Below are 72,089 nucleotides of genomic sequence, written 5' to 3' on the forward strand. Positions count from 1 at the left end.
TGTGCTGGTGGTCATTTTGGAAATTATTGTTCCGTTAATAAGATTTGAAGACATAGTAGCATTGATGTCTGCCGTGTGGGTGTTGATTGACAGCTGTGATTGACAGTTGGCTCACCTGCTGCTCTCTCTAGCTCCTGGACTCGTACTGAGTTGGACTATTGTCACAATATTTCACTAATTTATTTGATTAAGATATCTGCCCTGTTGGCACAATTTAGCTGAAGAAGCTAACGTTAGCCCAAGCAGTGTTCAGTGTTTCCGGTAAGCTAACGTTAGCTTTGGTCAGAGCTAGCGGGGCATGTTTCCAGAGCATGAGAGGCAACACCCCGCACTTCTAAGGTCCTGGCTTCAAACGGAAAGATGGCGCTGACCACAATCTGCAACTCTGGGCCTCAAACCGGCTCCAAAGCAAACCAATGGGTGACATCACACCTTGCTAAGTCCATCTTTATATACAGTCTATGACTGTGTCTCAAATCACATACTTCTGTTAGTACACTTTTGTGTAGTACACTGTGTGCACTATGTACTTACTGGCGTAGTGCGTGAATTTTGACAGGGTAGTGTTGTCTCAAATCAAACAGCCGTTGTGCATTTACCGGAAATGACGATCGTAAATTAGCATTGGCTAGCGTTATCGTTCGCGTTATCATTAGCGCTACCAAATCATTACAGACTGCTAAATTAACCCAAAAAACATACTGATGGCTTATATCCGTGGTGATTAGTGCTAAAAAACACATGTATAACTTACATTTGTACAATGTGGTGATGTTCACCGTAGTTACAACGTAACGCCATTTCCAGTTTGAAAAGTGTTCCCTCCACTTCCGCTATGGAGCCAAGATGGCGACCATTGAGGGCAAGAAGTCTTCATAGTTCCACACTCAACTTTTTGACCGTTTTGAGTGCACCATCTGGGTACTCACGATGCACTGCATTTTTCCATACTTCTCAGTGTGAACGCACTTATGCACTCAAAATGTTAAGTGTAAGTACAGAAGTATGCGATTTGAGACACAACATATGATTGAATCCAGTCCTACGTGCATTTAGACGGCTGACATTCCTAAATATAATATTCTAAGAAGGATTTATTTTTCACTTCATATTCTTATCACCTTTCCCACTTTAATTCACAGCCTTGTCAGTTTCAAACATTTGAATGAACAAACTCATCTAGTGTTTCATCTGAAAAATACATACTCTTTCTCTTTCTTACTGACTCTCACACACACGTACAGGCAACGAGAAACCTGAGGAGTGTTTCAAAGCATGCCTTGGATTTAATATTTAATGCTCAACGATCCTGACAAATTAGATATAGATTTTTCTTCTCCTCTTAATTTTATTTAATATTCACTTTGATTGCCTTGAGGGCAATTCATGCTGCCTTTATTTTCTGAAGTGCTTCTAGAGCGTTTATGATGTTCGTCTCACAGAACTGATACGCTTCCATTATGAATCAGCCCATATTAAAATATGACCTCCAGCGTTTTCTAATGCTCATAGTCTTTCAACAAATCTCCTGCTGTTTGTAAGCTGTGAACTCATGACCTACATTAATAGTAATCGATAAGGGACCCCCGCTGTCACTATGAGCTTTGTGGTTTGTGGCCACAGAGAGCTGCAGAGAATCAATAAATAAGCACAACACTTGTTCCCTTGCTTTAAATGAATGTAGTCTATTTGAAAACTGAACAGATCAATAATTTCTGGGGATGCTGTAATAGAAATATGACTTTACATTGAATGGACGAACACTTCATAAGATCTGTCACCCAACTGCCCAGGGCCCCCAAAAGTTCAGGTTTATTCCACATAATTTGGGTCTACATAACCTGATTAATGAAGTCCAATCTGAACTCTGACTGATCCTCCATCTTTCATCCTGTGGTCCTGATCTTGAGGAGGGACTCGACTAGTTTGAAGACTTTAATAGCTTTAGTTTCTGTTGAGCTCATTTGTTGTAAAGCTGTGTTTTATCAAATGTCAAACTTGTATGGTTGATGCCAAACGTAAATGAAACAGGCTGCTGTTTGTCGTGTGTGGATGACCAATAAAGTATGTCTTTGGTCTCCAAGTGCAACACAGGAGATGTACTCAAATACCAGTCATTTTTAGACAAATGAGGATTACAATAAGCTGTTAGCCCTTTATGTGAATGTGAATGTGTACAAGATGTGGGTCTATATATTAAAGAGAAAGGGATCCTACACATACAGGGGCTTTAAAGCTTCACTTTCCCATACAAACACAGAGCTGGAAACCTGTCATTGTACTTTATTAAGAGCACGTTACAATATGCATCAATGTGGTGGCAACACATTCAGAAACATAACAATTGTTTGCATGTCAAAGCATCAAGAATACACAATTAATACAGTTAAGCAAAGCAGAAACAGGGAAAACTTAATTCAGACAGCATTTAAAACCAAAACCCACATATAATAACACCATGATGTAACTTTACACGCAAGATATAATTCATAACAATTCATTCGTTTCATCACGTTCCTCCAACTGAAACATTAGTTTTTCTTCATTTCCATGTTTTAACATTTACTTTTGTTTCACTTTATGTAGCCAAATTTGTTTAACAGAATTATTTTTTCACTATGTTTTTAAATTTAAACTTTTTTCTCTTCTTTTGTTAAATGTGTGAATAAATGTCATGTTCGTGCAGTATCAGAAAGTTTCACAAGAAAGTTTTCTCAGGTAGTTTCATTCAAGTTCATTCAAGTTTCATCATTCAAGTTTTTTCAGGGACATTACCTCAGATCTTCCCTCAAATGTTCAGTAATTCAGTTTAACCTGCAGTTTACTTCGTCCTGGACAGCCGTCTGCAGTCATAAAAGATACAAGTCTAACAGTCAAATTCTCACCGGTCATCTTTTACCTTTTGAAGTATGTTTCTCGAGGAGAACAGATCCTTTTGATCCCTGTGTTAATTCTATGTTGGTCCTCTTGGTCGCATCAGCAGCCCTGTTCCCATGTTTGCCACAGATTGGATGAGTAGTTAACACGGCTTACACTCATTTTCTTTATCTTATTTGTCCAGGGATTATTGGTTCCTGTTTCTCAACAAAGAGCCTCTCATTTAGCCGTGATGGGTCTAATTAAACCGATGACTGACGAGACCATTTTAAAAATCCCAAGTGATACAGTATACTCATATCCATCCCTCCTTATTTTAAAAGGTGGAAATAACCGTCAGATAATGTTAGGCTCTCATAAGCGATGATCAGTTTGAGCTGCAAGTTATTTGCTGTACTGACTGTTCTCAATGTCTGCCTCTGCATAGTTTATTTCCTACATTTCCCAGAATGCATCTCATCAGAGCTTACGTACATTCAGATGTGGGATAAAGGATAAGGCTGGTGTTATTCTATATTTTTCTTATTGTGGACAAATCCCATTGAAAGACCAAAACTAACCACGTGTTAGCCCGTCTCAGTACTTTATGACTTCAAGGGCTGCAGCTACTGGTCATTTTCATTGCCAATTATTTTCTCGACTAATTGATTAATTGTTTAGTCTATGAAACATCACAAGAGTCCAAGATGATGAGATCATTTCATAAAACATGCTGCTGTCGTTCTGTCAAATGCTGTCAGATTTTTTGTTTACTGTCACTTTTTGAACATGAAATACTACAATCTACAAAATTCTACTTTTTTTGTAAGAGTGCGGATGATCTGTTTATGAAATGGGACTATTTTTGGCCTTCTTGTTTTTTCGCACCTGACACTATGTTTAATCAGACCAACAGTCAAAAAACAAAGAATATATATTTAATTTACTCGCATATATGATAAAAACAAGCAGTAAACCCTTACATCTGAAAAGAAGGAAGCAGCAAATGTTCATTTTTGCTTGAAAAATGACTTAATTAATGATGACTGAAAGGCTGAATTAATCAGTTGTCAAAATAGTTCCTGATTAATTTACTCTCAATCAACTGATCAATTATTTGACTGATTGTTACAGCTTTACTGACTTCCCTACCCGACTCCCAGCTCCAAGCCCACTGGTTCCTGAAGAAGTAAATCCTAACTCATAAATATCTTCTTTCACGTTTTTAAAAGGCTCAGTAAGTTCCTAAAACAGCTGGTCACTAGAATAAAAGTGACCAGCTGAATAAAACGTTGGCAGTTTACGTTTCTGCAAACCACAAAAATGTTGAATATCCTCATTTCAACACATGAAATACATAGATAATTAACATTTCTACAAAACGTATCATATCAACATTTCCAAAGTGACGTAGTTCACGTGCAATCTATATGAGCTGACTTTCCTATTAGGAGGAGGAGGAGGAAGGGTTGGTGGATGGTCAGGAAGTTTCTTGGCAGTAAGTTAGAAATCAGCAGAGAGCACAGTCGAGACCACCTTGAAAACAATGTCCGTTTCCCGTTTCAACCAACAAAAGCAGGTGTTTTTAGTGAGACATCAGGACATTTGTAGTCGTTCTTCTGGCGAGAAAACCGGGTGTGTCGGCTGTTTTTATTTATTATTAATTTTAATTTGAATCCAAACCATGATCTTTCCCTAACCCTAACCAAGTGGTCCTTGTGCCTAAACCTAACCAGACCTTAACCACAGCGTTATCACACCATAAAACATCATTATTCAACGGGTAGAAATGTTAATATGCTACGTATTTCATGTGTTGAAACATATGTATTCAATGTTTCTGTGGCTTGCAGAAACGTTCAATGCCAACGTTTTCTTCTGGCAACTGGGTTGAGTTTTTAACAAACAACCAGGAGGAAAAAGTGCATTTGTTGGGGACTATTTTCAGTGGCGGATTAATCCACATTTGTTGCTCTAGTGAGTCCTTCTGGCAGCAGGAAGGTGTGTGCAAGACTGAATCAAAATAAACTACAGTGTTATGTTTATTGTGATTTTAATAGTTTTTGGACAACTATGGAGCCCTACAGCACAGATGAATAAGATTCATTCATAAGATTCAGTGTTGGTTTAGATTTTTTTATGGGATTTATTTATTATTTCCTTTTAACATGTCAGAGTAAGAAAGACTGAAGAAACATTGAGAGTTGCTCAGTGAATTAAACTGTGGTGTATAATTAAGAAGATTTCTTCCTGTATAATTGTTAAACTTGTAATCTTCATTAATTATTTCCTCCCCTTTAATTCATCCACTCTGCAGGTGGAAACTAAACTTCACTTCATTATTCAGCCAGACATGTTCATGTTAACAAGTTTCAGTTTGGGAGGGCTTGTTGTTTATGATGATTATTATTTTTGCTCTAGTCAGTCACTAGACAGTTACATTTTCTTCCTGCAGGCGTCATTTTCAGTCACCAAAGAAGATGCGATAGCGTTTTTTCACGGTGATAAAAGAAATATGTGGATTTATAACCTGTTATTTCTGTAATTTGACAGCAGCCCGTGCAGCAGCATCCATCTAATCCACACTTGTCGTCTTTTTGTGGCTATTTTTCTAAATCCACAATTCATAATACAGCCATAATACAGTCGTTTTTCCACTTGATGGAAATAGCCATGATTGAGTATAACTAGACTACTTAAACACTTTATTTTTTTATATTTTACACTTTATTATGAAATGTTGCTAGCATGCACCTCCTTTTTTCCCACATTCACATTTGAACAGTTCATTCACACCGAGAAGCTGCCCGTATTCTCAGTTATTAAAACCATGTCAGTATCACCTGCAGTGTTGTTACTGGAGCACAGTGGTAATATACTTTCCACAGTAACTCAATCCAGAGTTCTGATTGTAAGTTTTTTAACAGTATTACAATTTGTTCTCTAATGTTTCAAGGATAAGAGATAAAAACTACCAACACTGCAGTTCTTAAATTCAATTCCAATAGTAATAATAGCCTAATGTTACTTTTATATACTTTAAATTAAAACGTTAGCAGGTGTAACAGACAGAATGTCTCTATCAACAGCAGATATTCGTCATTAATTAAGGAAACCAGTGAGCCAAATTTCATGGTATACATTTAAAGAAAAAGTTTGATGTTTTGCCAAGAGTTAAATGAGAAAATCTCATGTCTGTATGCAAAACATTCTCGGGGGGGGATGGGCCAGACAGAGATGCTACAGGAGGTTGCGTAGATAAGGAGAGAGAGAGGAGAGGGATTGAGGTAAGTGGACAAGAGATGGAGAAGAGAGAGTGATTATAAAAAAAATAAAAACTGAAGGAGAGAGGCAGAACAGAGAGGCAGCGAGGCGAGAACACAAACGACTTGCAATTTCACCCATCTAATAGCTGCTGAGATATTTCAGTCTGGATCAAAGTGTTGCTCAGGCAGACTGACAGTGACAAAAGTAGTTTGAGTGAAGAAAGAAAGAAACACTGCAGAGAGTGAAAAAAGTCAGAAAGGTGAAACAGAAGGAAAGCATGAGATTTAAGCTCCGGCATGATGTTTTCTCATTATTTTTGTCACGGCAACAGTAAGAGATAGATTAGTGTGTTTGGATGCAGGGAAGGAAGGCAGCCGTTAAATAGTGAATTATAATTTTTAGCATCATAAGTGCTCAGCTAATTTTATGCTCAGATGATCAAATGAAATAAATAGTGGTTACTGCCTGTCCCATTTATAATATATAATAATAACATGCATGCACAGCAGCCTTCAATCCAGATATATCTCAGTTTTAGTTTGGAGGAACTCAGGTCACAAAGTAACTGCTGCTTCTTAGATGGTTTGAACATAAAGAATACATATAATAATATAAGTTTACAGGTGACCTGTCACTTTTTAACTCGTAAAAACAACAGTAATTAATGACTGTAGTTACAGCTTAACTTTTGCTGCTGTGATAATTTAAATGTCTGCTGCAGGAACAGTTTGGCATATCGTAAAACAATTCATAAACCTTTTTTTTTGGGATCATGCGACCATGTTAATTACGATGTGTTTAAAAATTAGTTGAACTTCTTTAGCAGGAGAGGTGAAAAACGTTTTAAATCACATATCATAAAAAAATGGGTGTGCCCTATAGTGATAAATTTGTCTCGTAGCAGGAAAAATTGCGTCTGTCTTCACCAATTCAGGAATTATAAACCAAAACTTGAGATGCTTTACGGACAAACACCGGCAACAGTGAATCCAGAGATGCGCCGAAAACCTGTCCGTTTTTTTTCATGAAGTAATGATGAATCAAATTTAGTTTACATCTGTTATGTAGTTGTTGAGATATCCTGCTGTTAGTGAAACAAATAAGCCCGATTACAACCCAATTTTAAACATTTAAAGATGGTGATTTAGGTATTAATGTGCACTTTAGCCAGCATCAGATTAGTAAGTTTGAGCATTTGGTATCACTTTCTAATAAAGCACCATTTCTAAAAGCTTTATTACTTGTTAATAAATGATTCACAAATTCTTTCTAAATTAGTGATGAGCCATTAATCAGTGTCATTAACTGGTGTTTATACTTTCTAGATCTTTTGGTTCTTTACCTCTAATTGACCGTTTGACCTCTTACTGACTGGGAAAGTGCTGTAGAGCATCTGAACCTCAATCCATCCAATCCAAGTATTTTACATTTACAATTAAATAGTTTTTACAGTTGATTTAACTTTTTTCTGTTGATATAGTAGAGCCTCTTGACCCTTTTATGTACCACTTTATTAACAGTTTACGAGCCAGAGAGATTTTTGCAACGCTTTACTTTAAGTCTCATTATTTAGCATTTAAATCTATATGAACATTTAATAAATGATTTCTAACACTATAATGTAGTTATAAACATATATGATGTCTTTTTAAGTCAAGTTTAAGTTATTACAGCTGTGTTTTACTATATTGTCATTCATTATTAAATGTTAAAAACATGTAAAGGAGCCACACCGCTGCACTGGGTGACATGTTCCTTCATCATGAAGAGTTTGGTCACGTTAGTTTGTTTGGAAACGGCTCCAAAGACTAATAGCAGTGATCAGGTTTTCAGTCTCTGGAGAGTAGTTCTGTGTAAGGCAGACACAGTTCTGTTTACAGCTTTGCTAGCATGTTGTGCGACATGTTACAACCTCGTGACTTTGTACCACATTATAAATTTCTCAGTAGTAGAACTTCAGTAGTGTTTTCAGTAGTTTTTGGACAACAATGGTGGTCTACAGCAGCCATATCCTTTAAGTCTCCTTGAGATCAAGGTTATAAATCTCAAGGGATCTATCCTGATTTAAGAGATTTGACATGAAAAACAAATATTCCTGCATAGTGTGTCATAATCCATTAAATATAAGTTTATATACTGTTTCACAATCTGGCAATCCATAAATAAATGGTTTATTAAGTATTAAAAAGTCCTTAGTTACAACCCTAATAAAGAGTTCCTTATTTGAAAGTGCTTCCAAGCATTCCTTTGCTTCCTCAAGACAAGACCTTAACCCTTAATACTGATAACACTGGGCAGCTCCTGGTGGATTAAATCAAGAATTGATTCTCTTCAGCAGCTCCCAGTAGATTACATCAGAAGACCGGAGTGACCTGGAGGTCTGTAACAGGTTCAAGCCCTGCTGTGAATCATTTCAAAGTGGATGAGTGGCCTCACTTTTAATGAGTCTGTCTCGCTAATGTCTGTAAAACGGCAGGAGAAGAAAAATCATCCTTGTTATTCAACTTCCCTCCAGTTAATGACATGTCAGAAGTTTTTAGGGACCAACAGCTGCTTCGTCCACCCACCGCTCCACCGCTCTCTCTATCTCTATGGGCATAATGACAACCACCAACAGGTGCATTCAGACGCTCCGACACCCACCTACTCGCTGTAATTTCAGCTCCACTTACATCTGATTGTCTCTTTGAAGATCTAAGAGCTTGAGGTGACAGCCAGTGGTTAGGCTGTCCTAAAACATGTCCTGTCTCAACCTTTAATGTTGCCTCTTTAAAAAAAAATTTTAAAAAACATTGATTTCTATCAAAGTATGGGAAAATTGCCACAGTCTGGGAGTTGGTGTGTATGTGTGCCCGAATAGGAACATTTGGTATATGAGTGTTTGGGATTCAAGCATACGTTTCTAACACAGAAAGGTGAAGCATGCCAGGCACCAAAAAACACATCAAACATTTTAAAGAGGACAAAAAAACAAAAACCAACATCAAAATGCAATCAAAAGTATGTCACAGCATCATTGTTTTCCGAAAGCGCTTGTTTTAAATATATCGATCTGTGCACACATACTTCATCACCTGTCAGGTGATGCCAAAGCAGCAACACAAAGCACTGACACTAATCGTACGCTCGGCTCTGTTCGTCTATGCATCCACCAAGGAACCTCTCTTTATGCTGCTGCATGTTTACAGCAGGTCTCAAGAGTTTAACAGTCTTTTTGTGATTGGCATCTTGGAACAAAAAGATACACAAGGTGATTTCACTCTGGTTGGAACCCAATAAAGGTGACATGATTTAAAGAATATGTCCAAAATGAGGGTTACCTGATTGTAGTTAGAAGAGCACACCACCAGTTTAGCATTGCACCTTGATAACATTTAAAAAAAAAAGAATCTAAATCAATGCAACGGACCCAGAGATATTGTCTTTTTATTCCCCACTTGCTGCCTGCATTACCCACAATGCAACTTGCCTGCCAACAGTACTGTCGGAGATGGTCGTGTGTGATGCTAGCTGCTAATGAAGCCTCCAGCTGCTAGCCTCCTGCAGAGATGAGGAGCAGGCTACAGAGGTCTGGTAACCTCACTTCTTTCTAACTTCACACTCCCAGATTTTTTTACTTTGTAATACCTGTAGTCTTCAGCCCTGACCGACACTGACTCAAGTGACATCATCAGATCCCTCTGGAGACACAGAAGGCTTTATACTACTTTTCATACAGAGAACACCTGGAAACACGCTGAGGTGGAAAATTGCTTGAGTTCACCTTCAAAGTTTCACTACGCTTCAAACAAAGTGCCTGTTGGGTTGGAGAGTTTTAAACTTCTCTCTCAGGCTCTCTTTTTTCATTCTTCACACAACCACTTTTCATGTGAACAATTTAGTGTGAAGACTGTCTAAAAGTGTGCATCCATCCCTCCAGTTACATCCATTTGACCTTGGGACCTCCCAGGGATGCAGGAGATCCATCTCGCTGATGGGCAGCATTCTCTCTATACTTGGAGAGAATCATGGGTCTAATTATGCGTTCATGTCATATCAGAGTTACTGTAATTACAAATTTCTGACTTTTAAATAGCGTTCATGTCAACCTCTGAGTTGCAATTACAACTGGGAAACTGGGATTTTATTTAAAGCTCCAATATATCCGACTCAGCACTTAATAAAGCAGAAGAAAGTGCCTGAAAACCAAACACACACAGACACATCAGCCGAAGTTTACCGTTCAACAAAATTAAACCCAAATTTAATGGATGTGTAATTTTGTCAATGCACAGTATGTTAAACCCCCACACGACCAACTTGCATGCATGTTGTAAACTTGGTAATCTTCCCATGACGTGACTCTCCGGGCTGCACATGCGTGTAGATCGCTCGGAGACATTCGCAGGGTTTTCTTTTATATCTGTTTATAATACATTTACGTTTGTTTTTGACTCTGCTTCAGACCCATCTCCTGATTGGAACTGAATCAACCAATCAACTTGCTTGACATGGAGGTCAGCATGTCGCATCGTTGAGATTTGGAAGGTGTGCACGTCAGCTCCACTGCAGCCTGTGGTTACCCATAACATGTATCTTTGCAGAAGCATAATTTCAGCTTAAGCCTATTACAAAGGCATTGCTGTGTTTATATTAGAGGTGTGTATGTTGTCCTCTCATACTTATGTATTATTATTTTCATATTTCCAGCAGACCATTGCTCAAAACATGTAATGCCGTAATGGGTGGTAAGAGGGTCCCATAAAACGTAACCCAACAGTTCAGAAATACTTTCACTTTCACATCAAAGCCTGGCTGTGATGGAGACCTCTTTTGACCTGCAAATCACCAAATCAGTGCTTACTGGGTTATGGCACAGGTTCAATTATTTCTTGTATGTGCTCCCGTCCTGCTAAGATGACTTTATGAACAACAGGAGCTGCAGTTACAGTAGCTCATCCCACAGAGTGATTCCTGATGGACACAGAGAGTAACAAAACCAAACAGAGTTCCTCCACAAATGAGATATTTTGGTTTCAAGGCTTCAGTTTGTGTTTAACTGCCACAACAGTGTTCCATCCATCTCCAAAATATTAGTAGCAGGAGTTCAGAGAGAGAGTGACACCAACGTTCAGTCCTTCAGTGGACCCAATCATTCACAGAAATGTGCTCGGACGAGACGTGGATTCACTCAGATGTCGCTCCGTGTCTGATCCTCCTCACCGAGAGGTAGCAGACAAAAGACTTTGCCCTCTCTCTGTGGATCGATACGGTGTCACAAAATGGATGAGAATGGGATTTCAGATCAATCCAAGATGAGCACAGAGAAACAAGCTTTTACAGTAGACATGCTAGTGTGGTCACCATGCCGTCCTCTCAGCCGGGTGGTTTGTTAAATCTTTCCTCACAATTTCCTCCAACATCTTAATTATGATACAGTCTTTCAATGAATTTGGAGAGTTGTAGAAAAGTAAAGCAGTTTCATCATTTTTTTTTTGCTTTTCTCTTTGACATCTGACCTCGTATATCCAAGAGGCACTTTATGTTTGGTGGCCAAGTTGAGGATGAAGACGATGAAGTCCAGTGTGACAGGAGCAACTGGTACAATCATTCAACTGGTGTAAGGCCTCCACACAGTCATGACAGTACCTCTCCTGGTCTTGTAGCTGCAGTTGGCAGGACTGAAAATTAGCCCCCCCCCCACCCACCCTCCTCACAGAGCCACCTCTTGTCTGCTGGAGTTGCCGTTGGCGGCGGGGGCGGCGACGACGGCGGCGGTGGGCGTGGTCTTTTTGATGGAGGTGAGGCGAATGTGGGAGGTGCTCTGCACGTAGCTGGCCTGGCGCTCGGGCCGCGGACCTCGACCACATCGCAGCTGACTGAGGGAGAAGAAGGAAGAGTTAATGAGTGCACAAGGGTTGTAACAGAATAATAAATGTACAAATCATTTAACTGAATCACAACGTAGTATTAACTGACTTTTTGCAGGCAAATTAGATCCAACAAAATTTTTAAGTTTCCATTTAATAAATCGATGGTCATAATGGAAAATTGAAAAATGAATTTGATAAACACAAGTATACAATAAAAAAATGAATTCATTTTCTATTATTGATTTTTTTATATATATGGAAATTGTAACTGCTAAGTGTTACATGGACAACTGATGTTATTGATTTCCATTTTCATAAACTGACATCTTGTTTTGTACCATTTGATCTAATATTTTGGTTTTGACAAATGACTACAGCAACATTAAATTGATTGTAATTTAGCTTTCTTGGTCTGTTCTGTGCACACAACATCTTTTTTCTGTCTGCCTGTCCTGGAGAAGGGATCCTCTCTCTGCTTCTCTTCCTGAAGTTTCTTCCATTTTTTCCCTGTTAAAGGAGTTTTTCCTTATTCGAATCAGGGATCTAACACAGTGGATGTTGTGTTGCTGTACAGTTTGTAAAGCTCCCTGAGGCAAAAAATGTGATTTGTGGTATTAGGTTAAACAAATAAAAATGACTTGAAAATACACATCATCAGTCATCATCATTTAGTCTAGAATACAGTGAACTACAATGCAACATAATGCTGCACTAGAGTTGGCAAATGGAAAGAACGTAAATTATTTAATAAACTTGTACAGAGTAGAAACATGTTATTTGATATACTGTGTATTCAGAAAACAACAGTCTGTGTTACTGTGTCAAGCAGCGACTACCATGTCTTCAGGCTGGAGCACCTTAAAGTGCCACAGACGGCTGCTAGATGCTCCAACTGACTCCAATTCAAAAAGCCTCAACTTCTCTCTAGAAATACTAATTTTTTTAAGAAGTCATTATGGTCTCAATCTCTAAATACAGGCCTTCTAATAAGTGTGCTGGTGGTCAATTTGGAAATAATTGCTTGTTAATAAGAGTTGATGATTTATATTAGCTTTGATGTCTGTCGTGAGGTCGTTGATTGACAGCTGTGACTGACAGTTGGCTCACCTGCTGCTCTCCTCGGCTCCGGGACTCACACTGAGTCAGACTATTATCACAATATTTCAGTTAAAGTTTAATGTAACCAATGCAAACATCACACCTCGATACGTCCGTCTTTATATACAGCGTGTGGCCCCAGGCTGTTTGAAACTCAGCGGAGAAGAGCCCTAAGCTGCATAAACCGAGCAGCTGAGCCATGAACATATGAGCCTCACAGCCGGAGGTAACCATGGTGACCCTCGATATGACCTGACAAACTGGTGACGGTCCCCCACCCTCGACTGAGCTGTACTACTACATTAAAAATATCCTGTGGTTTCTTGTAAACAAAGTCATGTTTACAGTCAGTGTTTCAAACCAGAATGAATCCTGTGTGTCCTCGCGACAAAAACAAACATGCTGAATTCATTTCCTTCCCCATAAAACATTTACAAAGCTGATTTGTTTAATATTTCAAAAGCTGCATTGTTTACATCGACAGTATGTTTCTATCAGCTTGCGGTTTTCTTTGTCTTTTAATCCCATGTGCACAAGATAAACACAAAACAGGCATATGCTCATAAAAACATTACTCCATAGCTCTACTAGCGGTCCAAAACACAATGAATATATCACAAAAAAAGTGTTTGTTGTCTGAGGTGTGAAAGTTGTTGAATGGATAAAAAGCAAATGTAAACAGACTTAGTGAATAAATGATGACGTTCATGAAACATGTGACTCAAACGTCACTGAAGAGACAAAACATCAGATCTGTGTGGAGCGATGAGGAGACTGTAACCTTCCTCAAATTAATACATCGTTTGAGCTTTGACTGACGTGCTTTTAATGACGTTATCGCATTACGTCCTCTTCCTCTGCAGTGGTTTAATGTCACCAATGGAAGAATTAGTGCTACCAGCTGTTTATCTCCTGATATTCACACAACAGAAGTGGATGGAAACATGCTTTAATTTGCATGTTATTTTGAAGATGTGGTGGAAAGATTGGTTTATATCAATATTAAAACATTGTTTGGTGCTTTTTTGTTGCAAATTAGTTTTAAATGTTTACAAAAAGAGATGCAGGTGATATTTTCTAATTACAGTATGGACAAATAACACTTTTTACTATCATTCTTTTTGCATTCATAAAACAACTGACTGGTCATGGTACAACACTGCACAGGTATCCACAGAAAGTTGGTAAAGATGTTAATTTTTAAAACAAAACCAGACTTAACAGAAATCTGCATTGGGTGTTTATGTGGTTGTATATGATTTGTAATCCTAAGAAACAGGAAAATAAAGATTAACTAGCTCCTTGGATGCAAAAAGTAAAGCTTTAACATTTCTATATTTTATGGAAATGATCACATTTCGACCAATAACATCATTCAGATTAAACCCTCCTTTTGAATAATGAGAAATAAATCCAAAGACAGGTGAATTATAGTGTGCGCTTCATGCTACAGACCATTATAATTGCTTCCCAAAGGCACATTTTACTTTTCATGCATAGTCTCTGCTGCTGTCAGGATTTGCCTGCAAATCGGAGCCAAATGAGAACACAAAGCCTTCCCCGGGTTACTGTTTCTCACTACTGTGGCAGTCAAATTTTTGAGAGGATTGTGCCAGAGTTGGAGGTAGGAGAGTTCTGAAGAGCGTTTCCATCCTGCCGAGGTAGAATAATAAGTTGCGGGATGTTTAGTGGAAGTGGGAACACTCAAAAGCAGATTTAGAAAATGACGATGCCATGATAACTTCATTTTGCACCGAGGTTACAGAGTCCATTCATTTTGAAAAATGAAGCACTTGCCATCTATTCGTTTCCCGAATCTATTCCTGAGTGCTCGCAGTTTTACAAATGCTCAGCCTTCTGGAAAGTTTTGATTAGTCTACAATTGCAATTTACCGTGCTCTGTACACAGAGTACAGAACATCAGCAACACCCTGCCAATACTGAGCAGCAGCCTGAATCCTCCTGCTGTCAATAGCTCTTATTTATTTGCATTTTATAGACAGAACCAATAAATAAATTATTGTTAACCCAATGCATGTTTTCCATGCAGCAATAATAAAAACTGAACCGTCATGCTGAAATGTGGAGCCATGTTTTGACACAAACATATAGCAATATATGGCAAATATACAGTATATTATCTTATCTCATGTTATTATATTAGAGCTGCAACGATTAGTTGATCAATCAATTAGTTGATCTATTAATTTGTTGATTTGTTGAGGCAGTAAAATTATTTATATTTTTTTGATTTTGTTTTTATTGCACTTATAATTTCAGGATATTGAAGTATTGAAATAAGAGTTCCTCAATAAACTGTTTTTTTCAAATGCGGGTTCCCACTCTGAGTCTCCCAGACCTCAGACGACTGCACTGATCACTCAACCAAAGCTCAGCTCTGTTCAGACCCGCAGCTAGTTATACATCCTTGACTGACAGCAGAGCGGAGCAGAGGAGAGACGGATACAGCCATGTAACCGAGTCCTTACCTGCATACTGTTGTTTGACATGAATAAAATAAATAACACCCACTATTTGTGCTTTTCCAAATACTGTATTCGGCTCCGCCCGCCCCCCAACGAGACTGAGAGATAGGATGAGATAATACCATTTGTATCGATATAGTTTGATGTCGCGTTAAAATACATGAACCGTTTCTTCATTGAAGCCGTGCCACTGTTTGCATCTCTCTTCTCTCACACTCTCCACGCAACCCCACACCCACTCGCTCACAAGTTCTCCTGCAATAGGAGGGAGACACAGTCCCAGTCCAGGCAGAGAGCCTGGGTTCAGCAACAGTGTTGTTTTGTTTTGTTTTTTTTATCAATAGGTTATAATAAACAGCAGCGTTACTTGTGAATGGAGTCATGCAAGCCAACTAACTTGCAGCTGGCAGACAGGTGTTTTACTGAACTGTTTCTCTTCCCACTCACTTCCTGTCTTCAGTATGCAGCCTGAGGCTATTGATAGGCTAATTCTCCTTGCACAAAACCTAAGAGATGTACAGGGTTACATAGAAGGAAATACTTTGTCTGGTAAAGAACTGTTGTTGTTCTGTTTACATTTTTATTGTTATTTGCACAGCTGTGTATTCAAAGGCTAGACTGAAATATGCTTTCTGATCCAGAAAGTCTTATTTGGACTGAAAATATTATACTGCAGTTATTCACCACTGTACCTGTGGAGAATATGGAGGATGAGTAATGCCTGAAACTTGCCATCGTTGGTAAAAAATAATTTCCCTAAAGAAGTAATAAATGCCATAAAATAGATCAGACCTGTTGAAGTGCCGGCGGAAACTCTCGCTGAGCAGATAGAGAGCAAAGGGGTTGACGCAGGAAGAGGAGAAGCTGAGGACTCTGGCCAGCAACGTGATGACAAGGTGGGCCAGCGACAGGTCCATCTGGTGGTAGTGGAAGGAGCGGTACATGTAGAGCACATGGTTGGGGAACCAGCACAGCGCGAACAGACCCACGAACACCAGCACGATCTTGGCCAGACGCTTCCTCGTCTCCATCTGGAGGAACGGAGATAAAAAAGACACAATGAGAGAGACAATCAGCCGGGTCCCAAAGAGGATGGAGGGATGAGATTCTACAGCTCACTCATTTGAGCACAACAGTAACAAGACTTCATGGGTTTCATTTGATTTTACTGTATATTTAAGGGAGATAAACAACCCTGTCAGTTGAAAATAAGGTTATACCACTAAATTATTCTGTAGGATAGATCTTGGTGGGAAAGTAATTACTATGTGATTAATGTTCACTTGCAATGCTTTTTCCAGTCAAGGAAGTGTCACCTTTCTAATATTTCGTGCAGCCTATTAACATACATGAGGGAGGCAAAGTATGAGGAACATTTTTCATTATAATGCAGTCCAGTACACGACCACCACCACCCATCATGACCTCAATAATAAACGTAAAGTAGAATTATCACCTTTATGTCAATGTCAACAAAAACTGAAAATGTATAAGCTTTGTAAAAGTACAATTTATGGCAGAGCTGTTGTATTGGATTGCATTAGATTGCAAAGGTGTTCCTAATAAGTGCTTGTTGATTGTAAATTATATGGAGTTGTTAAGTTGCTCGTGTACAAAGCGCAGGACTTTCACAACATACCATTCTGTCTAGTTTACCAAAACCATGAAATGCTAAAATGCTAAGCAAAAAAAATGGCTTTTTTTATTACAGCAGCTTCAAAATCCATCATGGATGTTGTAGGACTGCTTGAAAGCAAAAAAAACAATAATAACAAGCACCCATAATGTCGTATTTTAGTGGAAAACTTTTATCATGCTTGACAGGAGTGAAGGTTTGAAATCCACTTGGACATGCGGCTAAAAGCTCCCTCCAAATGTCTTACATATGATTACATGGACTGAGACAGAAAAGTAAGTGCACGGCATAGAGAACGGATTTGGAATCATCACAAAATGTGACTTTACGTGTAAATCTTACAAGGAATTTGACCTTGTCAGATGGATGCTTGAGGCTGGTCGGAGACTTACAAAAAAAAAAGGTCAGTTATGTCAGTCAAACGCATGTTACACCGGCCAACCATCTCTGCACGGAGGGATTCAAGTCAACACAAGCATAAAAATGTCAACAGTGTATGTCAAAGTGCTTCTCTGTGTATCTCTGACATTAAACACATCAGACCGTCTGATGCTCCTGATGTCTGAACTGAAGGATCTCAAAAAAGCAAAGCAACTTTTCTCTTTTCTTTTTACATGCTTCCAAATACATTAAAGTTTATGTGTGCACATTAAACTCTCAGGACCTCATTAGACTTCCTCACCCTGAATGCAGAGAAACAGAAAATCAGCTCATACAGTATGTTGCTGACACGTTGGACCACACAGAGCGCCTGGCGGAGGATATTTATTTCCCTCGGGTGCAGGCAGTTTTTCTGTGAGATGAATCACTGTGAACCCGACTGCACTGTAGAGGACTGGAAACAGATACATACTGTAGTTTGTCAGTAGCGGTGTGTCTTTGGTGTCGAGGACATCAGGGATCTGTGTTGTTCAGACCGAGTCAACGCTGCACAGTTTTTTGCTGCCTTAAGAGTCGAACAAGTCCTCTAAAAGAAACCAGATATGTGGTTTGACCATGTGACTCCAGAACGACACACAGGAGCATTTTATAATCTAAAGCCTGTATCAGCAGTAATCAGTGGGACATCTTTTGTCTGTGCTTTCCAAACCTGTTACAAATCACTGTTAAAAAATAATTATGTTTTATGATGTGACAACGCTGTGGTTAAGGTCTGGTTAGGTTTAGGGAATCATGGTTTGGGTTAAAATGATCACTTTAAGCTTAGATAAACATGTGGTGTGGGTTAAAGTTACTACTTCCTTAAAGTTAGGCCACCTTTCTTGTCATGGCAAAAATAAGAACCACAAGGTTAATGTTAGGGGACGATTGTAGTTATGACATTTAGGTTTCAAAATACAGTAGATTTTTTGGGGGTTTGGGATGAACTGAAAGATAATGTTTTACTTGAGTTGACGACAACTACGCTTATTACTGTAGGTGCAACAAAACTACAGGAGGTAAAAATACAATAAGTAATTTATCAACCCAACTGTTCGACAAGCATAAACATGTAGAAAAGCAGCGTTCCATCCACCACCAGTATGTGTTACACAACCACAGCACGCTGGTTAAGCTAATAACACAAAAGCTGTCTGCTTGTGGCCTAACTGTTGATCTGAGTTTGCCATCTTCAAATTTGGCGAATAATTGTAAAACTTGGCTGCTGGCTCTGCCGACAGTATCTGCAGGTAGTGAATCACATCAACGGCAGAGGGAGGAGGAAAGATTGCCTGCGCTGAGAGCAGCTGTGCACACACCTGTTGAATCGGGTTTTGGTGACAGATGGGTTGAAATTGTATGTCATGTGTAGACTGTGTTTCATAGGCGATCTGGCAATTTGGGTAACATCAGAGAAACATCCAAAACTCATGGATCCATGTGTATGGTGATTATTCATTGAGGGCTATGCAAATCACGAAAGTTTCCTGGAAGAAACGACAAAACACGAGCACAGCGGGAGAGGGGTTGAAAATACACGAGAAACCCGGGAAAAACAGGAGTGTTGGCAGGTCCGAAACAGAAAACAAACAGCGGCCTCCTGTGGCAAAGTCCACTATTGGGTTAATGCCTCCATCCACCCAACCCACCACCTCCGAATGAGGAAATTTGTCAATTTATATACATATATCAAATGAACTGCACCACTGCTCCTGGTCAGAATTACTATGGCCACTAGATGGCATCTGTCACTCAAAGGTAACTATGCAGTTTTTGGGCAACTGACATAATGACCTGTTGTGTTGTTTTTCTTGGGAGAACAGTCTTTAAGAGTCATGTGAATCCCTTTTACACATATTTGACCTCAAACATGCACTGAAAACACAATTTTGTCAGTCAGACATTATCTGAACTAAGTTAGATAAAACACTGCTTCTTATCAGCGCAATTCATCCAAAATTGATATTGGGTTGAGTGTGAAAGTTCATTCATGAAACATTTTGACAACAAAATCTGAACCACCTACCAAGATTATCTGACAAACTGCTAATTGGATGTATCAGGTAATTAAATCCCTAATGCCAACTGAAGATGACAAGAACAGGAACACAAATGCACATCTATATCTCATGTTTAGACTCAAACCAACAATGAATTGATCTGCTAACAAGTATTGTGTGTGTATCCAAAGCCTGATATGTCTTATTTTTCTGTGCAGTAGACCTCCATTGTTGTCCGAAAACTATTAAAAACATGTCAATAAGACACACTGCTGCACTGGGTGACATGTTCCTTCATTATGAAGAGTTTGGTTACGTTAGTTTGTTTAGAAACGTCTCCAAAGACTAATAACAGTGATCACATTTTCAGTCTCAGGAGAGTAGTTCTGTGTAAGGCAGACACCATTGAGAATGTGCAAGATTTTGCTTTTACTTTATTCTGTTTACAGCTTTGCTAGCGTATTGTGCTCCATAATATAACCTCTTACCATCATACAGTTTGTTTTTTTTTTCCAATTAAGTCTGTTTTTATTGGTTTTATTATTACAGTTTCATAATTTATATTTCTCGTGTGGTTTAGTCTCAAATTGTTTCACAGTTTTATTTGTTCTGTCTTATTATTAGCCATCTGTGAAACACTTTGAATTGCACTGACGTGTACAAAAGGTGCTCTAGAAATAAAGTTAAAAAAAACACATCAACAGCAAACTTAATGTCTTACTAGTTCTATAGAGTTGTTTGTGCCATTCAGTACTCACCTGTATCCAAGGAAATAGAGAGTGCAATCAAAGAACATTGGCATATCGTTGAGACAGATCCAGTACTTCAGCAATGCTTTTCCAAACCCCCTCAAGTGGTCTATAAGAGACCTTCTAATCTGCATAACATGCTGGTGAGGCAGATCTTCCCCCTCCATCATCCTCATATTTTCTTAGCTCAGTCCCCTCTTGAAATTACCCATATGGCCATTGCCGACAATGCCATTTCACACCAAAAACTTACTCGTTCAACCACCCTCACACAGGACGAAAATACAACATCAAAGGTGTTATTTCATGTTCTACTGCCAATGTCATATACATGCTTAAATGCCAATGTGGACTGGCCTACATTGATAAGACCACCAGACCTCTAAAAATTTGAATTGCTGAACACCGCAGCGCTATCAGCAATAATGTAACATCTAGTCCTGTGGGTGTACATTTTTCCAAGGCAAAACACAACACATCCACCCTCAGATATGTGGGGACTGAAGCTTTAAAACACCCCTACAGGGGATAGGGAGATAATAACTCTATGCTCCTAAAATATGAACTGTTCTGGATACACATACTGGGCACTTTGGCCCCAAAAGGCCTTAATGTGGACTTTGACATTAGACCATTTTTGTGATTACATAGCCTATGTATCATCTCTTGAACAATAATATTGCCTGTCTGTATGTTTTCTGGTTTACATATGGTTTCACAGTTTTTTTTCCCTATGTCAAAATTATATTTTATAAATAGACAGTCACCTCTAATCGGTAGTATATATGACAGCTATCTAGCCTGAGTGGAGTACAAACCATTGGGGGTAGATGTATTGTATTTCTTTTTTGTATCTTTTGTATATATTTGTATACATATGTAGCCTATTTATACATTTCTGTGTATTTTAAAATGTATATGTAAAATATTGTAAGGTTTGCTACAACTTTAATGACGGCAATCTATACCTGGTGTGTTATGTCACACGGTTTTGTAAACTTTGGGTATTTTATGTATCAGAAACAGTCTGAGCCTTGTGCTCGAAATGTCACGCAGCAGAAGATAAAAGTCCTGTAATCAGGAGCTATTTGGTGTGTGGATCTCTCTCTCTTTTTTCAACGGTTCCAGCTTATCATCATTAAGTTTAACAGCACCTGGCGGCATCTCACCTTGATTTGCCTCCTAAAGATAAACTGAGAGACAGTAAATTAAGAAATTTAAAAAAAATAAAACGTAACCAACACCAAACTCAACTGATTACAGAGCAGGGATCGTCTCTGTCCTCCAGGCTGCTACTGATTTTAGTTTGCTCTGATTTGCTGCCAGCGGTTGGGCAGAGTCTGGTGATTTTCCCAAGAAAAGCTCTGGGCCACAACTCATCTGGAAGGGTGGATTATGTGAATTTGTTTACATAAATTTATGCATTTTCAGAGGTATGAATGTTCTTATTTTGCTTGTATTTCCTTGCATGTATTCCTCTTCATGTGTGTACCTGTCTGTGCATGTGTGTATTCAGTACACACACACACACACACCTGCAGCTGCTTCAGTAGTATATCCAGGTCTCTGTAATAGAGTTTCTTCTCAGCTCAGTGATGATAAATGTTCAGAGCTCCCCGGCAGAGCCTCCCTTTGTCACCAAGGAAGAAGCCTGCAAAGCCATCTGGGAGTTTCCAGCTGCCAGCTCCCATTATAGGCACATTTGAGAGCGATCGACACCTGAGGTGACTGCGGTGCAGCGAGCCGTCAAGTTGTCACTTTTCTATTACGCTCCAAATGTTGAAAAATGTCGAAATCCACAGCCAACAGTTCTTCATTTGTGCACTTGTTATCCTGCCAGGTTTGTAGATGAAATGCAGCGGCTGATGAAGTCTCCCATCATGCACTTGAGGCTTAAAAGGCACCATTCTTCATTATTCTGCATCCATCATGCAATTAAGAAATATTACTGATCCATTCCTTTCAACTTCTGATGGCTTGAAAGATAAAGATGTGCAGTTGTCATTAGATAATTGGTTGAACAGGTTTTCAAATCTGTTGGATGATGAATCCAAGGGTGGAAGTTGCCATAATCAGTGTCCAAGTGCCACACCCCTTTGACTCTGATGAAGACACAGTAGTGAAATGTTAGTCTGTTTACCTAATTAAAGGCTGTGAATTAATCAGTGTGCTCCAGTCCCTTTTGTTCTCTTGAAATCTGCTGTCCTCCAACTGAGAAGCACCTGATCCAGCTGCATTTTGCTGGAAGATGTGTGGGGAACCCTGTTGCGGCTGAAAAGATAACTACCTTATTAAAGATAACTACTTTGTATCCAAAGCTTGCAAACAGTAATAGAAAGGAAAGTAGAAATAAAGTCAACTGAAAAATACAACATAACCTGCTCGAAAACAGGGAGAAGGCTGGAAAAAAAATACTTAAAAACACATCAATGTAAGTAGCTGTGATGCATTTAGAGATAGAAGTGGGAAGGAGGGTGAAGTGTGAGTTCTGGGAAATGTGTTTTCATGGTAGTGTTTCAGTTTCAGAGAGAGGGTGAGAATGTGTTACTATGGACAACATGACAGTTGGGTCTCCATAACGTCTAAACAAAAAGATGAAAATGAGATTCTACTTCAGTTTGCACACGCTGCTCTGTAACAATGACAGGATGACGGGAAGCGTCCGTCCAAGAGGCTGTTATTTACTGTGATTACAGATGAGACAGCGATGATACAGATGTAAAGAACTGGCAGCTATTGTTGGCTGGTGTGGCTATATAACACACATGTGACTCACATGCTTAAAGTTAACCTCCAAACATTTCATCCATGTGCCTCATCTACAGTTGCAGAAACACATGTTAGGACAACATGAAATATAAAATTTCACTTGTCCAAAACCCAAAATGACAGGATATTTGAAAAACCAATAGCTACATTTCCATCACATTAGCTGTTTATAGTCATAGTTCACAGAGAATGAACCCTAATGTTGTTCATAAACATCTTAAATGTTGCTCCAGCACCATCTCAAGGCTGAATCTTAGATTTTAATGTATGAAACAGAGCAATGAGCAACTCTTTCTCCTTAAAAATGACACTCGAAGGGGACATATCAGCTTTTTGTGGTTTTCTGTTATTTATATCCTGTTCTGATGTTGGATGTTAAACATGGTCAAAGTTCTAAAACTTGAGGTGAATAAGTGTAAAAATGCTCCCAGCAAGTAAGAAACCAGGGCTTCAACCTGCTCTGAACACTTAGTTACCCTCTACCTCCTACTGATGATGACATTTCAAGTAACGAAGGAGAAAAAAAAAGTGAAATCCTGCTACTATAGTTTGTTTATGTAGCCTCTGGAGCTGGAGGAGGCTTCCTGAAGCCGACCAATCAGAACAGAGTGGGCTCATCAGGAGGGGGGCCTTAAAGAGACAGGAGCTAAAACTGCCTGCTTCAGACAGAGGCTGAACTGAGGGGCTGCATAAAGGGCCAGTATAAGATAAATAAAGAGTTTTTAACTGTAAATCATGCAAAGATATTCCAGTAAACCTGAGTGCTGAATGTGTTTGTGCCTACACATTGTTTGTCTTGCTCTGTGATGGTGATTTGACAATGCCTGACGAAGATCCCTGGTAGATCGAAACATTGCTCAATAAAAATTGGTGGGAGCTACTAGTACAGTGTGCAGATCTTTTTTCTGATTTTTGCCTTTAGTGTGATTTTTGATCAAGCACCTTTGAAAGTCTTTTTGGATGTTTATATTGTACACCCTCTTCGTCTAAGATATTCCAGTAAAGCCACAGGATATAAATGTAGACCTGGAAATGTGCAGAATATATCACCCTGTTAATCTTAAAGTGGTAATTCACGTTGGTACTTGCATTGTTATGGAACTAGGGATGTGCAGAGATCCCAGTATTTGTAATTGTATCTGTATTTGTTGAGGCAGCAAAATTATTTGTATCTGTATTTGTATTCGAATAAAAGTGGAAAGAGGCTTAAAAATCCTGTTTTTGTTTTTATTACACTTTTAATTTTAAAATTAAAGTGTTACAATAAGTGTTCATGAATAAACCACCTTACGAAGCAGGTCCCCACACCAGGTCTCTAACTGGAGTCTTCCAGATCATAGACGACTGAGCTGATTACTGAGCTAAAACTTTTCTCATCACCTCTTTGCAGACAGACCTCTACCTATTTATACACCAATAACACAGAGACAGCACACCATGTGACATGTAGGGAGGAACTTCAAAGGTGATTCTTGCTTTGCATTTTTCATTTATTGCCTATTTTTTTACAACCTAACTTTGTTGAAAGGAGAAGGGGAACAACAGGTTTGGAGAGTCCCTTGGGAGTATTTTGCTTGTGTCAGTAGCTCAGCTTTATCTCTGGGGAACACCCCCAACAAATCATTTTTTAAATATTTGTATGAAACAAATATTCTTATAAAATCCACTATTTGTGCTTTGCCGAATAATGTATTTGTATTCGGGCATACCCCTATTAGGTACATTGTGTAAATACTAGCACAACATTCTCATGTTGATTTAACACTACCAAAACAGGTTTAGGATTCATTTAAAGGTCCTTGTTTTCACGTATAGAGCCCTGCATGGACAGGCACCTGAGTACATGTGTGATCTTCTCTATCCTTGTATCGCCAGGAGGTCACTTAGGTCTTCTGATCAAGGACTACTGGCTGTCCCCTCGCTCTCGAGACTGAAAACAAAAGGCGATTGTACCTTTGAAGTTGTGGCTCCAACGCTGTGGTCTCTGTAGAAGCTTTTAAAAAGCAACTGAGGACCCATCTCTTCAAACAGGCCTTAGTCTTACATGTCTTAATTATCTAGTGATTGTTCTTTTGTTTCCTTTGCGGTTCCCTGTTGTGCTGTGTGTTGTTTGTTTATCTTGTGGCTTATGTTTTTATTGTTTATATGTTTTATGGTCTTATTTTTAACTTTTATTCTTGTGAAGCACTTTGTGAATTCTGTGAAAGGTGCTCTACTAAATAAACCTTTTTATTATTATTATTATATTATTAATTTGACACACCTAAGGCTCAAAATGTCGGCATGCTTCTTATATATCTGGAAGTGTTCTGATGCTGCTTTGAAGGGCTAATTAGAACATTTATCCACGCACACATCAAAGTACTTCACTGGATACTGAAGAGCTGCAGAAGAAGACATCTCCAATCAGATTAAGGAGAGGTGTTGTGTTTTTTTTAACCCTCCAAGCTGCGAATCAAACACTTTGTATGCTGTCTTTATGTGACATGGTAATATCTATATGTGGAGGTTCAAAGCAGCGACTTGGATGTGTTCCCTCTCTTATTTATAAACTGTTTGAAGTTGTGAAGACAGAAGTTTTCTCCAAAAAAAAACTTCTTCCACAAAAAAAAATCTAATTTCTCCTGATCAAGTTTGTGGTGATGCATTTAAGTGCAGAGTTTTCTGATCACTGCAGCGTAAAAAGGAAAAATCAATCTATCTGTTTTCTCCTGATGTGTTGTGATTTGCTCTAAAATAATGAGTTATGTAAATTATTTTCAATTTATTCATTTCAGGTCAGTTGCTCTCTACATGAATGCAAATATTTCTTTGTTGGAGAAAGTCGCAGAAATCACAAGTTGCATGTTTTACAGATTGAAAGATGAGCTCAATATTCCCCTGATGAACATGAATGTCTCATTATGCTCAGTATTGATCTAAATAAAGTGGACTTGCAACTAATTATTATTGTCATTATCGATCAATCAACAGATTAATCAAGAGTTTCTTGCCAACATTGATACCTTTAGTTTATTATCAGGATCTCAATATGCAAATGAGGTGGGCGGAGCTGGCAGCTTGTCAACGAACATGTTGCAGCTGCGACATGTAAAAAGAGGGTCACATGACAGACAGAGGCTACGTTTTGGTAGCCTTGCTAACGAGGCTAACGCTGCATTCACGCTGTGTCGGATGGATGGAAAGGATCGGAACGATTCCCATGTTCAGGACTTGTTAGTGTTAACGTCATCTGACGTCAAAAGAAGGATTTATGGTACAATATGATACATTATCATCATCCATTAAATGTAGGTTTAATTACATTGAACAACAGATTTTGGTTGAAATGAGGCATCAATGTTTGTTTGGTAATCTTGGTGTAATAATGGGACAGCAGAGCGCCTGCTGTGACATAACACACACACACACACACACACACACACACACAGTTTGAACAATTGCATGTGAAAAAAAAAAAAAAACCTCGAGAGGAAATGAAGAACTGTCTGATTTCATTCACAATGTGAGACATCAATCTGAAAGACAGTTATTGTCTCACTGTACACACAAACACACAAACAAACACACACACACACACACACACAGCGTTGTGTATTTCTGTAGCTGGAGTGTTTTTCTGGCTTTTCTTTTGTCGTGATTTCATGAATAAACATGAACTCTTGTTATTGTTTTTCATAAAAGAAGCAGAAAAAGAGAGAAGTCTGAGTTAAACTGCTGCTGCTGCTGTTGCTGCAACACATTGTTGTTTTGATGTCGCTGCTTTTGTGGATTTTTGCTGTTTCTGTTTGTGTTGCTGTTGTTGAACACGCATGTGATTGAATACGGTACAAACGCAGAGTTATTTGTGTACTCTGCCGTCTATATTTAGGCTGTCAGATGGGATGTATCGTTACGTTTTAGGCACTCAGCTCATCCACCCAGAACAACGTATAATGAATGCACGAGTAACATCAGCTTATCATCATGTTGCAGGGAATTTCCATAAAGTTAGAGCCATATGTATATATCCTTTTAAAGCATGTGTGGCACCGTGATGAGGATCATCTAATAAATAATGTATTTTTTTTTTGTCCTCGTTGCATTAAATGTTGCTGTTTAGCTCTGCCTCTGAGGTCTCGGATGTCAGAGTTTATGCGAACGCACCAACAAGGAGTTTTTTTCTTTTTTTAAAAAAAACATTAAAATTTGATCTGAAATTTCAGACGTTCACGTTCAGACGATGATCCTCTAAACGCTGCGACTGCCTTAAACAGAAGCATAAATAACTTATGATGTAGTTGCGATCTGGAAAACAAAAACATTTCTTCATTATGTTGATAAAATTCAAGGGGGATTACTGTATATTTCTCTCAAAAAAACATCTTTAAAACTGGTTTACCAACTGGGCAAAGCGTCAAGGTCACACACCCTCAGGGGTACCAGAAAGCTCCAGGTTCATTGCCCCATATTCCCACTATTGTTTTGCTTTTAATAAATTTACCATCCACATGTGGAATCAGGTGATATTCCAGTGAGAGTGGAACGAACAGATGGTTTCTGGGGGGTTTTTCTATTTATATCCATCCTGACCTGGCCTTTGAGAAAATGTCATTGAATGATTTGTGCCACTGCTTCATACTGACACTTTCATTCTCTTTTATATTAAACTATATTAAGTTTTCTGGTTACTGACCCACAAAATATAATATGCATATATTTTTTTTGTGGGGGAGGATGAGGTGTTTAATGTTTATTTTTGTTTTCATTTCATACAATTTCATGCTCAGTAAGTGAAACTCAGCTGCGGGACAACAAACCGACGTTACACTATGCATAAAAAAAATGTCCATCATGATGCCAGTTTTTATTGAAATATATATTGAATTTCTTCTCATACATAAATTAGACTTTTAATTTAAATTCTAAACGTGTTTTTAGAACAGAAAACGTCTGCGCTGAATACTTATTAATCATAACCTGAACCTGAGTGACTCTCACAAGCTGCTGCTGCTGCTGCTGATTTTCTCACCTGCACATTTTTCTGTTTCTTCTTTTACTCTCTCTCTCTCAGATGCCATTCAGTGCTCCTCCTGCCATCTCTCCTCACCTCCCTCTTTAAACGAGTCTCCCCTTCATCTCTCTCTCTCTGTATTATTCTGTCTCGCTGCTCTTTTTCCCTCCTGTGAACATTCACCTCACTCGCCTACAACATCTCTCTCTCCCCCTCGCTCTCTTCCTCCGAGGTCTCTGGTGATTGTCAGTCCCATTCAGTGAGTCTTAACAGCATCAATGGCGTCTTAAAAAAAAAAATGCTGTAAATGTCTATAAGATGAACAAGACTGTCCTGTCTTCATGCTAAACTGGGCTAATCGCATCCTGACTCCAGCTTCATACTTTACACACAGACATGAGATTAATATTCATCTTTTCATCAAGCATAATGAGTTTTTAAAAGTATTACTTTGAGAGATTCTGGAGTGAAATGTGTCTCCTCAGTCTGTGTTGAGCTGCTGTTTTCTCAGGAGAACCTCATTTGCAGTAACTTTTGGCTGCAAGCGACATAAAATAAGCCTGAAAATCAGTTCAGTGATCTGTATGAAACCCCACAAGTTCTGAAAGATGATATTTTTGTATCTTCTGCAAACGACCTTGTTAGCACAAGATCCATGTCTTGTGTGCACAGGTTATTATCTTGTGCAAACAACATATTAACAAAATGCGAACAACAAATGAACAAGATATTATTGGGCACATATTAACAAGATGTTATCTTGTTTGCACGAGATATTAACTTGGGCACATATATTATTAAGATATTAACAGGATATTAACAAGATGTTACTTGGACACACGTTCACCTGCTAGTGTTACAGCTAGCACTAGCTTTGCTGCTACAGAGGATGCTAGCTCTGCTACCAGACCTGATGCTGCTGAATGTGGATTCGCCACACACTGTTAGGCTATTACTGATTCATTAATGTTAGTTATTTTAGAGACCCCCACAAAGCTCAACAATATCACTATCTTGCATAAGTTACACACTATTTATTAAGATTTCTGTCTAATTAAGGTTGTTCACACTTTTCACTTCAACCAGTCAGAATTTTCCACAATCAGTGAGCCGATCATGTTGTTGCTGTCAAACTTTAAAACTGTCCCTTTATCTGCTGCTGTCATCAGATCGATACGGTCCCGCTCCACATCACATCCATCCAGACCTTCAGCTATTGTTCTTCACTTGTTCACCACCACCAGTGTCCAGACTTAATGAGACTAATTAGACAATTAGTCTCTTCTGATTGAAATTCTTCATTTTCATTATTTGTTGTAATGATGGATGCTCTTGTTTTTTGGGGGGTTGGACATACTCCCTTTGCATGCAGAATCTGTTTTCTTCCACTTTCTAGTTTTCAGATATAATTCTGTTTTCCACCTTTTAAGAGAAAGTAAACCTCAGTGCACAGATTCTTCTTCTTTTGGTTTGGAGGTAAACTTTATGGTCCAGCTGCTGCTGACTCATTAACATTTATATTGAACAGAGACAGTGAAAAAACTCCTTTTTAGTTTAGAGATCTGTGCATCAGACCATTTTTATTCTGACAGATTTTATATCTGTGTCATATACAGATATATGGCTGCCAGTTTGACTTGCACACGTCTTGCAGGTCTTGACTCACGGTTGTCAAATTGTAGCATTTTTGAGAAACTTTCTTGAGAACTTTCAGTGGCATTGTGTCACGGAAAATCACCCTTCCTCTCTCTGCATCCCAGAGACTAGCTGTTGCTCCGCCTCGGGACGTTATACACACCCGCTAAGATTAGCAGCCTTGTGTAGGCACACAGGTCAGTTGCATCCATACTTTTCCAGTTGTCTCCATATTTACGGAGGCCCTCCAAATTTGTCATCTCCAGGATGATTTTTGCGATGGCTGGTGTGATTAACATGTAGGATATTTGAGGTGATGTCCTGGGCATGGGGAACTGAATGTCTTGTGGGCCCTGGAGTCCTCTTTATGACATTTTTGTGCTGCCTTCCTGCCCGGTTGTTACAAGGCTCATGTATTTTTGCTGCTCTTTGAAAAAAAAATCTCTCTCTTTCAGCTTGGGGGATTTCTTCTTCATCTGAAGATGATGCATCGTGCTGTGTGGGTAGTTTTCTTCCCCATCATCTTCCTCTTCAGACACCTCCTCCTGCCTCTGACTGCATTCCCCGTTAGTAAACAATTGGTTTACTAATGGTGTGTAAATGATTTGCTGGGCCAATGACCCTAAAGCTATCTTTGTACCCTGGTGGTGTTCAGCTTTCATGGAAATATGAACAAAGGCGATGTTTCACTTTTTTAATGTATGTTGGGGTCACTAAAGAAAAGTCACCAGATTTCAAGTTGATCATTTTGGAGGTTTTCTCTGCTGTTAAACGTAGCGGCGGGACATCTTTGACCTTTAAGACAACACAAGGGTTAAACTCCACAGCATGGAGGCTGATTGAAACAAATCTGTAGGTCAGTAAAATCAAGTTAAGACTTTGATTATCTGGTTGAATGCACAGAGGGAAGCCCAGACATGGGGGGGTTAAATGCCTGAATCTCAGGAGGTGATTCTGCTCCAGCTTCGGTTTGGAGGGGTGGGACTCTCATCCTCTCATCTCTGCAGCACAAATCGGTGATTTACAGTAAAAGTGTGACCCTGAATGTAAAAAGAGAGAGATTGTGCAGCAGATCGGTCAGTCACGTTCCTCTCGACTCTGTTTTAACACATTACTGCTACTTTCTGACAGACTTGTGATAAAACTGCAAGTGGATTTTGCTTTTAAAAATGCTTTTCTGTTAAACTTTTATGTGAGCGCAGTGTCTTTACCTTGCATATGAATTGCTTTGGGTGGGAGGGGTTTCAGGTGTGTCATTGTCCACCAAGTAACACTGGATAACAGCATGACTTTTACAAACAGTGCTACATAACTACATATCTGTGATGGACACACAGACCAGAGTGTTGCAGAGCAGCATGTTTCTCCGACGCTCTGAGCTCCGGCGTTGAACGTTAGCGAAGTCGGCTGTAATACTTTTGATGCAGACGGTGGAACAACGTCCTCCAGTGTGATTGACTCAGCTGTCAGCTGCCAGGCAGGAGGATTCAATAACTGAACTATCACCAGGACACACACTTTCACAGCAACCCGATGCTCAACTTTCCAAACTCGCCTCCTGACAAGTTTCCTGACAAATTGAGCTGCACGTGGATTCAAAGTGAATGCTTGTGCAGGCGAGGTAGGAAGCTAAATTCTTATACAAAGACCTCTCCCAAAAACTCAAGATCAATCATCACTTCCTCCGAGAGTATTTACTCACCGAGAATGCTCTTTCTTCAAAAAAAAAAACAAGTAACAGTATATGTTGCTTCATGCACCTGCAGCCTTGTGTCAGGAATGTGGAGACATTTATTCTCGCAGGCTTCTCATTGATACTGTAACTTGGTTTGACCCTCATTCGTACGTCGCTTTGGACAAAAGCGTCTGCCAAATGAATCAACGTAAATGTAAACATTCTTTGACTGCTGAAAGTGGAAAAATTGACATTTTCATATCACAGATGGTGAACAAAGACATTAAAACACATGTCATGAAAAACGAGACTCAGAGACTCACGTGTGCTATGAAAGAAGTCGAGGTCGCTGCTGCTGCTGCTCTGCAGGTGAGCTGGATTACTGTAACTACGCTTTGAAAAATATCTAAGGATAAGAAAAGCCTTGAACCACAAGCAGAGCTGATGTGTCGATCCGGAGCTGTCTGCTTCAGACGCTGCAAACATTTGTCGGTAATCTGTACCGTTTATAGGCTGCACAACAGCACGCACGCTGCAAGCAAAACAACAATCATATTTCAGCCTGCAGTTCTGCCCCTTGTCTTCACCTCACAGCTCACAGCGTTCATACGGAAATGTTATATTCAAGGTAACTCATGAAGATTCATCTCGGAGCAGCTTTACAGGAAAAAGGGTTAGACTTTTAAAAACACAGTCTATATATTTGATATTACTACTTGTTATGTCAGAACCTTTAAGTTGTGTGGACTGATGATGATGTTGTATATCAGCGAGAGGAAGGAGCAGTGAGTTATGAAGGATGAGGTGATAGATTCACCTGCAGCAACATGCAGACAGCAAACTGTCAGAGTGTTGATGTTTTTATCCTTAAGGACACCGGAGAGACGAGAGGAAAGAGTGATGATATAATATCAGAGAGCCCGGCCGGCTCTCTGAGGAGGGAGAATTCAATCGCTGCTGTTTTTTTCACTTTAATTTGAACAAATAAGTAAAGCATTAGTGAGGCGGTGTTCTCTTTTAGAGCCCCGGGGGCGTGATTTTCCCTGATAATGTCGACCCATAGCACAACTTTATTGATATTTTTCAAGGAAATTAAAATTGAAACACCAATCCTGGAAAGAGCAGAACAAGATGCTTTTTTTTAAAAGCGTCTGAAGCTTTTATTTATATGACTGTTGTTTCTTGATTTGTTTTGCTTTGTATTCATTGTTGTATTTGGATGCTGACAAGATTGTATTCCTGTATGTTCCTCTCTGTTTTCTCTACATTTTGGTCGTTATTTTTTGAAGATAAACATGTAAAAAAGAGTAAGAATATTATTACATAATACTGTTGAATATTCTTAAGTGGTTTGGACTTTAAAAAGGTCTTGTTTGACAAAGGTCAGTGTTACTTAGCAGGTGTTCAGGCAGCGTTTAAACAAAGCAAAGGGCTGTTGCTGGTGTGGACGTGTTGTTTCAGGTACAGGTGAGACATGATATACGATGCAGGAAGTCCAGTTTGAGTTGCAGATCAGTGAGTTTGAAGATTTATCAGATGTCAAAACACTGCACAGCGGTTTATAATCCTGTGAGAGAGGATTTTACACCTCTGGAAGTTATCACTGAGGGAATTACTTTATGTTTTGTTGCAACAATGATGAGATAAGGCAAAAGGAATAAGGAATGTACATGTTAACGTATTTGCTTGGCCAACGCAGCACCTTGTCAGATGGCGTCAACTTGTGGCATTTGTGTCAACCCTCATTTGAATGACAGGAGCGACGTCTGTTCCAGTCGGGCTCAGCTGGTGTTGATAAAATCATTAAGTGTGTGATATGTAGAGATCCTAATCTGAGGTCGCTGTCAGTCGTTCTCATGAAGACATGTTTGATATTTGCGACTGATGATGTCACTTGTGTGTCACCTGAGGGGGATGTACCAGTAAATAAACCAAAGAAGAAGAAAGGTTTGTAGTGTGAGAGAGCACTGGACGACTGAAATGGAGAAGAAGCTGATTGAGCTATAAGAGGAATGAATGTCTCTACAACACCACAGCTGACCAGAAGTTGTCTTTATTTTCACTCACTTCCAGTTACATTACCAACACCTCTCCATCCAGGATCTCAACCAAACTCAAACCAAACAAGATGTTTTTTTCTTTCTTTTTTTTGCCTTTTCAGGACAAACTGCACTGCATGTAAATAATGATAATAAAGAAGCTGATTGTCACCAATGTTTGTTTTGGTACAAGGACGCAATAATTGATGTTCTCAGAGGATTTACAGGTCGTCCACCTCCAGACCTCCAGACGTCATTGAGCAGCTGTTCAGTCTGCTGTCTGAGTGATTATTCAATCATAAGATTTATGTTCCTCTCTGCCAGTTGGTAGAAACCATCTTTATGTGTGATCTCAGTCTTTATCCACTACTTTTTCCATCCAGCAGCCTTTTGAACTGTGGTGCTCTTGAAATTTTAAGTTAAATACTAAAAATATCAGTTATTAAACCAATAACAAACTGAATCACCTCAATTTGCAGAAATCTCATGCAGTGTAGAGTTAAACTTGCTTGTATGAAGGCGCTGGAAGTCACTGTTGACTCGTCTTTTTCTCAACAGTCGGAGGTTGTGGTGAAACAGCCTCCGTCAGCAGAGGACGTGGACGATGGTGAGGATGATGTTAGCTGATAGGTGAGCAGAGAAGTGATGAGGCCTGTTGAGGTCATGTATTACATCTCACAGGAGGAGGAGGAGGAGGAGGCAGTCTGGTTCTGAGTGTCTGCAGCCAGTAATATCTCCACATTGATTTTCAGTATCATCAGTCAGGGAGCAACGTGTGACAGTTTGAAAAGATCTCGGGTTGTAAAGGGGACCTCAATTCTCTGAAGTAGAAATCAAAGTGTTTAATGAAGCGAGAAGTTATCTCTGCAAACTTTTAGTTTTCTCTGGTGGAAGCTGACTGAGCACACTCTGGACTTAATCATCTCCAAGGATCTGAATGTATCTAAGGTTGTGGTGACTGATGTTGCTCTCTCTGATCATTCCTGTGTTTTCTTGCTATCTCTGTGCAAGCAAATGTTCAAACGGACGTAATCAGAAAACGGTATATCACTGAACACACCAGTGAAATCTTTATTCAGACTTTCTCATCCACACCCGCCCCTCTTTTGGGTCTCAGTCAATGAGATGTAGATAATTTCAGTTCTAAGATGACAGGTGTTATTGATGCCGTTGCACTCACGAAGGTGAAGGTTGTCAGAAAAGATCTCCATGGAGAAATGAGGCTGGTCATAATAGAGAAAAGAGAGTGTTGAAAAGCTGAACGCAGGTGGTGAAAGACAAATCTCCAGGTTCATTATGACATCTATAAAGAGAGACTTCACATTTATAATTTGGAACTGAGAGATGCAAGGCGGTCCTTCTTCTCTGACATCATCGCCACAAACAATAATAATACACGTGCCTTGTTTGCTACTGTCGACAGGCTAACAAACCCTCCCGTGTCAACAGCCCCTGGACTTCTATCCACCAGGGCCTGCAAGGAATTTGTCTCCGTCTTCACTGACAAAATTCAGAAGATTAGACAAACAGTCAGTTCCTCCATATCAAGTACAGGGTATGTGTTGTCCCTGTGTCCACTTAAAATCAATTCAAGTAGTATGACACAATTTTATGTGATCAACCATAAAAACCTGGAGGACATTATACAACATCTGAAATCCTGCTGCTGCTTTGATATTCAAAAATGTTTCAGATTGCATAGCCTCAGATCTTCTACACATCGTCAACATGTCTCTTCTCTCAGGTTTCTTCTCATAGGCCCTGAAAACTGCCATCATCAAGCCACTCTTAAAAAAGAACAATCTACACATGTCACTAATGAACAATTATAGGTCCATATCAAACCTCCCATTTTTAAGTAAAATCAACAGCTGAACAACTTCTTGGCACTAAACAACTGTTTTGATGTCTTCCAGTCAGGATTTCCACCACATGGCAGCACTGAGACTGCTCTTGTTAAGGTCTTCAATAACATCCACTTAAACACAAGACAGTGGCAGAATTTCAGTCTTAGCATTAGTGGATCTCAGTGCTGCATTCGACACAGTCGACCGCAACATATTACTAGACCAACTGGAAAACTGCGTGGGACTGTAGCTGATTCAGAAAGCTGCTGCTTGATTCCTCACTAAGCCCAGAAAGTGGATCACATCACTCCAGTTCTCAGATCATCTTTTGATTTTAAAATACTGCTGTTGGTTTATAAAGCACTGAATGGTTCAGGGCCAAAATAAATTTCTCTTCTGCTACGTTATGAACCATCCAGACCTCTCAGGTCATCTGGGACAGGTCTGTTTTCTGTCCTCAGAGTCAAAACTAAACATGGAGAAGCAGCGTTCAGTTTTTATGCTCCACATATCTGGAACAAACTCACTGAAAAACCTGCAGGTCTGCTGCAACTCTCAGTTCTTTTAAATCAAGGCTGAAGACCTTCCTGTGTGCTGCTGCCTTTGATTAAATCAAATAATTATTAATTTCTTACCCTGCACTGTAACTGTCTTATTTTATCTTGCTTTTATTTTCTATTCCCTTAGCTCTTTAATGACTGTTTTAATCGTATTTAAATGTCCTTTTTGATGTGTTTGTCACAAAGCTTTTAATGTTTCATGTAAAGCACCTTGAATTGCCTTGTTGCTGACATGTGCTTTATAAATCAGCTTTTCTTGGCTTGGGTTGCAAGCTTGTTTTGGCCCCAAAACACCTGAAACCTACAAAAAACACTTTCATCTGCTGGACAGTGACAAGCTCCAAATGAATAGTTTTGGGTTTGGTGCTTTCCTTAAGGGCACTTTGACAGTATTTTGAAAGTCTTCCTTTTTCACATTCTGTATATCAGAATTCAGCACAGTATCCCAAGAGTTACATCCATATTGAAAGATTCTCTCACCGTTTAATCTGATGCCAATGGGAAGACAGGAGGTGAAGCTCACATGACTCTAGCTTGTCTGCCTGTAAGAAGGCAGTCAATGAAGAACAAACATCATTTTAAATTTAAAAAAATGTATAAGTAGTGCTCGATGTATGTGCTGTAGAATAAAGGCAGTATGTAGGCACAAGCTGGAAAAGTCAGCCTACACAACACAACATATTCACACTTCCTATGTATACAATAAGTCACCAGACAAAACAGCAGAGATGGAGCACTACTTAGCAGTAGTGCTAGCTCAGCAATCCCTTTACTGATTATATGCTGCATTCATGTCACATCAGAATTATCATCCAAGTCACAGTTATGACCAGGAAACTGATTTTCTGAATGCTCCAATATATCCAACTTGGTGCTTCATGATACAGAAGTGTCTGAAAGTCAAGTGAACATGGACGCCTCACGTCACCTAAAGACTGCTGTTTAAGGTGATTAAACCCACATTTACTAGATATGATGTTACGCTATCAGTGCACAGTATTTGAACCCTTACTTGACCAATTTTGTCATCATACATACCATACCATGATACAAACGTTTTGAGTTTTCAGTACCAATACAAGTGCCTGTCACAGACCTGCGATATACATTTGCCTTTTTATTTGCACAAATACTGTAGAAAGAAAGAATTTAAAAAACGTCGGCTTTGGATGTAATTCAAGGATTTGCAGAATTGTCCGACATTGACATTCTTGTCTGTCGATATGGCTGCAGAAGTGACCCAGTCTGCTTCTTTAAACATCTATACTATAAGCCCTGATCACGTTCTAACACTTGGGTCACTAAGCGGCTTATAAAGTTTGTTACAAAATGTTGAAAACACCAACTCACCTGCATCGTAGGCAATCTTATGGTGACTATAAGGCAAGAAAAGAGGATGTCTGGTGGATTCTATGGTGTACTTTTAGTCTGGGTCATTATTTCCTGGTTTGAAAACTTTCTGCAGCCCAAAATGTTGCTTAAAACATCGTCTACGCCTCCTGAATTTCTCCCTCCAGCTCTCCTCGGGTGTTTGTAGGTCTGAAATGCTGTAATTTTTTTTTTTTTTTTTTTTTTTTTTTGTGATGCCAGTCATAGCCTGGGTCATGCCCTGCACTCTACATCACCTGCAGCTAAACCACACAGACACTGACAAAAGGTTTCAGGCAGTTTCTGTCACCCATCTGCTTGTGCAATCATTTTGTCGAATCCTGTAGCTGTCAGTCAGCTGTCACTTGAAATGATTCAATCCATACTGCTGCTGCTGCTGCTGCTGCTGCTCTGTCCACTCAGTGAGGGCGAGTGAACAGAAACTGAAGTCTAGATTGTTGTTCTGTTGCACAGCGGTGTTTAAGTGAAGCAAATGTCAATTTAATTACAGTTTTTCCTCACATACAGGCCAAATATGTTAAAGAATTCTTTACACTGTGTGATGCAAGTACTTAAATTAAAGCTCAACTATTGAAATTTTCATAAACTGTTAATGACTCGATAAATACAGGTACCTTCTTCCATCTGAAAGGGAAAAATATCCTCATTTAGTTAAAGCGCGACTATGTAACTTTCACTGAGCAGCAGCAACAGCACCCTCTGCTGCCGCTAGTGTTCACTACAGGACGCCGGCACATTTAATTCTGTTGATATCTGAGCGGAGGGTCAAATGAAAGAAAAAAAGATGCGTTTATGAATTTAGTCGGCTTAGTGTGGACGTGGCCTTAGTTTTATTTAGTGAAACCATGTAACACTAACTGTAAAATTAAGCATACTTCATATTACTGAATCACAATGACAAACGGTGATAACAGAAAAAATGTAGCTAATCTCTATAACAAACTACCACTTCGACATAGTAACAAACGGAGAGCTGAAGCCGATGCTAGAAGTTACTGGTGGAGTAAAGCAGACGGCATCTCAGAGTCAGCTGTTGTTTCGTTTCTTTAAACTATATTGTTGTTGGACCATGAAGGCTTAATTGGTGTGACTTTTTACCTTCTTCCATTCATTTTCCTCCATCTGAGATGGCAAAAAAATAAATAAAAGTATCAAATTGTGTCCCTGAATCCCCAACAAAAAAGTAAAAACTGTAGTAAATGAAAGTTTAAGTCACAGAAAAAACAATCTCAGCAGTGCTGCTGGAGGTGAAGGTAAATGGATTCATCAGTAGCAATTATTTGGATTTCGTGAAGGCCTGCACACCAAAACGCTGACTCGTATATAAAATCAATTGCACCTCACGCCTTCTGCCTGCCTCTTTTTCACTGTTCATTATCTGCTGCTTTGTTTTTAACATTTCTTAGACCTCCTGTGGGGTGAAGCAAAGATATTTTCTGTTTGTTTTAGACGCTGTGCAGTGTCAGAGTGTTCGATTGCCGTAATGGCCTCAGGTCCGATTGATCCTGCGGCTTAATCTCAGAGAAAATGATGATAGTTTTGATGTTTTCTGTCAAAGCTTGAGCTCGCAATTATTTTGTTATTTTGTAGCTGTCACTCAGCTTCCGCTTACAATAAGAGTCAAGTCTGCTGCTGGAGCGGCGAGTCAATGACAAATGACAGAATTGACAGAAATGCAAGTTGCTCTGTTGAATTAAGACTTCTCTGAAGTACAGAAGTGTTGGTTAAAAGTTTTTATCAGAGCAAAACGTATTTACTGTTCATTCACACTACAAACTGCTGTTATTCATCTAATCAAATCATTTTTATTTATGTGGAAAAACTAATTAATATACCAGCAGAGAGTGAGAGCACTCTGTAATGTTATTAAGCAAAGTGCTCAACAAATGACATTTTATGATTTTACTATATATATTTGTGTGTATTTGTATATCAACACCAAAGTATTGTTATATTCTTTTTTACTTATTTTTATTTATTTACTTTTTACCCAACTACTCCCACCTACATGTGCATATATGCTCACATATACTTTATATACTTTATATACTAATTTTTTACCCAGACAATACCAGACACTGCTCTGTTGTTTGTGACGCCATCTTGTTCACTGATGTTATGTCATGTTGCACTAATAAAAAGGGAGAAAATATATACATATGTTAGTTTACCAGTAAGATTAATAAAGCATCTACTGTGTAACTGCAAACTGACGAATTTATAGTGTTTGTCCATTTAACGGTTCTAAAATTTTGTAAGAAGGCATCTGTGATTTAATTTTACTATTCCACTCTTTTAATAAAATTTCTATCTTCCTTGTGTTTTGCTTTAAATGTTTTCTTTTTTTTTAGTGTCCTTTCTTCAATAAGTCCTCCTAACTAAATCACTTTTGTCATCAGCTTCCAAAACAACCCATATTAGCATTTTCTGATCAATAATGTGGTCTGGAGTTTAGCTTTCCAGCTCTGGTGTGTATATGTCTGTGTCTGTGTGTGTGTGTGGGTGGGTGTGTGTGTGTACCCGCTAATGTATTTCTTATCTCAGGGAACATAATGAATTAGCTCTGCTCTCAGATAAGATACAGCCGTGTTCAGTATTGATGTGGGCGTTTGCAGTTAATGCAGCAATTGGCGTCCAACCTTCTAGATGTGAAGATACGAGCGGACGTGTGAAGAGGCTTTTCCCATTTAAGAAGGTGCTGATATCATCGCTCCCCCGCAAGTAAGGCAGGGATGGACTCGACTGTAATGAGTTGAATTAGACCACATGCATGAAGTGATACGCAGGGCAGACAGTGAGGGAGGGAGACGATGGAAATTGAATGTTACGGTATTTTCTCAGGCAGGTCTGACCTCAAGGAACATGAGAATGTCTGTTTTAATGGCTTCTTTTCCAAATTAATGGGCATTAATCTGCTTCTGTAGCAACTTCCAGTTATCTGGTTTTATGGGTCTGATATTTCCCAACAATTTCCTAATAATTTATTGTAAACTGGAAACTGCAACCTACTGTGTAATCTGTGAATTATGGAGAAAATACAGATAATAGTTGCTGTCATATTTGCTTGTGAATAATTGTGTTGAGTTAAAAAGCGTGAGGCTGAAGTACCTTAAAGTGCCACTGGTGGTCGTTAGATGCTCCAATAGACTCCCATTCTAAAGGCATCAACTTCTCTCATGAAATACTAAGTAAATACATTTTTTTCAACGAGTCATTATGGTGTCAATCTTTAAATTCAGGCCCTCTAATAAGTGTGCTAGTGGTCATTTTGGAAGTTATTGCTCCGTTGATAAGATTTGAAGACTTATAGTAGCTTTGATGTCTGCTGTGTGGGTTTTGATTGACAGCTGTGATTGACAGCTGGCTCTCTTCTTAACTGATGTTGATTGAGTTGTATTGTGGGTAATGTAGGCACCAGGTTTTAACAAGAAAGATATGTGCGATAAAATGACGATATCTCTGGTTCTCTTGCATCGATTTCTTTTAACTATCCATCGTGAGTGTTACAGTGTTATTGGAGTATACAGTGTTAAACTGATGGATGCCTCTTTTAGCAGTTAATTAGAATTAATTAATTGGAATTGCACCTGTTGAACGATCACTATTTTGCAAAATTACATGGCTCTTTCACGAAACTTCCAATGGAATTTTTTAGGAATTTAAGGACCCGTAAAATAATATCTTTATGGAGGTGTCTTTGTGTACGGGGGTATTGTCATATCAAAAGTGGAAATGGACAAACATAAGCTGTTGAAAGAACATTAATGTAAAATGTGTTTGTATGCTGGAACATTAAGATTTCCCTTCATTGCAACTAAAATAACCAGACCAAAAGTGTGTAGACCGGGGGGTCCGCATACTGTTAACCACATATTGAAGCTTTGATGCATGGATCAATAAATCAATCAACATCCAGCAGCACAAGTGAGAGGAAAGGTCAAAGACTTTTAGCCCTGTACTGTACTTTTATACCTCTCATTGGGAAACTTTGTTCTAAATGATCGTCACGGACTCACAGGAATATTTTGGGTAATTTCTCTAAGACGTCTGATCCTTAAAGTCTGCTATTGACTGCTTGTGTAAATCTACACTGAAGAACCAAACACAGATGAAGGTTTTATCTAAAGCTAGAGAGCCTGAAAACCATCAGGCTGTGTTTTTCATGTTTCAGTGAGTGCCTCATATGATCCTCCTTCTCTCTCAGTTCTCAGCGCCTGGAGTTGATTCACTGTTTGTTAGTCAGCGACTCTCCATTAACCCTGAGTGTGTCGAGGTCAACATCACTGCAAAGTGTTCCTCAGACCTGCAGAGTCTCACGGGGCTGCAGCAGTGCTCTTCTTTTTTATGTCACTGAGATGTCTTCCACATCAGTATTTATGTGTTTTTAGGGGGAAGTCGCCAGTTAATGGGCTCCACAGAGAATATGAAAAAGAAAACAAAGACTGATAAAACAAAACAACATAATACAACAACCTATTACATCTATTAGCAGTCTGAAATCAAATCCTGTTCTGTGGGGCATTCAGTGTATTTAATATTCTGTAATTATCACTCTATAATGCTATAATGCTAATGGCGAAGTCTGCCATTCTGTTGAGCTGTTTTAAGTTACTGTTATGCTAACACATTTCCTAATGCTGCTACAAAATAAGATGATAAATAAGATGAGATTTCTGTCATTTTTTCACAGCGGATCAGTTTAAAATATTGCAGGGATCCTCAAAGAAATTTAAAAAGTGTCTGTACACCTGAATATATTTCAGAGGAAAGCACAACTTGAATAAAAATGAGGAACCTCCTGCATACTATCTATACACTCGCTGCTGGAATATATAATATATACCTGAACAGAAAAGTTGCAAACTAATCAATATTTCAGAGGTATGCTAGACTATGTGCGGAGGTTTTCTGATTTTTATTCAAATATTGCAGGAAATAATGAGCAGTCAGGGGCAGCCACAGTGAGCTGTTAGATGGCGAGCTGCACACCTCTTATTGTGTCCTGTTATTGTGTGGAAAACTACTTGCAACATGTGCAGCATGAAATCAGATCCATGTTGTAATTATTATTGACCGACTTCTTTATCAAAACAATGTGTTGCTGCTCTGTAGACAGAAACACCAGCTGCTCTTCTGTTATATTTCTGACAAAGAGAGCAGCTGCAGTGTTAACTCACACTTGATGTTACCACCTGTGTAACATTTGTGTCACAGATCTTAAGGATTATAACTTTAAAGTCCAACTGAAATGAAATTACTTTTTTTTGTCTACTACAGCAACATGTGTTCTTCTTTGAGAAAGAAATCATAAACCAAAAGGGAGAAATTTATGTTTTAAGTGTTTTGATTTCCTGATGGCTCATCCAAGTTTTACATTATTTCAATTTTCAATTTCAATCATCTACTTATGTAGCTGGAATCCTTATTTCCATATATCAAATCAAACCATTGCTCTTCAAAATCCCTTAACGTCACACTGTCTGTCTGTGACTTGTAATTACAGCAGTTTGTTTACTTTGTCTCCGTAGCCTGCCAGCTGCTGTCAATCAAACACAGACACTGACACGCCCTTCCAGCTGCTGTCAATCAAACACAGACACTGACACACCCTTCCAGATGCTGTCAATCAACCACAGACACTGACACGCCCTTCCAGCTGCTGTCAATCAAACACAGACACTGACATGCCCTTCCAGATGCTGTCAATCAAACACAGACACTGACACGCCCCTCCAGCTGCTGTCAATCAACCACAGACACTGACACGCCCTTCCAGCTGCTGTCAATCAAACACAGACACTGACACGCCCTTCCAGATGCTGTCAATCAACCACAGACACTGACACGCCCCTCCAGCTACTGTCAATCAACCACAGACACTGACACGCCCCTCCAGCTACTGTCAATCAAACACAGACACTGACACGCCCTTCCAGATGCTGTCAATCAACCACAGACACTGACACGCCCTTCCAGCTGCTGTCAATCAACCACAGACACTGACACGCCCCTCCAGCTACTGTCAATCAACCACAGACACTGACATGCCCTTCCAGCTGCTGTCAATCAAACACAGACACTGACACGCCCTTCCAGATGCTGTCAATCAACCACAGACACTGACACGCCCCTCCAGCTACTGTCAATCAAACACAGACACTGACACGCCCTTCCAGATGGTCCGGTGTTCAAGTCTCAAGTAAAGTCAAATCCTCAAGGTGTCAAGTCTCACAAAAAATCCAGGTCAAATCTTAAGTCCTCAAGTCCTTAAGAAAAAAAAAATTATGTCTGAAAATGTGAAGAGCAATATGGAGGTAGTGACAAGTTTCATTGATTATATGTTAGCAGTATTTAAAAAAACAGTCAATTGGAAACACCTGAAAATAATTAGTCAATAAAAACTGTATTTTGTAACAGCTTGTCTACACCGAAAGTGTTTCAGCTGCATTTTTCAGTCATCTGTCTTACATACCTCTGATGGAACTCATAAACTTACACTTAAATCAAGGGAAGGAAAAAAGAAATTACAAAACAGATAAATAACAAAATCAGTAAAGTGCACTCTGATCTCTTACTTTTGCAAAAGATAAACAGCCTTGAAGTTTCGTCTAATGCCGATCGAAGCTTTTTGCACCCACACCTCCCACTCCCACGGCCTCAGAGGCCTCGGTAAATATTTCAGCCATGAGGGAGGTTTAGTGGAGGACTGTGTCAGCCGGAGTGAGTAATGACTTAACACCAGCTTGATCTTCACAGATGGAGAAGAGGTCAGAGGGAGTGGGGGAGCTGAATTATTAAAGACCGGACAGCAGCAGGTCAGATCAGGTGTACATGATCAATGATGGAGGGGCACAGCTGGGAATCACTACTGTATCTCTGGGGATTACCGTTGTCGTTCTTACTTCACATGGTGATTTCAGTATAACGTAAACTTCCACAGGATGAATTCTGTCAGTACAGCAGCAGAGTCAGTGCTGCTCTGAGTTTCTCCTAATTACACAAAGTTTACAGTGGCAGCATATCAGCAGAGCCGCAGCTTCCACCAGTGTCTAAACAGGATGCGTTCAGGTACAATGTTGAGTGTAGGTCACCTGTGTTTTGGCAGCACTCAGAGTTTGACACACAATCGCTGTAGTTACACACATAAAATGAAAACTGGAATGATGCCTCTCTGAAGATATTCTCTGCAAACCTACGGAGAAACGGGTGTTATGGTCAATCGCTGGTTGAAGTGGAGCCAACATGCGCACCTTCCAAATCCAACAAGTCCTCCAATTTAAACGACCAGCTATGATTTGACCATGTGACTCCAGAGCGACACATAGGAGCATTTTCTAATCTGCTGCCCCTATCGGCAGTAATCAGCAGGACGACATCAATTGTTTGTGCTTTCGAAAACTGTTACACATCACTGTATCCGTTCAGTCAGATGAGATGAACGACTGATAAACAAGGCTGAAACATGTCCTCTGTAAACACAACTTCAGCTGCTGGTTTGCTTCAATTAACATTTTATTTATTTTCAATAAAACTTTGTTGCTGATTGAGTAAAAATTCTCAGCTTCTCAGTGTGGACAGCTGATTCAACTTAAAGTTTATTGAACTTGTTATCTCTAGTTGAGTTAACTAAAGTCAGTTAATTTACATTTTCACAACTCATGAGACGACTTTAAACTGATTATTCAGCTGAGGTTCAATTAACTCGCATTTTTATGGCAGCAGGGAAACTTTTTCTGTTTCTAAGTTGAAACAGCTTGAAATGTTTTATAGTTCAGGGAAGACAAATGCAGAATAAAACACTATCAGAAGCACAAACTCTGTAGTTGAACAGCAGCTGAAGTGCATTTCTCTCCATTTTTCATTTCATTAACTGCAGTTAACAGTTGTTTTGCATCAGGAACCAACCACTTTTGGTTGCATGTATACATAAAATTTATGTGAGGATCAGTTTGTAGCAATCTGTTACTATTAAAATATCTGTATTCTTCAGTGAGAAGAAGCGAAATCAGTTAAATTAACTGTTGTTTGGTTGAAAACATGCAGAATCTTGTGTGACGCATGCAAAAAATTCATTCATTCATTCATCCATCCAGCGGTCACCTGTCTCTTGGTGTGTTCGCTGACTTCTCCCGGCATGTCGTGGGCGCTCTTGATGAGCGTGCGGGCGATGTGGTAGTAATACACCGAGATGATGGCCAGAGGGATCAGGAAGTAAACCAAGAAGATCATCACCGAGTGGATCTTAGGATGCATCTGATTAGACAACGGGTACGGCACGCAGTTCACGAAGGTCACGTTAGTGTCGTCCCTGTGACCCTGAGGAGCAGAGGAGAGGAAGAGGAAGAGGAGGAGGAGAGGAGAAGAGGACAGGTGTAGAGAATAGAAGAGGGAGGGAAAGGAGAGGAGATGATGAAAAGAAGGATGTGGGAGAGGATAAATGGGGTAGATAAGAGGAAAGAAGAAGATGATGGTAATGGAAAAAGGGGTGAGAAAGGGAGAAAGAAGAGGAGAGAGGAGATAGAGAGGAGCGACACAAAGAGGAGGAAGGAAGAAATTGAAGAGAAAATGCAAAATATGAGGGTGTAAAGTAAATGAGAGGATGGAGAAAAGAAGGAGAGAAGAAGATAATAAAAGATGAATGATGGGAAAAGAGGAGGAGGAGTGAACAAACAAAATAAGAAAGGAATCAAGTGGGAAGGGTTGAGGAGGAGAAACAATGCACAAAAATAAAAGGAGAGGACAATTAGGAAACAAAAAAACAGATTATACGAGAAGAAAAAAGGAGAGAAAAGTGAAAGAGGAGAGGAGAGATAGAGGACAGACATTACAACACATCAGTAAAGCTCGTAAAACAGATTGACGAGTAAAACGGAGGCACTTGTCATTCATAAATCTGATGATAAAAGAGTTAATAGCCGTCGGGGGTGATGTTTGTTCGTCTGGTGGGAAACCCCGCTGAGACGCTAGCTGCAGCTTCATCCTCTCTGTCGGTGATGAGCCTTCAGCAGGAAGTGATGAACAGCAAACATTCAGTCTGAATGTACAGGAGGTCAAAACATCTGCCGGCAAAAAGCTGTTAGCATCCGATTACGCTCATATCTAGATACCGTTTGGTGGATTGTTGAGTCACAATGGAGCAAATCATTGATTTCATCCTTTAAGTTCATACTTTGAAAGCTCTGTGAGGTGTGACTGATTCATTTGAGTGCTGGCACTCCATGTAAATATAATTAGTAATTAAAAAATAATCTTTAAGCAATGTAATAAAATGTGATTTTTATGTTTTTATTTGTGTTTTCCCCTTTTTGCCTGCTGTGCACATGTTGTCAAATTGATGTTGTTTTCCTCATTTGCTTGTTTTTTTCTTGTGTTTTTTCTTAAAGGCAGTTTTCTATATTTTTCTTCTTGTCAACAAAACTCATGTTTGGAGTCAAACCAACAATGAATTGATCTACTATTAAGTGTTGTGTGTGTATCCAAAGCCTGTTATATCTCATTCCTCTGTGCTGTAGACCTCTGTTGTTGTACAAAAATATTAAAAACACATTAATGAGTCACACCGCTGCACTGGGTGACACCTTCCTTCATCGTGAAGAGTTTGGTCGCGTTAGTTTGTTTAGAAACAACCCTAAAAAGCAACAATAGCGTTGAGATTATTCGCCGCTGCTCATGTGTGTGAACATGGTTCTGCGTACAGAGCTTCACTCGCCGCCGTCTGCAGGGTCACAGGAACATGTCACCCAGTGCAGCGGTGTGACTCAATGATGTGTTTTTAATAGTTTTTGGACAACTACAGAGGACGTTTCAATTATCTAGTTTTTTTTGCTGCTGTTTCCTTTTAAATAATTATTATTTTCAGCCTTTATTTGGTAGGAGAGAGTGCAGATATACAGGTAATTGTGTTCTGTCTCTAACAAAGTCTGCTGTGTTTTAATGAATATGTTAAAATGTCAAGAAATTAAACCAACCTGAAACACTGACTTTTCATATTGAGTCACTAGAGTAGTAACTTCTATAGCTGAAACAATCTGTAGTTGAAATCAAAGACCCTGTTTACACCTGATATTAACATCTGTCTCTGGTGATCCGATCACAAGTGGACAGCTCTAAGTACAGGTGTAAACGCACCCACAGACGCATTGAGGACAGATTGAGATCCGATCACTCGGAGGTGGTCTGGGCCGCATGTGGCCACATTCTTTTAGCGGTGTAAACACAATGCGTCCTGGTTCACATTGAAGGACCGCCTACTAACTGACATCCTCTGTTTTCCGGCAGACTAGACACAGGACCCTCCGTCCAAAGAATATTTATCCTGTTATCAAACAAGTTGAACACATGCGGTCACTCAGGACGTATGTGGAGACGGATGTTAATGCCAGGTGTAAACAGGGCCATAATCACAGCAGCTGCAGCTAATGACTATGTGCTTTATTGATTATTTTTTATAAACTGATCAATTGTTTAGGGTCTCCAAGTGATCTTTAGTGTCATCAGATGTCTTTCTTCGTCAAACCAATGGTCTGAAACTCCAAACATATTCAGTTTATAAAGACATAGAACGATGAAAAGCAGGAAATCCTCTCATTGGAGAAGCTGGAACCAGATCATTTTGGCTTCATGAATCACTTAAAAAGGTCAAAATATAGTATATTGTCAATTATTTACTTTTTTCTCTTAATAAAACTATAATATGGACCATTTTCATTTTTATATATTACATCAGCAAAACCAAATAAGTAGTTATGTCTGTGTTTAATTAAAAGCTTAAATTAGCTTTATTAGCATAGACAAAATCTGAGTATTACAATTTGGGAATCATTATTATTTAACAAAATTTTGTAAAATAACACACAGCGATCATATCGTCATATCATGAAATGTGACCCAGTCCAGTTTCAGGTTATAGATGGTTAAAAGGGGAAGATTTGCCTGGAAATCTTAACTATATTATCATTATACAGTAATATTTGTTGTATTTTCGGCGTTTTACCTGCATGGAGACGACTTGTGAGAAAATGGCCTCAGGAACAGCCAGCAGGACAGACAGCAGCCAGATAGAAACGGCCTTGAGACACGTCCAGAAGACAGCGCTGGACGTCTGGATGTCCATGGGGTTCACTATGGCCTTGTACCTGACAGAGACAGACAGAGGTGTCAATAAAGCATCTAAAAGCCAAACAGAGCAACAGGTAAACGTCACAGTAAATGATATCAACTCATCGTGTAATCTGGAAACAACCACCTAACAGTGTGATGATGTAACACTGTGCTGCAACATTTGATAGTTTGATTCCTACAGTGTTCTGCTCTAAATTGCGGTGAATAATAATTAACATGTGAACTGAGATCTGTTATCAATAAAGTTTCAATATATTCATATGATCCTGTGTGGTTATATTGTATTTGCAGTTTTTGAGCAAACTATAAAATATTGGACAAGTTTTAAAGGACGGTGTTCAGTTTTTCAAGTCTGTCCTAAAACAACAGTCACTGTATTTAACACTGTATTTAACATGTATTTTAAAGTTTAGCTGAAGATTATATGAAGGAAAAGTCTCTCTTTTTGTTACTATACTTCCACCGCAGCTCAAGAGGGAAACACAAAGAAGGAATTTTAATGCTAAAAAGACTGTAAATGTGTCAGATATCCACTTGATATGACTAACGCAGACTGCTGAAACCTCATATTAGCTTCACATCAACTTCTAAATGCATTTTTGCACAAATGAAGACTGTGGATTTTGTCATAAGTGCCTCATGAAGGGATCATTTAATAGCCAACGTGAATGCTGAAAGATGTGGGCACTTAACTATTATTTTAAGAAAGACTTGAAAAACTGTGAACCTATCCTTTAATTTTGACCTATATTCACAAAAAACATAAATATCAAGTCATCAAAAACCAAATCGCACAGGAATCCATCCAATCCACGTTTCACTCTAAATCACAATTAACTTTACAAAAGCCGAAAACCTCAAAACTAATAAATCATAAATGGAAAACACCACTTACTGAAACTACAGTAAATCACCTCTGACTCTCCTGCTCTCAAATCTGATCCCTCTCAGTGTGACATTTGAAAATAAGAGTGAATCATGACTTTACAAAGTGACTGGGAACTCCTTCACTACACTGATTTAATACAGAGCACTTGTTTTTTTCTCTGATGACAACAGGTCTTGTACATACAAATATTTCAAAATCAACAGCCTGTACTCCCGTCTTCCTTTAGACGACACATTGAGCCTCATTTTTTGAAGTAAATTCATCTACCAGCACATCCTGTATGTGACTAACTGCTGATGAAATGACAAGAAATGTTTGATAAAATAATAATTCTTTAGAAGAATTCATAGAAGATTTTAGGTGTATGTATATTGTTTTAGATTGCAGTGCATGCAGAGAAATGTGTTATATAGACAAGTGAATGCATAAAATGAACAATAAACCAATGGAGTAGTGTAGTAAGAAGGGATTTAACTATGATATATAGAAAATAAAGCATGTAAAATGTACAGCACAGCATCCATGAGCAGTATATCCCCAATCTTTTTAGTTTGTTGATGAATAAAACGTTATCATCAGCATATATGAGAACAAAATTAATTCTTTCTACTGAAAAAGAGTTCAGTGTTTCCACATGACATCTGACTGCTGTTAGACGTCTTCATGAGACACAAACCAACATCCTGAACAGCATGTGTACGTTGGTTTTGTGTGTGTTTCTTTGGTAATCAAGTGGATTTGGGGTTTATCAGGGTTGGTAGTATGCTGTGATCCCACTGGGACCCCGTCTTTATGGGTGGGGGTGATGGCCTCTGCCCAGTCTGCCTGTGTGTGTGTGATACTACCCTGGTGTGTGTGTATTAACCTGTGATGTCTTTTAGGTGCCTGAGAAGCTTGATTGTGGATCTGGAGCACCTGGGCCCAGTGCTCCCATAGGCTATAAAAACCTCAGTATTCAGTCAGGCTACTGACTACCACACCTCACATTCCAGTTCATTCTCTTTATTATAATAAATGTTAATTTGCTGGCATTTGTTGGCGTGTCCATTTCCGTTCTCATAGCCCACGGGCATGTGGGTGACACACACACACACACACACACACACAGGTGTGATGCCTTGCAGCAATGCTGCTCCTGCAGTGCAGGTCAGTTCCCATGGTGCACTGCTGTGGTGCACAGCAGCAACAATAAATCCTGATCATCCACTCTCTTTGACCTTTTACCTTCTAAAGCTATGAGGAGAAATACAAGGGCTGTGTTCCAAATCACATACAAACTGCATACTACCCACTACATGAACTATTAGGAATGCCATTACCAGCAGACTGTTCACACTGAAGTATACTCAAGCAATGCAGTCACATGACGATATCGCAGTCCGCCATTGCACAGTCTGAAGAGATGCTAATCTAGTATACATCCAGGCATTTCTCACAAACACAAGATCATACTATGCAGTTGGAACGCACTACATACTCAATTTGACGTCGTAATTAGTATGAATAGTACGTTAGTATTAATAACACAGACAAGCAGCTCCTTCAGTTTTCTTCACGTCGCTGAGTGACTGCAGGCTTCAACAAACCTCCTCTCACAACAGCTCCACACTTTTATTATTCAGCAGCTCACACAGAATAATAAAAAGACATTTTGGCTGAACTTCAACATGGATCTACGAATAAACAGATTAAATTAGACCTCAAAAAGCTGCCACTGTAGATATCCACATTAATAAAATCATAAAAACCATTATGAAATGAACCCATCATCCCTCTTCAGATTTTCTGGTCCAAACATAAATCATTGAATAATTATATAATTTCTCTTTTGACAGCGTTAGCGGCTCCAGATGTTAGTTAATGAGAAACTCCATCAGCCATTGGACGGCTGCAGACCAGAGGACAAGGAGAGGAAACACTATATTCATAATTATTCTTTATGTGTAATCATGGAGCTGCATTTTAAACTCCTCATTAGGCAGAAAATCTGTGATTCAGCAGGACAGAGACACAGAACAGGACTCATTTATAGCGCTGACTGACAGCCATCTGTTCATTTAACGGAGCTGAAGCTGCATTTAAGCCAGCTTAAGTCTAAAACGCTGTTTTTGAACAAAAACGACAAGGAGTTTTAGTTTGTTTCTGCAAATACCTTCGTCCACATTACAACACCAAAACAGGTAATTCTCCTCCTACTGGGCATGTGCAGACGACCACCATCTATTTTTTCAGCGATATGACAGCATTTCTACAAAGCTCCGTTTTTCTCGTTCACACTACGACAGCAAGTCGGCGTTTTAACAGTTCTGTTAAACAAATTCTGGAGGATGTTTATGCTTTTGGGGGAGAAAAATGCTGTTTCAGTCTGGATGGAGGGTAAAAAGGGAGAGAAGAAGATGCATTTATGAATTTAGCCTGAAACATCCAAATGAGGAAAAAATTATGAAATGGTTAACTCAGGCTTTTTTTTTTTTTTTTTGCTTTATTGTTTATATTCAGGATTTTCACACAGTGACTGTGTGTCTTCGACAGCAACGATCATGTGAGTTTATCACATGTCACATTGCTTTACGATGTCATTTTGAGGCTGTCAGATTACGTGATGAATGTGTGGTGAATCGTAGCTCAACTCAAGTGTTGTACTCAAGCACAATTTTGAGGTACCTGTATTTTCTTGTACTATTTCCAATTCATGCTAATTCAGAGGGAAATAGTGTACTTTTTACTCCACTACATTGTTTTTTCCAGCAATATCTTTATTTAAATTTTAAAATTGCTTCCAACAACAAAGAAATATGTTTTCATCCAGCAAGAGAAATATAAAAAAGCAAATAGATTATTGTCCAACATTGAAATTAAGCCTTCCCTCACATGCCAGACATTTGGAAGATAATAACAGAACAATAATAAATTGAAAAACAAATAATTAGTAAATATAATTAATAAAGTAATAAGTGAAATTCAAATAAGAAGAAAAATTTAATAATTAAAAATATAAAGGTAATTAGTTTCTGTTTTTCCTCTTTGTTATATTCATATCTTCCTTTTATTATTTATACATTGTTGTCGAGCTCAAATATAAAGTTCACATGGAAAACAACAAACAAGCATTAACAGGAGTTAGTTCAGGTAAATACCTCGTCACTACATTTATTTTACTTTTTTTTAACATTTACTTGTTGCTTCTCAGATTTTTCATCTCACAACTCCTTAGATTTATCTGGTGACCCTTCGGAGGGGCCCGACCCCAAGGTTGGGCAGCAGTGGGCTAAACTAACTGTATATAAAGTAGTTATACAGTAATTTAAAGTACATTGCAGGACAAAGTTATCATAAAATACTGTAGAATGTGTTTCTCAGCCTTGTGATGCTTGTACTCGACTGTCAGGAAGTTAAAGTGTGTTTATGCCTCTCTGACTGTTTCCAGAGCTGCTTTCATGACCGGAGTTTGTATTTCCACCAGAATATCGCACACTGCTGTTCTGTCGGATCCTATTTTAATAACTCAAGACTCAAGCATATTTAAAAAAAAAACAGTTTTTCCCCCTCTCTCTTCCTGCTGTATTTTATTCAGAGACACAAACAGGGTCACAGCAAGGTTGGATCGGTCCGGCATTTCATTGAGAATGATTCATTCAGACTGTGTCATACACTTCTCACCCATAAATCTTACATCAATGTGCTGTACTTTATGTTTTATTGATGTGGTGGTTTATTGATTATTAATGTCATGTGGGAGCAGGTTTTCAGTTTTGTCCCCGGGGCTTTAAATTTTGGCGCACGAGGTCCGAGGTGAGTCAGAGTTGCAGGTGATATTAAAGCAGTAAGAGTATTAAAAATGGAGCAAATGTTCAAATCAAATGAAACTTACAGGTCAGTGCAATTCAAATGTGCTTCACAGATGACTGACCAGCTGATAATTAGATTATTATTAGAGACTAATGCACATAAGACGTAAAAATAATGAAAATAAAACCGATAAAAGAGGTGCAAATTGAAAAAAAACAACAGTAAATTTGATAAAAGACAATGACAAATATAAAAGATCAGATGGAACAAAACATCCTAATATAACAAGAGGCTCAAGAGGTTTGAAATTTAAAGACATCAACGCTTTCAGCTGCTGTTAGATCTTCATCAGACTGTTTAAACAGCTCAGAGCATAAAAACTAAAGGCTAAGTGCTTTTGAACAGCACTTTAGAACAAGTAAGAGACTTGTGCCAGAGGACCTGAGGATCATGGTTTATACTTTGCAAGCATGTCAGACAAGTGGGCTGCTGCAAGACCATGAAATGCTTTAAAAACTAGTTGAATAATTAACAAATCAAGAGGAAAAAAAACATCAAAAGACTGAAAACTGACCAATGCAATCAATGTAAATGTAATGATTATAGTCTAAATATAGATTTTTGAGGCTGATACTGATAATGATATTGTGTTTACACAACCTGTGACATAAATAAACATTGTTGATGAGTTTTTTTTAAGTCCAAGAAATTATAGAACAGTGACACTGTTTGAAAATGTACCTTTGACATTTCTGTACTGCAATTTCTAGTCATTTATCAGCTGACATATACAACAATACAGATATACGGTATCTGCAACGAACTGATACTGGCGGATTTATCAGTCAAGCTTTAGTAATAATGCCAACAATGGAAAGTCTGTATGAGCAACAAAAGGAGAAAGATGTGGAAACACTGTTCACCATCTCATGATGTAAAAAGCATGAAAATGTATTTTATTTCCCTGGGAAATGTGGTCACCCAGATATTACACCACTATGTGACGGTTGAACATGTGATTTTGACACCACGTTCATTAATCTGCTGCTGGAACAGCCTCTTCTGCTTTCCACCAGATGTTTAAACCTGGCTGCAAGGATTTCCTCTAATTCAACCAAAAGAGCATTAAAGGACAATTTTTCAAGTGTCTTAAATCAACAGTCAGTGAAAGAGGTTTTTCCTCACTGTAATCATTCTTCCTGTTCCTACTGGCTGTTAAAAGATCCCCTTCAAATGTGCTTTCAATGGAAGTGATGGAGGACACACAATCATTTAGTGCAAAATTACATTTAAAAGTTGATGTGAAGCTTATATGAGGCTTCAGCAGTCTGAGTTAGTCATATCAGGTGGATATCTGACACATTTACAGTCTTTTTAGCATCAGATTCCCTCTTTGTGTTTCCTTGTTGAGCTGCGGTGGAAGTATGGTAACATAAAGAGGGACTTTGGCACTAAAAAGACTGTAACGTTGAAAGATATCTACTTGATTTGACTCATTTGGACGACTGAAGCTTCACATTAGCTTCAGATAAAGTTTTAAATATAAACTTTTCCATAAATACAGTAGTAAACAAACACAAAGACATACGTGGAGGAATGTGTGGTGCTGTAATTACTGTACGGAAGAAAGACAAAAAGAAAACAGAAGATGCGACTTTTGAATTGCTCAGGGAGGAAGGACGGAGAATTCCTGTCTGAGTGAAGAGGAGAGAAAGTTCAGCGAGAACTTCATCCAACAGCTCAAAGTGACTTTTGTTGAGTTTTGAGAGGAAGTAAACCCAAACGAAAAGAGTCAGCTTTATTTTCATTTTTATATTTTCAGTTGACACAATAGGAGCAAATGAATGAACAGACAAAATTGACGTGTAAAATCGTTCTTGCATTGTTCGAAGTGTGTGTGTGTACTTGTGTGGAACATATTTTGGGTCTTGGCGAGGTCCAGTATTGATGTTGGCTGATAAAACCTGGCTCACAGTCAACGTTCCAGTTCATCCCAAAGCTGTTAGAAGAGGTTTAGGTCAGGACTCTGAGCACACCGAACCAGGAAAACCAGGACAGAAAGGAACAAACACAACCTGTTGACACAAAGTTTAATATATTAAATGCCGGAGCATTAAGACTTCCCTTCATTGGAACAAATAGGCCCAAAGTAGTAAAACTAAAAATGTTCTACACAGCCACTAAACAGTTGGCAGTGCTCTACAGCCTAACAGTCCCTGAGGATGTATTTGTTACTGAGAAGCTGTACTTCAGGTCCAGGGTCAGTATCATCTGTCTGAATCTGTCCAAATGTTCTGAATATGAGAGAGGGTGCATGCCCTTGCAAATAAATTAAGTTATTGCTTGTGATCTTTTATTTGCAGCCCTCTAAAAGCTGGAACATAGAGCGTAAATATCAAACCGTGCTGCTGCAAAAACATTTCCTCCTCCTGTGTTTGTGGTTTTGGGAAGGTATCGATCTGTTGTCTCTTCCACTTTAGTTAAAGAGGAAGAGACAACGGATCAAACTGCAGCCTCATTATTTCAGCTTCAGATAAACTTTTAGATACTTTTTTTTTTTTTCACAAAACAAGGACGGTGGATTTTGTCCTCCATCACTTACATTGTAAATGCATTATGTCTTCTAATGGGCATTATGAGCAGGAGGAATGATTATAGGAAGAAAAACCTTCACTTTTGTTTTAAGACGGACTTGAAACTACCCTTTAAGGCCTGAATGAGATACTAAGGCAGCGTACTGTTGTGTGAAACAGGCTAAGTGTGAAATAAAAGTTTCTCAAACCATATAAACTATCATTTTCACTTTTTAAACCATATCAGCCCCACATGTTTTCAGCAAAGCCTTGAATCTTTTACTGTCCATCACATGTGGCATTTTTGGTATTAAAACCAACTCATAGCTGCATAAGAACCAATATGTTTTAAACAGATTGGTTGGAACAAACCCTTCAGTCGTCTGTGTGAGCAACACCAGCCGGTTTCTAGTTTTTATCTCCTGACAACCAGTCTGCTAAAATGAATAAAACTCTGGGGCTCAATTCCAAAATCTCGCCTAGAATGTCGTCTCTTTAGGCACCGAGTGGATCATTTTCTAGTTTTAATGACACATGGAAGTTTCTGTGCATAACAACTTACCAACTTATCAACTTATCATGTTATAGCGAGAAAAGTTTGTTTTAATGAGATACATTTACTTCATGAAATAATGAGTTTTGTGTTTTAATGATTAAGTGATGTGCTGCCATAAGATGCTGTTTATTCTTGTACAGTTCGTGAGGTATTGCATGAATTCATTTGTCCTGATAACTCGTGTGCCCATAGTGTTACAGATAAAACTTAAGGAAGAGATACTTTTGTCACAGCTGTTTTAGCATTTGGCTAAAACTTTCCTACAACATCAGTTCCTCTGACTTGTTAGAATAGAAAAGCTCCAGGTCTCAAAATCTTCTAATTATGAGATATTATTATTTTCTTTTTTTTGGTCAGCAGTGCTGTATTAAGAGTGTTCTGTTTGTATGGATGATATATTAGTCCTTTAATCTCATTTGTTACAGTTAAAAAACACGAATGGACTGAAAAACACCATAAAATTACGTCTTTATTCCAGTTTTTTGATTCCAACACTGCATTTTATTTTCTCTACTAAAAAAGATGCGAGCAGCTCGTTTACATTTCCAAACAGATATAAAACTTACAGGAAGAAAAGTTATAGCGTAATAAAAAAAGTAACGTATAATAGCGCGTTTATATACATGCACTCATAAATCAAACTCTGCTGTGTCATGATGTGATTCAGTGGAGCTGTGAAATCAGCACAACTGTCAGAGCCTCGACTGTTTATCTTCAAGGTTTGTGAAAAAAAAAAAAAAAAGAAACAGACTGAAGAGCGTCTCCGTCTGTGTGAGTCACCCTCCGCATATGAAACTGTCCATTAATCACACTCGCTGGATTCAAACCTGTTTTCTAACCTTTATTTATTCAAGGAAAGGTGACGCCTCCTGCTGCCCTTTCATTCAGTCACACATACACACACACACTCACACACACTAGAGGAAGCTGGTCAACGGTTTTCTGCTTTACACCCACAGAGCAGCTCCGCCGGCCTTGCACCTCAGTAGCATTAACATCAGACGTGTAGAGGTGTGTGTGTGTGCAGGTATACGCACCTCTGAGCAGACATATTTATCATATACCTGCCTAAAAACAGATACACATATGTATTACTGTCCATCTTGCAGAGCAAAGTTGCAGCCAATCATGTTTTTTTTAATGTAATCTGTGGTGTTTATTGCACATGAATGAGATATTGTTCCCTGATTTTAGTCTTTAAGGCAAAGCCTCCTTCCAGGCAACAGAGGGAACCTACTGGGCCGATTGTTTTCTTATGAATGTGGTCATGCTGTACAGATCAGATCACGTTGAGAGCCTGATCACATCCAGATGTGGTCTGGCTGTTCTGAGTGAATTTACACCTGCGTTAACGTGTTTTTTCTTTGTTCAGATAACGTATCCAGATACAGATCACGTGTTAACGCCAGGTGTAAATGAGGTAATAACGAACAGTGAAGAAGAACACAAAACAACTGTCACAGCAAAGAGAAAAACAGTGAAGTCTGTTCATCGATCTGCTGTGTTTATTTGATCTTTCACTTGTTTAGTTTTGACAAACTGGACCAATGCAAAACATTTACCAAATGTTTAAACAATGAGAAACAAACTAAACACTTGTAGCAGCCAAACTCCCTCCAGAATATGACATACTCGTTATGAATATTCATGCAACGTGACTTCCACTTCATCAGAGTTTAGAAAAACACATTTAAGGATCCTTCAGTTTAAGTTACTTTCCTGTTTCATCATCGTTCTATTAGCAGAAAACCAACTGGGATCAAATGTCTGTTCAGAGAAATTAAAGACGGAGCTCAATGCCAGTTCAGAAAGAAACAACTAATTATGATTAATTACTTCTTATTAACATGAATAATAAATTAATTATCCCTCTCTTTATTTACTAATCAAATAATAAAACACATTACATATATATAAATAACTTTTTTTGTGTTGATCCACGGTGGAGGGAGTGGGTCACAAGCAATACTGCAATATAAAAATACTCCATAAAAGTAAAAGTCCTTTATTGAAAATCTCAGTTAAGTAAAAATACCTCAGTATTAGCAAGATGTGCTCAAAGTATCAAAAGGTATGTGACTCATAATTCAAGTCCTCGTGTACATGTTAACCTTTTAGACCCTGTTTACACTTGGTTTTAAAATGCGTCTTGAGTGATTAGATCACAAGTGGACAGAGACCACCGAGGACTCTCAGTTCCTAAAATGCATCCGGAGGAGAGAGGAGGCTTGCCGGAGGAGCTATGAGCAAGGATGCAGAGGTGTTTCCTTTGCAGAAGTGTTTTTGGCACCCGTGACGTATAAAAGATATAAGATATAAGAGGCGTGACACACAGCTGGAATATACAAACCATTTGTAGTGCTTCACACAATAAAATATATAAAGGATATGTGTGTGTGTGTGTGTGTGTGTGTGTGTTAAATAAAATATAACAATGTATGACATCACTACATTCTTGTCATATTACGCCACATTGTGATTTGAATTAAAAGTAAATATATAAATTGTCATGAACACTGTTCTGCTCATCTGTCAGAGATCATAGAATAAAGCGACAGGCTGTAACAAAACCATGGACAGATGATGCAGCTCTGCCGCATGTTATATTTAATTGACATGACGGCTCCGAAACGAGGACATCTCATTTTGTTAAACGCCTGTTGCCTCGACTCCTCTCTCCTCGTGTCTCCTCCTCGCCTCCTCCACTTGCATGCCAGGTGGGAGGGACTAAGACGCGAGGAAAGGAATCGAGGATGTACAAACTGAGAAGTGAGAAGAAGGGCATGACGTACTGTGATCTGATCACTCAAACAACTTGCTGAGGTGGTCTGGGACGCATTTGACTACATATCCTTTGTAGCGTAAACGCTAATGCGTCCCCGACAAGGACGTAACAGGCAAATACATCATCAATGCAGGACATGGCGGTTGTTTTAGTGACTGTGCGCCAACGCCAAATGACTTCGTCCTGCCAATCTCAGCAGTTGGAACAGCCCGTATATGTATTTTAGTTCTTGAAACATCTTGTTCAGCCTGTGCTTGTTTTTGGCGACAGACTGATGTAATAACTGCGCGCGGCGCCCTTTGACCTTCTGACGGAAGTGACATAGGCGGTAATGAAAACAGCCTCTTTGATATTCTATTATTGGATTATAATTTCTGCGGCATTAATGAGTAAGTAGTGTTGTAGTTGGTACAGGTGCTGCTAAGTAAGTAAGTAAAGGTTATTTGTATAGCAGCTTCCACAGATACAAAATCACAAAGTACTTTATATTAATGAGAAAAAAAGGCGATATTAAAACAAGCGAAGGCTGAACAATAGGATGTTTAAACTGGTTTGGGATGGAGCCAGTTGAAGGGGAGAGATTGATCATGGCTACAATAGAGGAGCCAATTTAATTAAAAACATTTAAAAACAAGGATGAAGCAAGAATGTCAAGGAGGCCAGACGAAGATTTAATTTTCTGCAACACTTTAGCGATGTCCTCTAAGGAAACAGGAGAAAAGGAGTTCTGGATTGTATTTTGGTGTGATGATGGGGGAATATTTGCTCTGATATCACCGACTTTGTCAACATTTAAGAAGATTATTTCAATGAGTGTTAGAGAAGACAGACACTTGTGGAGCAGTTGGAGAGACGATAGTGTTTATAGTCCCAAAGAGAACTTCTGAATTTCTTTCGTTAGTTGACGTAAAGTTGGCAAAATAGGCCGTCCAACCATCCCTCATCATTTCATTCAAACTGATTAAAACCTCTTTAATCTGCAGCCGATGGACCTCTAGTTTGGTAGCTTTCCATAAGCGTTCTGTCTTCCTGCGTTTCTGCCTAAAATTGCGGATTGACTCATTAATCCGTGGTGAGGATTTGACAGAGGAGAATTGTCTAAATTTAAAAGGAGCCACTATATCCAATACAGAGGAGCACTGTTCATTAAATAACTGAACCAAGGTCCCCACATCATTACAACTTAACAGCACATCGGGGTCAAATTAAGTTTTCGGCTGTGCTCTGGTTAATGATGCGCCTACGAGACGTGTGTTTATGGGGCGGCGGATCCAAAAATGACCACAAACATCCGAAATAACCCACTTATGATCGCTGACAAGGAAATCCTCCAATTATCAATAGTTAGACCGTGTGAAAAAACTAAGTATGCCCCACTTTAAGTGTGAGTATAAAGTGAAAAGACTCAGTAATATCAAGAAAGTCAGATGCAACCTTAGACGTGAAAGTTTAAAATCACCAACGATTAAAACTTTGTCCAACTTTATAACTGAAGGTAAGAACTCAGACAGGAAAGGGTCAGCTGGACCAGGAGGTCAGTAAATGAAAATACAGTAGACAGACTTCTAACTACATAGAATAGAGGCTGATTGATCGTGATATTATCTTAGTTTTGCTTATTTTTCTTCAAATAAAGAAGGAACATCATGTCAAATAATTTCTCCTTTAGAATAAACTGTGTTTTCCTGCAATTACTGACACGAGCACTGTGATTCAAAATGATTATTGACAGTTTTTATCCTGTCACTCTGCACTGTTGGACACTTTTAAAAGAAAGTAAAAACTCTCAGTTGCACTAGGGGAACTCTTGGGTTATCAGTTTGCGCTCATCCTGAATGAATACATACATATATCAGTGTCTGGATAATCTTATTTTGCCAGCTGCTTCTACTGTAGGCAGTAAGTACCGACCTCAGCATGGCGGCCAGCATGTTCCCTCGTTAAATACAGACCATTCAAAGGCAACAAAAGAGCAAATTTGCAATAATAGTCAGGTGGATCACTGATTACAGGTTTCTCACACCTGCGACACAGTCGGTAATTTCTCTTCTCATCCCAGCTATTCTTCTTACAAGCATTCGCTCCGTGAAGTGAAGTTTGTCTTGTGGACGTATCATTAGTGTACTCAGTGAACTTCAGGTCAATCTGCACGTCAGATGTTGATATTTCATGTGTACAAATTAAAGTTTCAGCCTTAAGGTGGTGTTAGAAGAGGAATCAGAGGTTTGCTGAATCCTTACAGGCTGGATTCATTTCAGCTGCATTTTCTGATGATTCATTTTTAATAAAAACTACATCTGGCTGCATAATAACTGAGGTTTGACTAATGCTTTACACTTGTACAACCCTCAAACTCTCCTCAAACTGAAAGAGTTTCTGCACACCTGAGTGACGGGTATGTCAGAAAAAGGATGCACAGCTTGAATAGAAATAAAAACACCTGCACACTGTCTCACTTACTACTGGACTATTTATTAGTTATTATTACAAGGTTTTGGTCTGCCACAAATAACATTCATATATCATTAATGTGTACACACAACATTTTGAGGGAAATGTCAAAAAAATGTCCAAAGTACAAGATTTTGATACCAGTTGAGGTATCAAAAGCACTTTGTCGAAGATAGTCTAAAACAGTTTTTCAATTTCTAACCAAGCCTTCACATTGTTTTTTTAAATCTTGCTTCAGTTGCTACAAGCAGATATTTCTAGGAAAACAAATGTTGGAAATTTCTATGTTTTTGATGTCAGCTGCACAAGTCAACAATCTGTATATTTGTATTTATTTCTTTATCTAATTGGATCCTCATTAGCTTTTATCAGCAGTTGCTAGTCTTCTTGGCGCCCACACATCAAAATATCAAGATAAACATTAATACAACCATGAACGCAAGGTCCAAACAAAACATTAAATTACAAAAACAACACAATCAGATCAATGGTTCAGATCACAACATATAAAATCTGACTTGAGAAAAGTCACATCCTCAGAAGAGCATAAACATGTTCATAAAATTCCTCGTGGTCAGTGTTGATACTACAGGAAATGACATTTAATTTGCTCTCTGCATGTGTATTAATTAACAACATTGCAACATTAGCATCATTACATTGAGAGAAAATGCAGTTCAGTCAACATTACATTTCTAGCAAAACACATTTGTTGTTGCAATTTAGTTGTGTATAAATGTAATTTCTAGGAGACAGAGTTGCTTCTGCAAATGCTGATGCTGTTGTTTCACCTCTTGGGAGAACAGACTTGCACATCCGCAACAAATGTAATGGGAACTTAGACATTAGTTTTCAGAATACCTCACCATGGACCAAAATGTTGACACTAGACAAAATATTCAGATTACTCCATGAATAACAACAGCAAAATCTCACAGCACTGTAGCCAACAGTTGCCAAGATCTGGACCAGCACCCATCCTGGAAGCGCTCTGCTTCCCTGGCTGTCGTTGCCATTTCCTGAGGTTTTGGATCCGGTTCCCCGTCCTGCGGGAGTTCAGCCTCACCTCATGTCTCTCTTTCTGAATGATGTCTTTATCCTTCTCCCTCTCCTCTGTGAATAATGCCTTTTCTTGTCCCGTGTATGTGAACGGCGTGAGGTGAGACTCTCCCGTGTGCATGTGTATTCTGTCCTCCTGCCAGGTCTCCATGGTGATTAAGGTCGTTTGGCTCAGGTTCTATTCTGTTCTGGTGGCACCTTGAAGCCGCTTGGCGTCTTCTTTATCACATTATCTTGTTCATTGAACTGCTGTATACTGTGTGTGATTTGTATACTGAGATTGTGGATGTGATTTCTCCCTTTTTTCCCTGTTAAAGAGGTTTTTAAGGGAGTTTTTCCTTAATCGTATCAAGGGTCTAAGGACAGAGGTTGTTGTATTGCTGTATAGACTGTAAAGCCCCCTGAGGCAAATTTGTGATTTGTGATACTGGGCTATAAAAATAAAATTGACTTAACTTGACTTTGTGGATATTTTGTTCTGAACCAAAGTGTTAAAAAGTCAGACTGACGAACCGTCTCACCGACATCGTCATCGTCTCGCTGTGGTGCCAGCAGAGCAGAGAAAGTCACAATAACAGACTCTCTGAGGCATGATTTAGTCGCCATTCCTCAGGAGAAAACTTTCACTGAAAATGTTCAGCGGGAACATCAAATCACAACTGAAAATACTACCATGATGTCTTTACGAGTGCAGCTGAATTGTCGTTTCGTTTCACAGAAAATGTGGACGCCAGCTGTTACAGTTCGGTCTCAGAGGTGCTGAGGAGACTGTTTTCATCTGCTCAGTTTAATCATCATCGACTGAGGCTGAAATTGGTGCTGAGGTCAGAAATTATTTGGTGTGTAGATGAGTGTCGGTTTGATTGTGAATCACAGCAGATACAGAGGACAGAGGTTGTGTCTTTGAAGCCAGGATGTCCTTGTTAAATACCTCCAGACTGTAGATTGGTATCTTGATGTATTGTTATCTTAATGTATCCTTAATTTCTTCCTTCAAGTCCTCGCCAAGAAGCTCTATTAGGGAGAGATGCCACTTTTGTTTCATTCTCCATTCTCTTGGTTTTTGTGTTGATAGGAAGGTAGTTTTAGTATTGCAGCCTTTTCTTTTGGGGGTAGTCTGTTTAGCATTGTGGTTTTGTTTCTACTAAGGGCTGGTTTGGTTTGTTATTTTTGACTCTCCCTAAAGTTAAACTTATGCTTCAATAACCAACAATAAAAGATATAAATTCTGAACAAACTGAGTACTCATATTCTTCATCTGGTTTGATGTTACCCCCCTCTAGACCACCAGTCCTTGATTGTTGATAGGGTAGGTAATAAGTAATAATTCTGTTATCTAAGTTATTGACAAAGGAGACTCATAGTTTTCAAACGCAGATTACACTGTAGTAGCTGGTACTATTCGGTAGGGATGTACAGAGATCCCAGTATTTGTATTTGTATCTGTATTTGTTGAGGCAGCAAAATTATTGGTAATTCACATCGGTACTTGCATTGGTAGGTACTAGGGATGTGTAGAGATCCCAGTATTTGTATTTGTATTTGTTGAGGCAGCAAAATTATTTGTATCTGTATTTGTATTCAAATAAAAGTGGAAAGAGGCTTAAAAATCCTGTTTTTGTTTTTATGACACTTTTAATTTTAGAAAATTAAAGTGTTACAATAAGTGTTCATGAATAAACCACCTTATAAAGGAGGTCCCCACATCGGGTCTTGAACTGGAGTCTCCCAGATCATAGATGACTGCGCTGATTACTGAGCTAAAACTTTGCTCATCACCTCATTGCAGACACACCTCTACCTATTTATACACCCATAACACGGAGACAGCACACCGTGTAACATGTAGGGAAGAACTTCAAAGGCAATTATTGCTTTGCACTTTTCATTTATTGCCTATTTTCTATATCCTAACTTTGTGGAAAGGACAAGGGGGACAACGGGTTTGGAGAGTCCCTTTGGAGCACTTCGCTTGTGTCAGTAGCTCAGCTTTTTCTCTGGGGAACATCCCCAACAAATAATTTTTAAATATTTGTATGAAACAAATATTCATATAAAACTCACTATTTGTGCTTTGCTGAATAATGTATTTGTATTCGGGCACACCCTTACTATTTGGCAAAAGCAGAGATCTTATGAAAGTTAAAAGAGGCTTTTTTAACATGGGTTCATGGAGATTGGGCTTCCTTTAAATGCAAAAAATTCCAAAATTGTCTTAAGAAATTATGGTTAAGGTCTGGTTAACACTACTTGGTCGAGGGTAGGAAAAGACCACCACAAACTGTGGATTGCAGGGTCTAAAAATCACACATTTATACGCCCAACCATCCACCTCAACCTCCTCCAGAAGAGGCGTTTTTAACATCACACTATTTCCTGATTTGCTACTAAGAGGCAACAGTCATTATCTGGATGACCACAAAGGGTCACTTGCCAGGAAAACATCAACTGTGGTCCATTAATCGCAGGGTTGGCGACTGTCCACCTTTCAAAATATCCTTGAGAAAGACACTAAGCCAGCATGGCAGCTGTAATGGCAAAAAGTCAGAACAGAGAAGACTGGTTTCAGGTGCTATGCGCCTTACTACTGAAATAAACTGCAACACAGCTTATAGTAAGTTCATGATGAGAATGAACCGTCTTATTGTGATCCTGTGTATATGTAACCTGTTCTCAGGTTCCTCTTGCGTAAGAGAGCTTGAGATTTCCTGAACAAATAAATAAAACTTAATGGGTTCCATGGAGAACCGTTCAGTATAAAAAGAGAGTCCATGAACGGATTTTTAAGGTATTCCTCATGGCACATACTGGGTTTCTGTTGTGATTGTAATCTAGATCATCTGCCCACCAAGCTTTTAAATCCACAAGAAAGCAGAATATTTTTCATTCTTAATTATTTGGATTCTTAATAATTCTTCTTAAGTAGGAACAGATGATACGACCTCAACGTCACTTAAACTGGTGAAAGCAACTAAAAATGAGAAGCTGGTAACTGAATGTTTTGTACACTGTTCTTTTCTAATGATAATTAGTGTCTGAGTAGAGAATACATGCATTTTGCTTACCTCAGTGTCTTAACACAGAGTCACACACCTCAGCGTTTCACATGTATACAGTGCTGCTTAAAAGTTTGTGAACCCTTTAGAGTTTTCTCTATTTCTGCATAAATATGACCTAAAACATGATCAGATTTTTACACAAGTCCTAAAACTAGATAAAGGGAATCCAATTAAACAAATTACACAAAAACATTCAACTTATTCATTCATTTATTGAGGCAAAAGTACGTGAACCCTTGCTTTCAGTTAGTGGTATGACTCCAGCAATAACTTCAACCAAACATTTCCAGTAACCGTTTATCAACCCTGCACATTGACTTGGAGGAATTTTAGCCCATTCCTCCTTGCAGAACAGTCTAAACTCAGGGATGTTGGTGGGCTTCTTTGCATGAACTGCCTACTTCAAGTCCTTCCACAGCATTTCTATAGGATTAAGGTCAGGACTTGGACTCGGCTATTCCAAAATATTATCTTTCTTTTGTTTTAACCATTCTTTGGTAGAGCGACTTATGTGTTTAGGGTCTTTGTCTTACTGCATGACCCACTTTCTGTTGAGCTTCAGTTCACAGACGAATACCTTGACATTTTCCTGTAGAATTTGCTGGTACAACTCAGAACTCATAGCTCCATCAACGATTGCAAGCCGTCCTGGTCCAGAGGCAGCAAAGCAGCCAAAACCATGATACCACCACCATGTTTCACAGATGGGAAAAGGTTCTTATGCTGCAATGCAGTGTTTGCTCATCTCCAAACATAACGCTTCTCATTCAAGCTGGAAAGTTCGATTTTGGTCTCATCCATCCACAGAACATTTTTCCAATCACCTTCTGGCTTATCCACATGGTCTTGAGCGAACAATAAACAGCAGCAATGTTCTTTTTGGAGAGAAGTGGCTTTTTTCCTTGCAACTCTGCTATGCACACCATTGATGTTCAATGTTCTCCTGATTGTGGACTCATTAACATTGACTGTAGCAACTGCAAGAGAGACCTTGGGGTCAATTGTGGCCTCCCAGACTATTACACACACGCTCTTGTGGTGATCTGTGTTGGTCCACCACTCCTGGGGAGGGTAACAGTGGTGTTGAATGTCCTCCATTTGTACATGATCTGCCTGATAGTCAACTGGTGGAGTCCAAATTCTTTAGAAATGGTTTTGTAACCCTTTCCAGCCTCGTCAGTATCAGTAACTCTTCTTCTAAGGTCATCAGAAGTGTCCTTTGTTTGAGCCATGACACACTTCTACAAACCTGTGTTGTAAATCTCAGACTTTGATAGAGAAGACCCAGATTTCTCTTCCTTAAATAAGGCCTCACACTTGATTGTCATCCCATTGATTGAAACACCTGATTCTAATTTCCCCTTCAAATGAATTGATAATCCTAGAGGTTCACATACTTTTGCCATACAAATATATAACATTGGATCATTTTCTTCAATAAATAAACAACCAAGTGTAAGATTTTTGTCTCATTTGTTTAATTGATGTCTCTTTATCTAGTGTTAGGACTTGCATGGAAATCTGATCATGTTTTAGGTCATTTTTAGAATCAATGAATGAATATTTAGAATTTTAGATGTAGAAATAGAGCAAATTCTAAAGGGTTCACAAACTTTCAAGCAGTAGTGTATATGAGCGAAAGCTGAGGTGAACAAAACACAGAAGACAGGACAGTAATGAAAGGATAGGCATTTGATCATGTGAGTGTGGGGCATGTACCCACCAATATCAAGGTGTTGCTGAATTGTCCCTACCAATAGTTTTACAGATATATTTTTACCGATCTAAAATGATCAAATGATCCACATATGGTTACCGCTTGATCTGTGCAGAGCTGCCAGGTTTGGGTGTTTTCTGCAAAAAAAAGTGGGTTATAATGACAAAGAGTGAAAGAGATGGAAATGCAGGATACTCGATTGGATGATCTGGCAACCCTCAACTTCAAACTGTCCACACATTGTCGAGACTGTGATGAACGGTGATGAATCTGAAGCGTTTAGTATTTATAGTTTAAATGTTTAAAATATATAATATATATGGAATTAAAAAGTTATTTGCTGAACAAAACTAATATCAGTTGATATTATATTTAAATTTCAGACATTAGAAGCCAAAATATCTCCTATCCAGGAGCTGCCATCTTGCTTGTATGACGTCATTTGGAGCAAGAGTCTGCGCAGTAGAGTCGGACGGCGTGATGACAGCCCGCGGGACACGCCCCCTCAGCCATCCTGCCGCTTGACAGAGGTTTGAGAGCGGCCTTTGCAGCTGTCAATCATGACAACACACCCCCTCTTTATATCATCAAATAACAAATTAAAAACAAACTTATAAGAAAAATGAGCACTTGAACAAACATCAGCATGGCAAGAACTACCTAAAATGACAGAAACCATCTTTGGGAAAAATTTATTTGATGTGTACTTTGATTTTTTCAGTTTGGCTCATGTCCCATCCGCTAACGAGGAGGGGGCGGGATTTATGAGGGAGCAATCAAGATGTTTTGGCTTCCCTTTTGGGGAGCTGTTTACATACAGTCAATGGTTATACAGTAGAGAGTGGAATGTATTTTAGACTAAAATAGATATATACTGTATTGGTCTGAATAAAAGACGTTTTGTTTTGTTTTTTCTAGGAAATACACCTGAAAAAAGTGCGGTGTAGACTTTTAAATGTCAATATACATACACAACAACAGATGGTGCCAAAAATTTGTAAAACGAGTGCTCCCCTCCTGACCGCGGCGAGCCAGACACAGTGATCGCCTCGAACAAAGTGACTCAAAAGTAGGCCAAGTAAACCAACAACTAAGTAACAGTAACGTAACGAGTATCGTCGTCAACTCGACTACTTCACTGTCTCTCCTCTGCTCTGCTGAACTCTGTATGTGTGTGGAGGGGCTGCTCCACCTGCACACTGGCCTGAAATGAAATAAGTGCACATAAATTGGGTAAATATCATAAATAAACATAGTCTCTAATGCGTTTTGCTGTCATTTATATTCAGGTCCAGGGTTATTGCACAGTGCCACAGTGAGTTAACTGTTTCTTAAATGTGATGGTCTGGTGGTTTTGGTAATAGTTATTTAGCCGTTACTGGATGTTTATATTTTCCCAAATTAAAGACAAAAATATTATCTTCTATCTTTCTTTTTTTTCTGCTGCACTGAAATTGTAGTGAACCGTGACCCCAAAGCCGAGGTGCATACCAAACGGTGAATTTTGTGCACCATTACACCTCCAGTAGCTACAGTGTCTTCATTCACTGACAGCCTGAGGCTTTATAATATCCTACACAACATAAACTCACCCACAGCTCCTCTGAGACTTGTCTATATGTTCCATTTAGAGGCTTTGTTATCCAGCATTCACCTGGTCCCACCCACTAAAACCAACATCTGTTACCATAGCTACCATTCTGGTGCAAATATTAAAAAGTTGTCTTTTTCTTTTTTTTTTTAAAAGAAAGGTTTTTTTTTGTCTCTGAGCTATAATTGCAGCTCAGAATGCCTGTGTCTCAGCATGTGGAGAAAGTCATTTTCTTGAATCCGCAGCCCTGCTGATGTAACGCCACGGCTGGTGAGTCACGGATCAACCTGTGGACGCGCAGCCTGAACAATGACAGTGTGTCTCAGCGGAGCGGCTTCACCATGAAGTCTCCGGCTTTTCTCACTTTAGTCTAGCAGGTTTTGTTTTGATGTAACAGAAATAGAAACAGAAGAAGAAAAAGATGCATCCAATTGCTTCTTCTCGCTCTAGTTCAGTCTCTTCTTCTTGTTTAATCTCTTCCCCTCCTCACTCTCAACTTTCTTTTACATCTTTTTTTTTTCTTCTTCTTTGGATTCTCACCCCCTCAAATCCTCTCCTCCTCTTTCTGAATAAGCCATTTTCTGCTATCACATACCTTCATCAAGTGATTTCCAGACTTCATCATCACTCCAAAAGGCAGAGCAGCAGATTTGTTTCTTTTCTCTCTCTCTCTTTCTCTCTCTCTCTCTCTCTCTCTCTCTCTCTCTATCTGCTCGTCTCCCACTGTCGATGCTTTAATGGCAGAAAGCTGAAAGAAAAAATCGATTCTGCGAACAAAGCTGGAAAGGAATCCTTTTTTCTCTCTTTCCGTCTCAGCTTTGATTCCTTTTCCTGCCGATTCTCTCAGTTTTGAGGATGATGTGGCCTCAGACCCTTGATTTCTACACCGGTTGATTGCACTGCTGGTGATCTAAGGACGAGTCGTGGCCTCCGAATTATCAGAATTAACAAGTGATGTCACTTGAGTCAGCATCAGTTGGGGCTGAAGACAATAAGTTTAAAAAATAAATAAATCTGGGGGTGTGGAAGTTAGAAAGAAATTAGGTTACAAGATCTCTGGAACTTGCTCCTCATCTCTGCTGGAGGCTAACAGCTCCAGGCTATATTAGCCGCTACTAGCATAACACACCACAATCTCTCTTTTAACAAGTAAGAAGAATGTATGGAATATAAAATACTTTACTAGATTACAAGCCGCTGCATGTATTCCTTTGAGATTGTCCTCCGAAGAAAAACAACACAATAACTCATAATGTCAGTCAAAAACAACATATAGTTACATTTGAGTGGCAGATGCCATCCAGCAGCTGTAGTCATTATTACCCGCAGCAGTGGACATGATTTACATCGATGATGTAAATTTCCTCATTCAGAGGAGGAGAGGCGGATGGAGGCATTAAAAAACATCAATTTTTCAAGTCTGTCTTAAATCAACAGTCAGGAGCCCACTGAAAACATGTTTTTCTTGCTGTAATTATTCCTCCTGTTCATACTGACCATTAGAAGATCCCTTCATAATGCACTTACAGTGTAAGTGATGGAGGACAAAATCCACAGTCCTCCTTCTGTACAAAAATGTATTTAAAAGTTTATCTGAAGCTAATATGAAGCATCCAAATGAGTCAAAACAAGTAAATATCTTACAATGTTACAGTCTTTTTAGTGCCAAACACTGTCTGAAACACAAAGAACACAAAGAGGGAATTTGATGCTAAAAGGACTGTAAATGTGGCAGATATCCACTTGAAGACTGCTGAAGCCTCATATAAGCTTCACATCAACTTTTAAATGCATTTTTTCACTAAATGACTGTGTAGACACACTGTGTGGATTTTGGCCCCCATCACTTACATTGAAAGCACATTTGAAGGGGATCTTTTAACAGCCAGTATGAACAGGAGGAATGATTACAGTGAGGAAAAACCTCTTTCACTGTTGATATGGACACCTGACTGTTGTTTTAAGACACTTGAAAAACTGCAAACCTATCCTTTTACCCAATGGTTGACTTCACCACAGGAGACCGCTGTTTGTTTCCTGTTGCCAACTGCGAGTCAGGGCAATTTTTAAAAATCATAACTACGATCTTCCCCTAACCTTAACTCAGTGGTAACTATTGTAGCCATAGCGACAGAGATGGCCTAACTTTAAGGACGTAGTAACTTAAACCCACACCACGTTTCTCTAACCTTAACAAAGTGACCATCTGAACCCAAACCATGATCTTTCCCCAAACCTAACCAAGTGGTTTTTGTGCCTAAAACAAACCAGAGCTTAACCACAGTGTTGTTACAACATAACTTTTTAACAGTGATGCGTAATTGTTTTGGAGAGTACAGACAAATGATGTTGTCTTGCTGATTACTGACTCTCCTATGTGTCGTTCTGGAGTCATACAGTCACTTACTTTTATGGGAATAAAGAGAGTTGTAATGAATATGATTGAAGAATTTTCTTTTTGAATGTTTTTTAAATCTTTTTTATTAGCAACAGGCTGGTTTAATCCCCCAGTTTCTCAATTTTGCCGGATTTGGAACAGATCTTGCTGTCTGTCCATTTCCAAACTGGCAATCTCAGGGTCCCAGTTTGGACTGGACAGCTACCAGGGACAAAACACAGCCAATCTCAGTGTAGGACAGCAGCCCTGACACATTTTGTCATGTTTTTTTCATCTCTACAGTGAATTCTCTGGCATACTGTCACTGTTTCACAACCTCATTACAGGACGACTGACCACCCAGCAGCCATCGGCTCCTGTGATAGTGTACATATTCAGCTAAACAGGGTATCTGTGTGCATCATCATGATGGGAAGCGATCGGGGCTCCAGTAGCCTCTCTTATCATTATGCTAATTATCCATTAGTTATGCTCGTCAAGGACCTTCAGGCAAGTTAGGAGGCGTTATGGGCTCGTTAGAGGCCTTCAGTATCGTTAGGGGCTCATTAGGGGCTATCAGGGTCAGACACACAGCCGGATCGCCGCCCAGAGCTGTGCGATCAGGAAATGAGTTTCCCGTTAAGAAGCTCTGATATCACAGCATTTTAGAGGGACGACGACGCGGTAAACACATTGTCTCACAGAGCGGGAACAGGAGACCCAGCGGTGCTTCCGAGCTCTGCGGCTTCCACTCATTTCACACAGCAGAGCTAAGAAATTAAAACTATTATTCAGTTATTTCAACAAATTCCTAATAATGACATACGTTTACGCTGAAAGGAGGAAATTGT

General features: G+C 39.1%; 1 protein-coding gene across 1 annotated transcript; it reads right to left on the reverse strand.

The window, feature by feature from the left end:
• Window positions 1-9,775: 9,775 nt before the first annotated feature.
• LOC122965503 (neuromedin-B receptor-like) lies at window positions 9,776-48,643 on the reverse strand. Its single transcript, XM_044329624.1, has 4 exons — window positions 48,265-48,643; window positions 45,372-45,587; window positions 16,352-16,590; window positions 9,776-11,981 (listed from the first exon to the last, which is right to left on the reverse strand). The coding sequence occupies exons 1-4, from the start codon at window positions 48,382-48,384 to the stop codon at window positions 11,816-11,818; spliced, it is 741 nt and encodes a 246-aa protein (XP_044185559.1). The 5' UTR covers window positions 48,385-48,643; the 3' UTR covers window positions 9,776-11,815.
• Window positions 48,644-72,089: the final 23,446 nt, after the last annotated feature.

This window comes from Thunnus albacares, chromosome 16 (genome assembly GCF_914725855.1).
Source record: "Thunnus albacares chromosome 16, fThuAlb1.1, whole genome shotgun sequence".
Taxonomy (NCBI): Eukaryota; Metazoa; Chordata; class Actinopteri; order Scombriformes; family Scombridae; genus Thunnus; species Thunnus albacares.

Bases quoted from the DNA above. Each gene is read 5' to 3' on its own strand.
- LOC122965503 (XM_044329624.1), bottom strand. From the start codon at position 48,384: ATGGACATCCAGACGTCCAGCGCTGTCTTCTGGACGTGTCTCAAGGCC. The intron at 16,591-45,371 runs GTGACCGCTGGA...CCGTTCCTCCAG, and splicing joins GCGAACACACCAAGAGACAG to ATGGAGACGAGGAAGCGTCT. The intron at 11,982-16,351 runs GTCTGATCTATT...CTTCTCCCTCAG, and splicing joins TTCCGCCGGCACTTCAACAG to TCAGCTGCGATGTGGTCGAG.